Here is a 67,775-nt window from a genome sequence, read left to right on the forward strand (position 1 = left end):
TGAAAAAAATAGTGGAGACTGCTGACTAGGCTCTCTTCTCTACCAAAATTGTAGGAACATTTATGAGATGTTACCTTGTCCACATTCCTTTAAAGGTCCCATATTATGAAAAACTGACTTTTTCTGGTATTTGGGCCTAGAAACTTTGGAAAAAGACTATCCATGCTTTTTTGAGTGAGATACAGATTTCTAAAGGTGTCTTGCCTGCAGTCCTACAGAGAGAGAGTGGCGCCACCTATGTTTACTGCAATGGTTCATTTTTTTCACAGCAATGGCTGAGCATGGAGCCCCTCAAAAGTTCCTGGAAGTTAGCAAAAGCTAACTTCCTCCCAATGTAATTCTTATGGAGCACACGGTCGGAGCAACACTTGATCAAGGTAAAATGTTTAAAGAATAGAGATGGGATTTATGGCTCTTTAAGGGGAGCCGGATCTTGGTGAGCCGTTCCTTTCAAAGAGCCGTTCAAAAAATTGGCTCATTTGACTGATTTTTAAATTTATTAAGTTTTAAGAAGCCAGCCTGGTGGTTACTCAGTTTATCTTGGAAATAATCACTGGGAGGTATGATGGGGTGAGATTTGGAAAAAAACTGTCCTCCTCCTAATTAAGACCGCTGCAGCTGCTCTGCTCTCCGAGGCAGGGCGGTCACCTGTTTCTGAATTTTTGGGGGGGGATGCGCAAAGGCAGCGTGCACAACTCAGGTGTCATGCTACATTTGCATATCTAATAGGCACAGTGCAGCTGGGCTGCGCTCCTCCCCATGTAACTTCTCTGTCCCACTCACGGAGAGGAGCAAAGGAGGAGCACACACTGATATTAAAAAAAAATAATTAATGTTAACGAGCCGTTCAATAGAATCGGTTCGTTTGTGAACGTCACAACACTATTAAAGAATGACATTTTCACATTAGTAGTGCATTGGAATTAAATTGACATGAGTAATTAAGTATGTTGGCGGATTGTCCCCATCCAGATTAGAAGATTTAGAGAATATTAACAGATAAAAGTTTAAGCTAGCATGCTGGATAAAGATAGCAACACATGCAACAGGCTGATACATGTCAATTCTGTTCTCTAAATATAACTTAATCCAACGCTGTCAATTTATACTACTAGCCAGTTTAATGTGCAGGGAGTGTGATTGTAGATAAACATCAATTTAATATCATTGAGGCTGCGGTATGACGGGTGAAGCTTATGATATAAGGACATTAGCTAGGACTGCGAGCTCATAATGTCTCTGACCACTACATTGCACTGACTAAACAGCATTGTCAGTCTATCTATTTATCTATCGTATCTATCTATCTATCTATCTACCTTTATCATTCAGATATAGGTTTGAGTGTGGGGTGAAAAGTTCACATTTGAATATTCAAACTGAGCCGCATCCGCAGATCCTGATCCCGGTGATAAACTTTCTTGCAAACAATAAAATAATAACAGGGTGATTCTGGTAGTTTAATATTATTACTGTGGTGTGTATTGGGCAACTTGATTTTCTTTTCAAAAAGCTGATGTATAGTATATATTATAAAGCTGGGCAGTCGACCAAATCACGTAAATACTAGGTGTGTCTACTGTTGTGATTCTGGACAGTGAGAACACAAACTGGGTTTATACCAGTATGGTTATATTTTTCATGCATTTGTATCATGTAACTAATTCTCCTAGTGAATATTGTGGAGACTCTATGTTGTGAAAGAGACTCCTGACACGATCATTCAATGTGCACGCAGCTTTCCTCCCCCTCTCCACTAAATCCTGTGCCACAATTGGCTGCAGCTGTCCCTAATTGATTCAGAGCAGTCAAGCAGAGGAAAAGGCAACGGAGAAGGGAGGACATATGAAGTGTTTGGAGTTAAAGGTAAGAATAAACCACTGTTTACCACTTTATTCAGTGAGGTTCCGGTTGATTTTGACCTGTGTGTGCACCTTTTGGAAAAGTAACTCCCACTATTTATTTGCCAGGGGTGTGTGGGTGGCCTGCATGCACAGCAATGATCACCATAGCATGCTCTTCTACATATACAGTTGTGGTCAAAAGTTTACATACACTTGTAAAGGACATAATGTCATGGCTGTCTTGAGTTTCCAATAATTTCTACAACTCTTATTTTTTTGTGATAGAGTGATTGGAGCACATACTTGTTTGTCACAAAAAACATTCATGGAGTTTGGTTCTTGTATGAATTTATTATGGGTCTACTGAAAATGTGACCAAATCTGCTGGGTCAAAAGTATACATACAGCAATGTTAATATTTGGTTACATGTCCCTTGGCAAGTTTCACTGCAATAAGGCGCTTTTGGTAGCCATCCACAAGCTTCTGGCAAGCTTCTGGTTGAATTCTTGACCACTCCTCTTGACAAAATTGGTGCAGTTCAGCTAAATTTGTTGGTTTTCTGACATGGACTTGTTTCTTCAGCATTGTCCACATGTTCTCAATGGGGTTTAAGTCAGGACTTTGGGAAGGCCATTCTAAAACCTTAATTCTAGCCTGATTTAGCCATTCCTTTACCACTTTTGACTTGTGTTTGGGGTCATTGTCCTGTTGGAACACCCAACTGCACCCAAGACCCAACCTTCGGGCTGATGATTTTAGGTTGTCCTGAAGAATTTGGAGGTAATCCTCCTTTTTCATTGTCCCATTTACTCTCTGTAAAGCACCAGTTCCATTGGCAGCAAAACAGGCCCAGAGCATAATACTACCACCACCATGCTTGACAGTAGGCATGGTGTTCCTGGGATTAAAGGCCTCACCTTTTCTCCTCCAAACATATTGCTGGGTATTGTGGCCAAACAGCTAAATTTTTGTCTCATCTGACCACAGAACTTTCCTCCAGAAGGTCTTATCTTTGTCCATGTGATCAGCAGCAAACTTTAGACGAGCCTTAAGGTGTCGCTTCTGGAGCAAGGGCTTCCTTCTTGCATGGTAGCCTCTCAGTCCATGGCGATGCAAAACACGCTTGACTGTGGACACTGACACCTGTGTTCCAGCAGCTTCCAATTCATTGCAGACCTGCTTTTTGGTGGTTCTCGGTTGACTCTTGATCATCCTGACCAATTTTCTCTCAGCAGCAGGTGATAGCTTGCGTTTTCTTCCTGATCGTGGCAGTAACATAACTGTGCCATGCACTTTATACTTACGAACAATTGTCTGCACAGTTGCTCTTGGGACCTTAAGCTGCTTTGAAATGGCTCCAAGTGACTTTCCTGACTTGTTCAAGTCAATGATTCGTTTTTTCAGTGCTGAGTTCCTTTGACTTTCCCATTGTCGCGTTTGTAACTGAGCCTAATGACTGCATCACATGAGCCCTATTTAAATGGGCTCAGAGAAGTCAACAGGTGTTGTCAATCATAATCACTCACATGAAGTTAAGAGGCCATGCCATGAAGCTAATTTGATTTGATTGTAACTTTTCTACATCACCAAAATTGATAATGTATGTTGCTGTATGTATACTTTTGACCCAGCAGATTTGGTCACATTTTCAGTAGACCCATAATAAATTCATAAAAGAACCAAACTTCATGAATGTTTTTTGTGACAAACAAGTATGTGCTCCAATCACTCTATCACAAAAAATTATTGGAAACTCAAGACAGCCATGACATTATGTCCTTTACAAATGTATGTAAACTTTTGACCACAACTCTATGTATGTGTATGTCGATATATCTACATATCTATCTCACACACAAAATATCTAATATTTTCAATGTATATCAGTTACCTGCACTTGGTTCTGTGTGGTCAAGAAGCAGTCATGTCTCTTCATAACTTATCTTGCATGCTGCGGGCCAGGAGTGCTGAGCAGACAATGGTGAGACTGAAAAGACATAATGCAATGTTTTTCAAGCAGTCATACGAAACGAATGTCCTAAACAGGTGATATCATCTTGAGTATATTTGGGAACCTACAGTAGGAGCACTTTGTTGTGGCGCGTCAGTGATGCTGCAGGCCAGGAGTACTGACTGGACCACAATGAGACTGAAAACATAATAAGGTGGGTCAGGCATTATAAATCATACTAGACCTTGCAATATTATTTAATGAAAAATACTAAACATAACTATTGCTGTTAGTCCTTTTATTTGATATACCTGTGCAACATCATGCAGTGCCGTACAACAGCTGTGCCATAAATTCTGCTTTTTTAAATCTTATACATGTTCAGTTTTTTTTGACATTATCAGAAAGCTGTTCTAGCTCTTCATTCTACTTCATGTTATTTGTTGAGGTCATAGTGGGTTGTGGTGCTGTGCTGGACTGCATTATCTCAACAATTGTTGCTTATATTTTTCCTTTCTAGTATTTCAGTGGAGAGGGCAAAATATCAGGAACACTGATGAATATAATGCACCCCAGCACAGCAGCATCTACTATGAATCCCGTAATAAACTCAATTGACTCACGTGCCTGAGTTCTAAAATAAATATTGCACAATGTGCTCTTTTAACATTAACATAAAGAAACTGAAGGCCTGTTCTTAGATAAGACCATTTGCAAACAAAAAACACATCTGGACTGGCTCATACCATTTTAATAACGCGATGTGCAACTTGAAATAAAAAAATGATATGCTTTTGAAATATACCGTATATTACCAAACAATAGCCGGGTTTCAATTAACCGCAGGGTCCCCTTTAAACGCTGGGTGCAGGTGTATATTTTGGTAAATAACCGCCGGTTCCGAACCGAAGAAGACATGACCACTGACACTGCACGTTTTTCTTCTTCGCCTTTTTCACATGTTGTGCTTTCTGTCAGTCAGTATCACATTGATGATCCCCACGGCTCCGGTGCAGCAAAAAAAAATAAAAAGTAAGACTTGAAATTCAAACTTTCAGTCGTAAAATATGCAGAGGAAAACTCGGGAGAAGCAGCCGCTAGACGTTTCTCTGTCGACCCCAACAAAGTGAGAGATTGGCAAAAAAATCAAACTGAGCTTCAGTGTCTGTCCGAGGAGCACAGCAACAGGGCTAGGCTACCTGGTGGAGGGAGGAAGAAGGCTAGCGAGGAGCTTGAGATAAACATGAGGGAATGAGTTATCAGCAAACGGGCATGCCACGAGAGAGTGTCCCGCAAAAGGATCAGGGCGATGGCCAAACAAATGTACATCACCGTGAGTGACACTAGAGATGAAGAGTCTGCCGCGAGTGCTGGTTGGCTAAATCGTTTCCTCCGCCGCAATAACTTCACTTGCAGAAGTCAACTATTGCCCAGAAGGAAGCCAGAGAATTCAGAGAAGCTGGAGAAGTTTGTGACATTTTCATCCCGGATTTTTGAGATGAAGGAATTCAACGCCTGGTCCCAAATAAACGCCTGCTCTGTTAAGTGACTGAAACAAATAAACGCCCTGGCTATTATTTGGTATTTTACTGTATCTTAAAAACTCTATATGAACAAAATCCCTTGACATGTTTCAGGCTTTTTTTTTCTTTTTTACTTTTTACGCATTTTCGCTGCAGCGAATAGTGCAGCAACTGAATAAAAAATCAAAAGCGTTGTCTCTCCGCAACTTGCAATGCGCATCAGTCTTGTCACCCATGATTTTCTCCTGTCTCCATCTTTGGGGAAGCCATACATGTGCACACCTTTCTCAGAGCGATTAGAGCATCCCCATGCAGCACAGTACACCATAGTGAAGACTCTCAAGGACTTCATAGTGGAAAGGACACAAACAGCTTGACATGCTGATCTGTTTGACTTCTTTAGATACTGTTTTTAAGGAATTCATTGTGGTATTAAGTGCTTTGGGAAAAACAAGACTGTGATTTATTGTGCATCACTGAGTAGAGCAAGTTTGGGATAAGTAGGGATAGTTAACAAATAGTGATAGAATTCAGTTTATTTGCAGTGAATTCAAATCAAAGTGTAATTTATTTGCCATGGATTTCCTATTAGAACACAGTTATCATAATGTTGTTGCGAGTCCAGACTTAATGTGCAGTCAATGTTAGTCACCTGTCTCCTCACTCAAGTCTGAAAGTAAAAAAAAAGAGAAAATATTACGATTTTCAACAACTGTACAGGTTTAGTAAACTTAACGGAGTTCGAAGCAATACCCCCAAGCATATAAATGTTGCAAAGCATTTATTGACCATTATTTACCGATCGTTGTGATTTTCTTAGTGTTTTCAATTGCCCGCCAAGCACTTCCGGGAACTTTTGGAGGCTATATGTACCACGTGATCGGCCAGCATTTTGAACTTCCGTTTTTGCCATTCTCTGGCTGTGTCCAAATTCAGGGGCAGCATCCTTCAGGGACCCATCCTTCGCAGCCAGCAAAGGCAGGGTCATTCAGAGAGACCTGCAGGCAGCCTCAGCCTGTTGTGAAATGGGACAGTCTACCCTCCGGAGCATTTCCTGGTTGCGTCACCAGATGTTCCCGCCCCTACCCGTACGTCACTATTTCTGCAGCCCAGGGTCCTCATGTATCAATGTTGCGTACGCACAAAAACGTGGCGTACGTCATTTTCCACGGCAAAGTTTAGATGTATCAAAAGTGAAATGATCGTGGAAATGTGTGGTGCGCCACGCCAGCTTCATGGCTGGCGTACGCACGTTTCTACAGCTATTGTTCCTTTGGCGACACTTAGAGGTGATGCTGGGAAACTGTTAATTATGTGAAAACAATTAATCCTCAGTGTAATGTGCACATCAGAGACACATCAGTGGACAATTAACACACACGTGTTTGCAATCATATGGATGGATATAAAAGCATGCGCAAAGTGATGAAAAAATGGCATTAACAATGGCAGCCTTGGCCTTGTTAGAAGACATCGCAAATGGTTATATCAGACGTGAGAGGGTGTTTAGAGAACGGGAAGATCTGTTGGCAAATGACGACAACTGGCTCATCAGTCATTTTAGGTTGCCGAGGCCAGTGTTTGCTGGAGCTGTGCGCAGAGCTGCGGCCGGCCCTAGAACGACACACAGCCAGGAGCCAGGGGTTGTCGGTGCCCACACAGGTGCTGACCACTCTGGGGTTTCTGGCAACAGGAGCCTTCCAGAGGGAACTGGCCGACCAGTCAGGAGTGTGCCAGTCCACTCTGAGCTGAGCCATGCCAGCTGTGTGGGACGGGATCATAAGAATGTCATCCAGGTACATCAAATTCCCATACAATGTGGTTGAACAGGCCAACATTAAAGCGCAATTTGCAGCAAGAGCCGGTTTCCCTAATGTAATCGGAGCTATTGACTGCACACATGTTGCTATAAAAGCGCCATCACAGGATGAATTTGTTTTTGTGAACAGGAAACATTTTCATTCAATAAATGTTCAAATAATATGTGATGCGCAAATGCAGCTCACCAACATCGTGGCAAGGTGGCCAGATTCAACGCATGACTCGTTCGTTCTTACCAATAGCATGGTTGGTAACAGGCTGGAGGCTGGCACGGTGCGCGATGGGTGGCTTCTCGTGAGTAAATAATTTATCCATTTAATTGCGTCCCGAATTTAAACCAGCACAATGCCTGTTTGGGCGCGTGCATTCAAATATGTGTATTTGTTTTTTCCCTGGTGAAAATAGAGCGGCAGAGCTATCTAATAAGCCCTTTTTTGTCTCCTTGTGTTCAGTATTTGTGTCAATAAACGAATGCGTAAAGTTGGAAATGTCACACTGCAGGAGCCACGACGCACTTCTGCAGTCATAAATATAAGTGTGATCAGTCTTGTAATGAAGTTGTTTTGTCCTGTTTGTTTCCCACGAACGGTAGTGTGTGTTTATTTTATATATATATATATATATATATATATATATATATATATATATATATATATATATATATATATATATATATATATATATATATATATATATATATATGTGTAATGTGTAATTGGCCTATTGAAGGGGCGCTGGTGCTGTCTAGACAGGTCGGGGGGGGCACCAGAGCACCAGAGCACATCCCCCCACCAGAGGAACTGGATGCCGGACCTGTCAACCTCGACCCAACCCGGGAAGCGATACGGGCCCGGCAGCATCTGATTTCAACGATGTAAAGAGGCAAGGACACAATTTACTTTTTAACTGCATTTATTGCGTTACAAATATCTCCCAGTACATTGACAATTTGATCTAGACGATCACTGACGCCACGGATTGCTCTCACTATTTCCCTCCTGTGATTCCAGCACAGCTTGTGAGAGGACACGGCCAGTCGGGCGGACGTCAGCAGCTGGTGTGGAGTCGCCGGGCGTGTGGTGCTGGAGGAGCCAGTGGAAACACCGGGTGCGAGGTGCTGGTGGAGGAGCCGGTGGAGACGCCAGGGTGCGAGTTGGAGGTGGAGGTGCTGGTGGAGGAGCCGGTGGAGACGCCAGGGTGCACGGTGCAGAGGGAGGAGCCCTCTCCTGGCTCATTGTCTATTGAGAAATAATGATAATAAAAAATGAAGTAATTAAACATGAGTCAATGTGTTTATATCCTGGCAACTTTACGCACGAGCATGTGTAGTGTGAGCAGCCTATTGTACAACCAGTATAATGACATTTCTGAGTTTGACACATTTACCTTGGGAATGATCTGTGTCGCCTTCATGGGCCCCCACAACTCCGCTTAGAGCTGTGTCCCCCACAATCGCCGCCACTCTCTGATCAAAGGGGGTCAGTTCCTCGCCCAGACAGCAAGCCAACATTGAATAAATATTGATTTTCCATCTGAATCATCATTATGGTTGATATTGAAATTTCAATGCAAAATAAATGTTGAATTACCATATCGATGAAACCTGATGTTATTAATGTTGATGGCAACAACATTGGAACAACATTGATCTATTGTTATCTTTATTATTGAGTAAGCATTGATATTTGGTTTACCGGGCGATATTGCCAATGTGTTGAAAAGTAATTGATTTAGAGTTGACCGGGAAACGACCGTTGTTGAAAAGCCATCGACATGTAGTTGACCGGGAAATATGATTGAAAATCCATCGATTTTTGGTTGACCGGGAGACCATCGGGTGGTAGACGTTGCAACGTACTGCACCGGACATCTCATTTCTGGATCCTTGACCCATACGATCAGGTAAGCTTGCTTATGTTATGTTCGATATGCATAAATTGTACCAAATCAAATACTGTTACTCGTTAACATGATGGCTAGTGTAGTAACCCACGCAGTACTGCAGTCATTCAAATAGATTTTGTTAAATCAATGTCATAATCTGCCAAAGTTAACGTAATTTCGTGCTGAAGGCTATCGTCGTTAGCTTCCAACAGGTTACAATAAGCTAGCAAAACCTCCGTCCAGTCTATTTTTGTGATAGCTGGCTCGAAATACATATCTGTAACGTTACCATTATACAAATTGCTAAGTAGGCAGATACATAAGGGGAGGATGTTTGTAAATCTATTGAAACAGGAAAGGAAAGACCAAGAGAAATCTGGAATTTGAGCTGCTAGGCTATTCTATCAAATGAAGCAATGCTAGCACTTAGCACCTTGTGCTACCCGCAGATGTGACCGCGGCGAGCCAGAATTACACCGTCTGCGGCTTATTGCCCTCCGTAGCGGGGGCCGTCGATATTTGTTGCGAAGCAATAGTTAGCTACTTGCCGGTGCGCTAGCTAATTAGCCTCGTTCGCCAAGTCGCGTTAACAGCTGCGGGCGGCTGTGTACCGTTAGCTTTATACTTGCACCTAAGTTGTGAAGCAGGGATGTGGTATAAAGCGCAGTATTGCTACTATCCGACTGGCGAATTTGTGACATATTTCTATTTTTCTCTTTATTACGGGGATACAGTGATGTTGCTCCGTGTGGTTTGTGTAAACGTTAGCCTTGGGGAGTATCGCTACTCTGTGGGCTAATGCTTAAAAGACTCGGGGCATTGCTACCTAGCCTATCGGGAGTATTGGTGCTCTCCGTAGCTCTTTTGCTAGCGCCGAGTATTTCTACTCGAACAGCTAGCTTGACGCAGTTAACTAGAATTGCTTCTAGTTGGCTGCCAAGTATGAGCTGCCTAGTACAGACAGAGCAGCAACCAAGTGCCAGGCGTTCTGCCACCGAGTTGGTTGCTCGCATCTTTCAACAGTCAAGGATAGGCCACGGTGAAGTTGTTCCGTTGCGGGCTTCGGCTTCTGTAAAGCGAGAACAGGTTTTTGAATGACAGCATGCAGATGACGTCATACGGTCATTTACATACTGACGACGCAATCACGTACAAATTTGCATATACCTTACTGGTTGTGTCTCATGCAGTGAGGGGGAGATTATTTTAAGCCATATATACAAATGGTTGATAGAGAAATCTTTACCAAATAATCACAAACTCACTACAGAGACAAATATATTTGAAGTAAAAACAGTTAGGGGAGGGAGAAGATCAAATGAACTATGTGCATTTTTACAAGATAGAGGAAAATCCTAATCTGGAGAGAAAGAGTGAGAGAGAAGATCTAGACTCAGCAGCTTATGGTGATCGCCGGTGAAGTACCAGTGGAACCGCGAAAGACAAGAAGACAGAAAATTTCGGCCCCTTACATTACGCCAGCCAACAAAAGTTGGTTTGGTTGGGAGGTGGGGAGTGCAGTGTAAGGCCCTCTAGCTCATGGCCTAAAAGACAACACAAAGCACAGATCATAGCCAACTGTATCAGTCAAAACATAGGGAGCTGTTTACTCTCTATGTCACTACTTAATCACATGTGGATCATTTAGATTTGACCATTGGTTTTGTACCACAATCTAAATATAATAACAATAAAGAAAATATATAAATGTGTGTCCAGACTTCTTAACAAAGTAATGATACAAGATACAGCAGATACAAATATTGGGGGAATATTAGGGGAAACCTTTTGGTTACCCGAGTATATATGTATAAAGTACAATCACACTGTCTGTATTTTAATTGCTGTTGTTAACACTGACTTTTCTGTTCTTTGACAGATCACTACTGCACACAAAGTAAGCAGAACAACATTTTTTTATTTCATTTCTACAAACAACTTGCACACACCTTGCACAATGACATCACGCTGGTCAAAGAGGCGGAAAATTAAATCAATGGTTAGGGCCACAGAGTCAGAAATCCTGCAGCAGTTTCAGAAAACCTTTACTGATCCCAACATGCAAGGCCACTCTGTCGCAGAACTGGAACATGTTAAATGCCCAAGTGTAGCATTGGAGTCTGGTGTTTCAGTCTCTAGCCACTCAGTTGTGGACCAACCAGGTATAGGGGAACATGAGCAGAGGTCAGCATTCAGTGAGACCCATGTGTCATTGGACAGTGTTCATGACTGTCCATCAGCTAGGCCTGTTGATTCAGAATCAGATGATGCTGATGCTGAAGCTCCAACATCAGAGTTAGTGACGAGTCTGAGATTTTGGGCCTCTTCCTTTTCTGTCTCACTAGCAGCATTGACTGCACTCTTGAGCATTTTGCGAGTGTTTCACCCAGAATTGCCAAGAGATGCTCGGACAATTCTCAAGACACAAGGTGAAATAAAAACTAAGAAAATGGAGGGTGGGGAATATTACCACTTTGGCCTAGCCACAGGATTGATGTCAAAACTTAATTCTTTGAAGCTGCCTGCTAGTTTGACCACAATTAAGCTGCAGTTTAGTATAGATGGTTTACCACTATTCAGAAGCAGCAGAACTCAGTTTTGGCCCATTCTGGCAACCATTAATGCTGATTACAGCAAATCGCCATTCCTTGTCGGCCTCTTCTGTGGCTTTACCAAACCAAAGAGTGTCTTTGAGTTCTTGGGCCCATTTATTGAGGACCTTAGTTGCATTCTAAAAAATGGCATTTGTTACAATGGGCAGCAGATAATGGCAGAAGTGTGCTCGTTTATATGTGATGCACCAGCACGAGCCTTTATTAAAAATGTAAAAAGCCACAATGGTTATTCGGGCTGCGACAAGTGTTTCCAAGTGGGTGAATGGCACAACAAGATGACATATCCGGAAATCAATGTTAGATTGAGGACAGACACAGACTTCAACTCTATGACTGATGATGAACACCACCTAAAGCAAACACTGTCCCCACTAGCTAGTCTGGTCAAAATGGTGACAATGTTCCCATTAGATTACATGCACTTGTGCTGTCTTGGGGTAACCAGGAAATTGCTATATATTTGGATGAGGGGCAAATCACTGGCAACTAGGTTGTCCAGTAAATCAATCGAAGAGATCTCAGTTAAATTGAAGGGACTAGGACCTTACACTCCTTCTGAGTTCAGCCGGAAACCCAGGCACCTCTCTGAAATAGATCGGTGGAAGGCTACAGAGCTTCGATATTTCATGCTTTATGCTGGCCCAGTAGTCCTGAAAAATACCATTGCCCTTGAAATTTATGAAAACTTTATGTTACTTTCTGTGGCCATGCATCTGCTGTTGTCTTCTGGGACATCAGAGGAATTGATTGATTGCGCTCAGGGATTGTTGACATCATTTGTAACTCACTTTGGGCAGCTATATGGGAAAGGTGAAATTACCTACAATGTCCATCAGCTGACACACTTGGCGTCAGAATACCGTCTGTTTGGTCCCTTGGACAACATATCTGCATTTCCGTATGAGAATTATTTAGCACAACTGAAGCGCCTATTGCGCAAGCCTCACTTGCCTTTACAGCAAGTAGTAAAAAGGCTCTCAGAATCACCTGCACCGACCTCGGACACTGTGAAGAAAGATCAAAAATTCATGCATCCTCATTATGATGGTCCGTTGATTTCTTCATTGAGCTATGGAGATCAGTACCGTAAGCTTGTTACGGAAAAGTACACATTATCATCTAGTTCTGGGGATAACTGCTTTCAAATTGTAAATGACATTACCATTGTTGAAAACATTGTCAGAGTAGTTCAGGAGACTTACATCATTTTTCGAAAGTTTACCAAGAAGGAGTCCTATGGCCAGTATCCCTTTCCATCTGCAAACATTGGGGTATATACAGTTTGGGGGTTGAGCAAGAATGTCAGTGTGACGAGGCTTCAGCACATTGGCAAAAAGTACATACTTTACCCTGACAAAACACAGTTCATCGCCATTCCCATCATTCATACCAATTAAAATGCCAAATCAGTTAATATAATCAGTTCATGCAGTTAGTTCATCTGTTCATGAGTTCATCCATTCACCAGTTTATCAGTTGATCAGTTCATCAGTTTCTAAGTTAATTTTGGTGTGCTTTTTGTTCTATACAGTCTTACAAAAAAATGACCCAGTGGTGCATTATACAGTTCAGCAGTGGTGCAACTGAAATTGTTCCTGACACATGGGTTGAAGGGGATAAAGTTTTCTGGCCCCCATACCCTCCCAAGGACTCTATTAGGCTAAATGCTGCCATCCTGAACCGAGAGCAGCCTGGACATGGATGGCACACATACGAACCAGTCCGTCTCCTCTTAACTCGTGGTGGGTGTTCTCAAATTTGCTTTTGACAATAAGAATCATACCCCTCTCTGACAATATTTCTCTGACTGTACTTGTTATTCTGTGTTTGTAGATAGTCATGATGAGGCAGCGAGGAGCCTGGAGAGATATATTAATGGTTGCGACACCACCGACATCCAGTCTGAGGGGGAGAGCCACCATGGCCTAAAAAGAAAAAGAAGGTAATAATGAATGTCCAATTTCCAGTTCCACACATATGTTTATATTTGGCAGATGCTTTTGTCCAAAGCAAACATATAAGTGGTTTCAACCATTTGCTGTTAACACATGCAATTTAACAATTTGTTGACATGTGTTGACAAGTTGACAATTTCATTGGTCCCTGGTTTACTTTTAGACCCAATCCAATTTATAATTCGGATGAGGATGAGGAGCCTCAGGATGTGCGCAGATTCGCCAAAGCCCCCAAAGTGTTATTTCCAGGTATAGTTAGCCACATTGTGGTTTGTGTGTGTGTGTGTGTGTGTGTGTGTGTGTATGTGTGCATAGCAAAGTAAGCTTTTACAGAGAATAGAGAATCTAATTCTGCATTATGCACATATCTGCCCCTAACCACCTTTCTAACCCCCCCCCCCCACATCTTTTTTTCTTTAAACAAACCAGCAACCCAACAAGCCAGTCAGGATATATCAGACCCTCCAACGCCCCACATCCCCCAAGTTGACTCATCCCAGTGTCCCTTTTCAAGCATCGTTCCCTGGAGATGAATTGGCCTTCTCTCCACTCGGTCCTGTGCATCTACTCCAGAGGCCATCTCCTGAAGGTATGTTTTTAAAAAGAATTCATGTCAATTCAGACACTCAAAATTCAAACCAAATGCAGTATATCCAGTCAAATGGTTTAATTTCTCTCTTCATACTTGTTACAGATTCTACAGGCACTGCCAGAGTGGCATTAAAAGGCAAGTACAGGAATGTTATGTTCTAAGGCTATCATAGGATTTCATCCATATGTGCTAGGGGCCCTGCCTTATCTTTCTTCAATGCTTTAAATCATTGAAGGATTTACCACCTGTCAACTTTTAGCTTAAACCAATGGCATTGCTTAAATATACAAAAATGTTCAAAAGTTTGTAATCACCATTCATTTTACCATTTGGCTTCATTATAACCAGCCTCATGAAATAGTTACCTGGAATACACTTAGACACTGGGAATGGTTTTACAACAGTCGTAAGAGTCGTCCCATACATGCCGAGCACCTGTTATTCAATTTTACACCACTCATAACAATCTTGAAGCCTCCCAGTTTACTATTTCATGAGGCTTACTATAATGAAGCCCAATAGAAAAATTAGTAGTGATCCCAAACCTTTGAACATTAGTGTATGTCAGTGATAAAAGAACATTAAAAACATTAAACATTACACTGACTGCTTTAAGTAGTTTAGATGATACATTTCTTTGTTCAACACCTTCTGAATTTTTTAAGTAAAAGGGTGTCAGCTTTTGCATTCAAATGTTAATATTTTCTTTGTCAATAGATGTGGCAATGCAGAAACTGCTCACTGCGGTGACGGAGTTGTCCAAGGAGGTGAAGGACATGCGGGAGGAGTTCAGGCAATTCCGCCACTCCTGCAGGTGTGGACAGTCTGAGTCTGTGGGACTGGCCTCCTTGGAGCCCTTGGAGCTGCCCCTCCACACCATGGAGGCCCTGGACCGTGCAGAGGAGATGCTGCAAAATGCACCAAAGCGCCAAACAATGGTAGTTGTTTAATAGTTAAATCATTCTTCTGTCAGAAAACTTCATTGATATGCACAATTTCCTTAAACTGCCTGACAAGTATGACAGTTATGACAGTAGACACATGAGGTAATTTGTATTGAACCTTAGTCTCAGTCATTCCACATCCACATAAGGATGCCAAAAGTCTCAGTCAGCATTTCACACTTCAATATCTCCTAAAAACTGTTGTTGTTTCAGTACGACTTTATCAATCCCAGTTATATTCAGACTGAAAAAAATTATAATTCTGCACAGACCAAATTCGCTGAAAATGACGTTTGATCTGGCAGCGCTACGCAGAGAGGTATTTCACAAAAGCAGATTTAAGAAATCCAAGACCCTGAGCTGTTTTTACTATCTTATTATCTTTAGCGCCCCTAGTGGTTTTGACCACTGGTCCCTGCCAGAGACCATGGTCTCGGGACAGACCACAGAATCAGCTACAACCCCCACATTAAGGGACAAAATTTTCTCTCTCTCTCTCTCTCTCTCTCTCAAATAGATTGTTTTCACTGCTAAAATATACGAGATTGGTGAGGAATATGGCGGCGATCTCCTGAAAGTAACGTCGCTGGAATCTATGAATATGTTGGCATGATTAAATGTGCTTTCAGTCTGCATGTGTTAACCTTGCAAATTTGTTATACTTTGACAGACTGCCCGTCTCGCCATTATTGGAGGGACTACCCTAGAGGTGAGGGTCCGCCGGATGATGGCACACATGCTTTCTAACGAACTGGCTTCGGGACTGAACTGGGCCGGAAAGAAGCACAGGGAGCCATCCAAACAAAAACGGCCCTTTAAAGAGTTGGCACTCTGCCGATCTATGTTTGGTAAGTCCTGCTACGTTTTCATGCACCATTATATGATCAATTCTAGGCTGCGAGCTGGAGGCCCTTAAAGGCCGTGTTGCAGGTAACCACCATTGTCGATTAATGGGCACTTAAAGCACTCAAGATATGTATATCTTTTTTAAAAAATGTCTCCAAATGGTGTTAAAGGCCAGTTTTCGTCGTTTTTGGTATTAACTTTTTTTTTAAAATGCAATTCGGTGATGACGTAACTTTGGGGAGATTTGGAGGCTACATAATCTGCGCATATTCATTTCTATGCATTCCTGTGAAAATGTATATAATAATAATTCCCCAAATGGTAGAATATCCCTTTAACACGATAATCCAACAGAAACCTCAACATTCAGTGACTTCTAACAGCGGTCTATTATTGTTAACGTTCACAACATTAGAAGAAAACACGTTTTGACATTGCTACACTAATTGACTCAACATTTTTTTTTAAGAATTTGAATATTGAATTCTCAAAGTTTCAACTAACGTTAGCCTACCTGTGACAGACATCTCTCCTGATCGGCTCACATCACCAGCTGGAATAGATCTAGCTATCTCCACGTGCACATGAAATAGCCTACTTTAGCTTAGCCTACATTCACTTTAGAATGGTGTGTATGGCTGCGATTGTCTCAAAATACACATTAGGGATGCACATTTGAAATTTTTTTTATGACCGATAACTGGCGCTCATTAACCGATTAATAACCGTTGTTACACGGCTCGTCTTGATGCTGCAGAAAGCTCCATTCACTTGAAAGTGGCCTTTTTGCCTCTGATTCATGTATTTCATATCACTCCGCGCTCTAAAAGCTTTGCTCCGCAAGTAGTCCCGGTCACTTATCACCGCAGCATCTTCGGTTGCTAAGCGACGTCAGCTGATCTGTAGGTCTACTTCATATGGGAAAAAACTACTCCTATGCCACTAGTATGGATGAGTTTCACATTAACTTTAATATTTTTGGTAAATACGGTGATTTCGAGTCTTGGCAAAAGGCTGAGTTGTCATCAAAGGTCAAGAAAAGAAGAAGAGGAAAGCAGCGAAGAGGGAGAAGCGAAACGGCATCGGTTTGGCGAACTATTTCTCTGCTGAAAAACACTGTGAATGCCTGAACGGTAACAAATAAATTGTAAAAAGACATACTGTGTGACGTTTTTTTTCGTGTTGGCAAGTAGCTGTGTAATAAGTGGGATAATGTATAGAACGGCAGTCATTATCGGGAAAATAAGTCCCTTCAGGACGGATCAGACCTCCGGTTCGTCCTGTCAGGACTAATTTTCCCGATGGAAAATAAGCAAATAACCTCATCTCCTTTTCGGTCGAAATTGTCCCACACAGAACTCCTTTTTGCTTGCTTCATTTTTGATGTGAAGTGGGCTGTGGCGGAAAGCGCGTAAGGCACGTGTTGCACGCGTCGACATGCTCCCATGAGTTGATTGACAAGTAGCTAAAAAAAAAATTAAACGATAGTATTAATCGGTCAAAGTTCCTGTTATCGGTTAACGGTTAAACGGTTAAAAATGTGCATCCCTAATACACATCTTTACAGCCCAAGTAACGTTAGCAATATTAACAGTAACTTACCCCAGGGTTTTTTGGTTGGTAGCCAGATGTGTGTCAGCCGTGAAGTAATGCTGTTGGCCGGGATCCACTGTCGCGTCAGCTGTCATTCATGGCAACGGCTATCTTGCTAGGCCGTCCGAAACAAGTTTGTAGTTTAGCATACTGACTGGGTGGCAAAGTGACAGCCAGAGGCAGCAGGTAGCCAGCATGTGTGTTGCTGTTAGGGCTCCTGCACACTGCCTACATGGCGTGTCCGTTTTTATTTCGGCTCCCATGTTAAAAGGTTAGAGCTTGGCTTGCACGCTGCCTGTGTGACACGCAGTCTCAGGCGCGGCTAGAGTTTTTTTGAGTCACTTACCTCGAAAATTTTCCTTACGAAAGGTGTCACTACAAGGTGATACTTATTGCCTCCCTTTAATTTAATTTGAATAAACCCATGCACATATTCTTGGCCAATTTTGAAAAGAGGGAAAACATGATGGGCTAGGTTACAACACTGGACAAATTGCCTTATCTGATCATTGAAAAATCCTAGGCCTGGGCTACTGCAGGCTAATTTTTTGCATTGTGCTTGTATTTTCTGTTTTAGATGCTCTTACACAGCAGATGGGGACAGCCGTCACCCAATTCACTTTCGCCCAGGCTGTGCAAAAGTGGCTGCGCTATGCGCCAGACCGGGCAAGAGGGACTGGACGACAAACCAGTCAGACGTCGGACCAGACACTGTAAATAGACTAGGACAAGTATTGAAATAAATAAATAGTCCAATAAAATGAATTTGTTTTTACCTTAAACAGTGTGGTGTGGTCAGTGTTTTAGGCTAGGCTATAGGCATACAAGCTTTCAAATGTTCCATCACTTTTTAACATCCTGGCTGTAGATAAAGCAGGATATTCATTATAGGCTATTTAATTTTGGGCTTTACATTTTCGTATGCCTAGCAATTATTTTCCATGCTTAATAACGATTGAAATTCCATTGAAATTACGTTGATCCTTAGTTCAGTTGAAATTTCAACATTGTTTCAATATACCTGATAATTGATATACCATTGAAATTCCGTTGATCTATGGGCAGAATTCCAACGTTGTTTCAATATTAAAACAGGGTGCAAAATGATGTAGAATCAACATCAGAGTTCGATGTTGATTCAATGACTTAACGTTGACAACGGAATGTTGATTTAACATAGTTTCAATGACTGTTTGCTATCTGGGTCCCCTCCTGTCCCCCCGCCCGTTGCGGTGACGCTTCGGCGGTGGGCCGAAATCCTCCGCTTCATCTCCACCTTCACGTCGGACCATTTTTTTTAAATTTCAGTGGGTGTGCGCTGCTCCGATCCCACAGCGTTCACTGCCTCACACACACGCTCCCACTCAATTTTTTTTTTGTGTGTGTTTATCCCTGAAGAGAGGCTACCAAATAACAGAGCTCTTCGGGTCTCCACTTAATTTAATAAAATTTCGAGCTCAGATTAAAGTTGCGCTTCTTACCTTTACTCATCGTGTAAATCTGATGGTGCAGAGAGGGAATCCCCGGTGCAGGCCCTATTTGAATTGACTTGCATATTTAAATGGGGGCGTGGACAGGGAGGAGTTTAGAACTTCTACATGTGCACTCAATTCCACGTTGATTGGGATGTACAAAGGAAAAGTGCTTGGATCCATGCGTATGCACACTTTGATACATCAGATTTTTTTTGTGCCTTGGACAGTTTCTGGATTCTAGCATACGCCATGTTTCAGTAGGAAATCCACGCAAGTCTTAGTACATGAGGCCCCAGGTCCGCGAAAGTGACAAGAAGAGTGAAGTTTGACTGTCAGATCTGTTTGAGCTTCAGGAATTCATGATTTCCTTTTTAATCCTACTGCTTATTGAGGAAGAGGAGAGGCGGCTCTGGTTTATCTCGGGCTGAGAGGACCGTGGAGAGGTAAACCTGTTACTGAACCCACAGTAATGTTATCACTAGCCCTTTTTAGATAGAAAAGGCAGCACATTTTCTCCAAGGTAAGGACGGCAATGTGCCGGCCTGTCTTTCTAAAACCGAGGCGTAATATTCTTCTTTTTCCAAAAGCCGCCTCTGAGGTAGGCGTAAACATGTGACGTGACATGAAGCTCGAAGTTGGGCTGTGAACAGTGACATAGAATTTGTCTTCAAAATAAGAGCTTTACATTGCACCCCATTGGAGTTTAGAACTGGGTTCTTTATTTGAAAGTAGCGACCGTCCTTAGCCTGCCGACACAACATCAAGCTTACACAACCAAACAGCTACAGAGACCAAGGAGACGCTAGCATCTCCTGGATCTCAGCCTCGTTTTTAGATAGCAAGCAAGGCGGAAATAAGTGTACCCTCCGGGGCGGAAAATGGGTGGACCAAAACAGTTCCCCAATTTGCCGCCCTCTGTCTAAAACCGTGGACCAAGCCGCCAAAAGGACGGGCAAATTGGCGGCTTGGTGCTCTGTCTAAAAACGGCATATATTATCATTATTACCTAGCTAACTGTTTGGGGTAATTAACATTTCAGATACATTACGTTAATGCTGACATGTAAACTGCTGATAGCATATATAGGCTAATCATCATAAGGATAATCATAAACTTAGCTCTTTATTCCAACGTTTAACTAGACTTTACACAGATCACAGCCTGATCTAAATCTGTTCATCTTGGTCCATTTATGTACATGAAGTAAAACGAGTCAATAACATCTTCACAGTCACCATACGAAGATAAAGGTCAACCTCTGACCGTCTAATGGTTGAAAGTAAAAGGCATTAAGCTGACCATTACCAATGTATTTTAACTGACATTTTGAGGTTTAAGGTCCCTTGAAGTTTAAGTGATGTAATTGCAATTCAAATACGCACTCCGAAGGACGCATTCTCTCTGGTGTCAGGTTTGAGGGTTAATATTTAAAAGTGTGAGCTTTTTGCTTTAAAAGACAGACCGAATAACCTGACGGAAATAGAAGGTATTTGTGTTTAAAGATGTTATATCATATCTGGGCATTAAGATATGCAAGAATCAAGAAAAAAAGGTTGACTTGAATTTTAATCCACTGATTGAAAAAATAAAATAAAAGTATGATATGTGGCTATTAAGAGATTTGTCAATCAGTGGATGAATCTTGTTATCTAAAAGTGAAGGGTTATCTCGGCTGGTCTATACAACTACGGTATTGGATGTTCCACCAAAAAAAGTTAAACAGATTGACACGAAAATCTTCAACTTTATATGGAAAAATAAGCCCCACCAATTAAAACGAACAGTGCTGTGCAACTCTTACTGTCAAGGGGGTTTAAATGCATTCGACTTTAATTCATCTAACGCAATTTTTAAAATAAACTGGTTGAAGAGATATTTGCAGGAAAAAGTAAATTATGGTATATTATACCAGAACTTATTTTCAAGAAAATCGGGGGGATTGAATTTCTTTTAAACTGTTATTACAGTTTTGATAAACTTCCTGTCAATCTGGCAAGTTTTCACAAACAAGCCTTACTTTCTTGGATGTTAGTATACAAACACAATTTTTCACCACACAAGTGTTTGATCTGGAATAATCAAAATATTTGATATAAGAACAAATCTTTGTTTGTCAAGAGATGGTTTGACCAAAATATGCACCAATAGACATATAAGGACATTTTGCCAAGAAATTACAACCCCATCAGCTAAACTACTTTGGAACTCAAAATGTATAGGTATAAACTGGAACTCGGTGTGGACTTTAAGTAGCAGATACTGTGTCACAAAAAAGATAAAGGACGTTTCTTTTAAGATCTCAGGAGGATGAGAGCACCTGTTGTCGGCGGGACGGTCGCAGGAGGGCACATAATGCTGGCGACGGAGATGAGAGCATGCGCTGTCAGTGGGATGGGAGGATGCAAGCCGGGGATGGGGAGGGTCGGTTCGGCCCCACTGACCAGCGTCAACGGACTCTTCAGATATCCAGACTTTATCTGGTGACAGTTGCTGTAACTATCGGGGGTAAAGTGGACACTGCAGTAACTCTCAGTAGCTCCTCTTGACAAAATCGATCCACCGTTTCCTTACGTTATTTTCGTTATTTTAATCTCTGTCCCGCCGTCTTCCCGTTTACATATTTTCCCTTAAATCTCCTGTGTTTCCCCTCCAGCCCAGCAGGTGGCAGTACAATAGTTGTAGTGCCCCAAGTTCGCATGAAGATTCGTGAGTTTCAGGATTCAAGCGGGATTTCGAGTCGTTAATTCCTTAACTTTTGTTTCATTAAAACCGAAAGTAAACACGGTCGCGACGTGACTGTGGATCTATATTTAGAATGGCAATTGAATGAATCGGAGCTACGTTAACAATTAGTTTTTGAGTTTAGTCAACATGTGACAACTCGTCTGACATGGAGAGTCTCCTGTTGTGTGCTACATGTGTGAAATAACAACTATAGTCTGGACTTTGTCTGCAGTGTATCTGTGTAAACGGCTTGTCAAGGTTGCCCGAGCGGTCGAGGGGACCAGAAGGAGGAGACTCAGTCAGATGATGTTCAGCCCAAGAAATTTCTTTTATTTTATATTCAACACAACAGGTTTTACGCACATCCTCACTCCCGTCTGATTTATGACCGACGTAACGGCAGTCCGTCGTCACACGGCTTCATTCAGCGTCTCTCCCTCCCCTCTGGCACCATGAGTTACCATGGTTACTGAAACTTTATAATGTTGATCAACAAGACGTTTTTGGTAAGTTTGGCTGTACAAAATCATGAATGTAGCCTGATTGTAGAGCTCAATGCTGAAATCTTGTATTATAACATAGAACATGTAAAGCCTCAGAGCTTCTTTGATTATCAGAATCAGAATCAGAAATACTTTAATAATCCCAGGGGGAAATTATTTAATTATTTATTATATTATTACATTTATTAACAGTATGTTAGTGATGACAGAAAGGTGATAACTCGCCATTAGACTGACAAGAATGCAAAAGTTGCTGTTTGTATGATGTATTTTGCTGTTAAACGTAAAGTGGCTCACTTTAACAATATTATTATTATTAACAATATTATTATTATTATTAATAATAATAATAATAATAATAATAATAATAATAATTAATGATGATAAGTAGAAAAATAGCGTACTGAAAAGTTCTGTAGATGATTGATTATTTGAAAGAGTAAAACTTGAGAGAAACTTGGCAAAAGAAAAGGCACAGTTTAATTTCACTGATTGAAAATTACATTGAAAAGACAAAAAACATTTTAAGTGTGAATAGAACAGCTGTTCAGATCCTCTTCCTGTAAAACACTGTTGGTCAAATATTTAAACTTGATGTCTGCATTAGAGGACAAAGTGTGGGGTGAGGTTGTAAATCTTATCTTTTTTGCATGTGTCAAGTAACGTGCCCTGTAACATGTTTCACAAATAACAAATTGGGAATATGACTTGGCTACAGCTCGAAAAAACTTTTCAGTCAAAAGATTTTTTGCTTTAATCCATGCATTTGTTGTAGCAAGGAAGGCAGAGGATCATCAGGCAAGGAGGAAGAAAGGTGAGATTTGTAATAAGCTAAGAGAATGAGAAAAATAGTGAAATAGCCGACAGATGCAACAGATAACCAATAGAGATGCTAACCTGTAACCTACTGCAAATGTAGCCTAGGCTAAAAAATGAAAGAACATGCAATGAATCAGAATATCTTAAGGCCATGTTCAGTCACAGTATGAATTATCCATCAATAATATTATTTGGATGTTTGGATAGATAAGTAATGATGTGACTAAACATGGCATTAAAATATTAGGTCAAATTATAGTAATCAAGACTCAGTAGTATACTTAGACTTTTCATTTTAAAAATTCAACAGAGGATGAGACAGGAGAGAGAGATGAAGAGGTTGAAGGGACAGAGACAGGAGGAGAGGAGAGAGAAAGAGCAGGAGAAGGAGTCTGTGAGATGCATGTGGAGTCAGGTCCATTATCAGCCCATGACCCAGCTACATACAAAGGCCAGGGTCACTGCTCTGATGAAGAAAAAGGTAATACTCCTTGTAAGCTATGGTATTACTGTACTTATTGTTACCTATCTCTCTCACACACACAGTCAATCACCATAGCCTTCACCAAACACTTATACCATGGTCTGGGGGAATACTCGATTCTGATTGGCTGCAGGGTTTCCATTAACCCCTGATATATGGACACCTACTAAGTAGTTCCAGTCAAATTGACTGTTCACCGCTGTAAATTAATGTGCTAGCTGGCGTATCAAATCTGAATTTATTTCCAGCACTGAGTGCAGTCCGTCAGTCTTTCAGTGTCTTATCCTCTGAACACCACAGGGTGGCGACTGTAACACACAAGCTGCAGAAAGTACACTTCCCCTCTAAACTTACTCTCACATCACGTTCGCTGTTCAGCTCTCTACTTCAGGCTGCGGTCACAGTAACGTTACACACGGCCGATCATTTGTTCGTGACAATCTTGATATTGATTTGGGGACAATGACATGACTGGATAGCTAGCTAGTCTTGTTGTTAAACATACTGTCAGATTATATTTACTGTTTGTCAACCGTGCGCAATGTTATTGACTTTGAATCTTGCTAGCATAACGTTAGCTTTCTGGCTCATCGCTGAGCAGACTAGAATATCTCCCGTTGCCAAGTCGTATCTATGGTCCGTCCTATTTACTGGAGGAGTGGACACTGCTTCCGTTGCATAAGAACCTTACGGGAGGGAAATGATTGTTCCAGGTTTCAGTCAAACCCTCAGGCGTTACCAGGGAAACTTAGTTATGGCTTGTAAAAAACTTATTTTGATTGTAAAACGCATGGAAATATAAATTAATGGTCTTAATTTATTTTCTTTGGCAAGTGACCATGGTATAAGCGGGATAATGCCCTTTGAGGTGTCGACGGTTGCCTCTGCGAAGTCCATTAATTCCTGTTTATGGACACCTCGTCGGGCATTATCCCTTACTTAATGTATACAGTTACAGACATTCTTAGTTGTAGTTTTTTGTTTCATGTGTGTGTATGTGTGCTGGGAGGGGGGGACGCGGGCAGTCCTACCACCCACAGATGTTTCGCAGAGGATTTCCCTTATTTTCCAATCCCAATGTTGACAGGTATGTCCAGGAAAGATGCACGAGCGATGTGGAGGAGACATGACTGTTTAGCTGACTGGTTGACTGGTTAGCTAGCTGCAAACTATTTTAAGAGATGCTATCCAAGACTGGAGATCGAGCGGAAAAACCGCCAAAGCTAATGCTCTGAATGTATTTATACCGCTTCCGCAGCAGGGCCGGGTTTATGCAAATCATGGCCGTGTTACGTAACGCCTGAACACAGAAATCGTGAAACACAGTTTGTGAGCCTAGCTCCAAAATTAAATTCTAAATGGTTGAATGGCTTTTTACATGTGTAGCCAAGTGAACCGGGGTTACTGTGTTTTTTTGTGTTAGCTGTGCCCTAATAAAATGTGTACTGTCACTTTAAGGCCAGCCATGTAGAGAATCTCGCGAGAATCAGGAAATCACATGAGATGTGATTACACCCGCCGTCGTCTTCCTAACGCAAACAATGGCGAAGATGTGTATTTCTTGTCTGTGAGAGAGTGTGAAGAGTTTGGAACCGTGTATCACAGCGGAAGTACGTGACCGAGTAAAAGGGTTAGAGCGGACCGGTAACTGAGCCGTCTGTTGGACATATGTGACTGAAGACTTCATGTTTATTTCTCGTCGGTCGAGGGTTTGTTTGTTGTCTCCAGTGTGTCGGGAGCCACCTAGACGACCACGGGTCAGCGTAAGTGGCATATCAGGGTTCTCCCCAGACGGTGGAACAGCGGCGCTGCGCCGCTATACCGCTAGGTCAGCGCCGCTATACTCCCCCGGTTGACGGCGATGAGCGTCCGCCCGTCCCCCAGGCGACGGAGTTGATGACCGTCTGTCCGTGTCTGACGTTGACGAGCGTTCGCACCCCCCCCCCCCCCGTCGGACAGACGGTGCGCCGCTACACAAAAAATTTCTGGGGAGAACCCTGCATATAGTGTACTGAAATCTTAGTTACAGTAACATTTTCAGTGTTAAGTGAAGTTAAGTTATTTAATCCATAAATAAGTGTTAAAGTGTTATTTACCAAACTGTGTGTTGTTACCTATGTAGAGGGGAGACAGAGAGCCGTGTGTGCTGCATCCAGGTGCGGGGTGAGGCTCTCAAGCTATAAGCTAGAGTAAGTGAGCACATGATTTTGTTTTCTGAATGTACTGTAAGTTGACTAAAGGTCACGGTAAAAACATATTTTGCAATGAGATATATAAATGTGTACATTAATGGTGTTTATTAATTTAATTCATGAAGTTTACAGAGTTAACTGATGTGTACTGTCAAATGTGTTTGATAAAATGAGAGTGGCTTAAAAATGTATTAATGTTAATTAATGTATTTTATTTCCTGTTTAAATAGGAATAGGCCACTGCTGTTGTTTGTTTTGCCTGTGTTTTGGTTTGTTTAGCTGGTTTTGTACTGAGACAGTCAGAAGATATCCAGGAAAGACTGGAAGGAATTTGTTTTATTTTTTTTTATTTGACTGTTATAAGCAAATCTCTCAAAATTAGAGAATTAATGCTTTGCTCATTTGAGGGCAGTCGGGGTATTAAAGATCCTACAAAAAAATATGTATTTTTGTGTCTGGTCCCCTCCTTCGTTGACCTGGCCACACATGTTTTAAGGAAATACATTTATGACCTTTTTAATGTGTTTAGAAGAAAATGGCTGAATTTGCTTTTGCTTGAAAGCTTTTTGTGCTCCTTTACACACTGCCCACTTGTGGCGATGCTATAAAAAAGGCAGCATGCGGAGACTTACAGTGGCCTACAATGACAGTATGAGGCTGCTGCTAAAAGCTCCAAGAAGCTGCAGTGCAAGCCAAATGTTTGTTAATGTTGGTGTACCCACCTGCTCTGCTGTAATAAGAAATCTTATATATAGATATATATGTAGGTTATCTGATTCTGGTAATGGTATAATTTTAGCCTTAACCAACTCTGAACTGAGCTCTGTCAGGTTCTCGTCTAGAATGTGGAACCACTGGCTCTCCAGCCTGTATGTAAATATATGATCTTTGTGGATTGTATTTGTGTGTGTGTGTTTGTGTGTGTGCGTGTATGCGTATATGGATGTACATTTATGTGCATATATGTATTTTATTATATTTTATTTTTTGTATTCATTGTGTTGTGTTTGTTGGTGCTATGGGCTTCTCATGAGAGGTGTCCCTAATAAAGTTTGAATTGAATTGAATTAATGATACAATTCTAAATAAATGGTAAAACGGTATGTCGTGGTTTGTCTTCTCTCAAATAAAGGAATACGCCTGACATTTGTGATTTGTGATTGGTTGGACTCTCCTAAATTGAGTGACAGAACAGCAGACACTATAAGAGCAGGAGCATCATCTACATGCTTAATTTGTATACCAGTAAAAGAAAATTTTACTACACATCAATCGGTAATTGATTTGGAAATGGAAAAGCAGGGAAGAAAACATTGTTTTTAGTTTTGCTGTCCTATAAATTTGATGGCTCATGATTTACTGTGTGATTTTTTTTTTTTATCACAGTTAAGCTTACAAAAGAGGGTTTGCAAATTAAGCATGTAGATGATGCTCCAGTTGACCATTCAATGATGGATTTCATTGAACTGTCACCATGTGAATGAAAGAAATTTTGTTTGGTGGTACCCTGTGTGTTTTCTGAATGGATTTAAGTTTTTCCTACTGCAAAACGGATGCTACAGCAGTAGTAAAAGTGCTACTGGGAGAGATTTTGGCAAGATATGGAATTCCAGAGGAATTTATCTTGTGATAATGAGTGATAACTTAGTAAATAATGCCATAAAACAGATGTCTGACCATTTAGGGATTGGTTGCTCCCCCACTCTGCCTATCACCAACAGAGTGGGGGAGCTGTAGAACAAGAAAATGGCACTTTTAAAACGAAGTTGAATAAAGTGTGTGAAGAAAACCATACCTTCCATACCCTTGATTCTTACCATTGGAGAATCTCTGTCAGGGAAAAATGGGGACTTGGCCTTGGTATGGGGTAACTTTCTTAGCAGATCATATCGATAACATAACCTATACACTGTCTGGATTTGCTAATGAAACATTTAAGGTTTTCTTTCGGTTTTGCTTTCAGATAATGACAGATCACATTGGAGGACTGGTTGATTGTGTGTAACCTTAAACTTTACAGGAGAAGCTTGCATAACATTAATTTCAGTTTCAAGACTATTACAAGTGTATTAACTGCTCTCAATCAGAGATGCATTTGGACCTTCAGAGTCTGCAGGCAATAGTTTTAACAAATGGCTGCATGACAAACTTGGTCCATAGGTATGGTACAAATTCTCATTCCAGTGTTGGTGGTGTTTAGTATACTCTTGCCTATCTGTACTTGTACTTTGATGTATAGATGGATAGGTGGGGTTGTAGGAGGGAAGGTTGAGCAATATGTTCAACTGCATCCTGCATCCTGATCATCCTAAAGGATGTCTTGAGTATGAGAGGGATGGGGACAGGTTCCAAACCACTGAGCAATTGTTACACTTGGCTAAAAGAAACAGGCTCTTGAGAATTATTTTGCTTAATGTTTACTTAAATGTGATTAGCTTTGTGATTTACACATTAATCAAAGCAGGGCTGTCAGAGAAATTCTCAAACGTCCCTTCTTATTTTGATATATTGTGCTTACATATGAAATTTAGTGATAGATAGATAAACATTATTTTTTAAGGTAAAGTCAAATCTTATTGTTGGTTGTGCTTCCAAAATAAGTTCTTGTCTTCTGTCTATGTGGTTGCAGAATGTGTATTGATGTATTGATGTATTGTATGCGTTATAATGTGCCATGAAAATTAACATAAAGGAAGTTTAGGTTTGGGTTTTGAGGGAGATCATATGTTACAAATTGAATGTGTTGTTCCTAGTTATCATAAATGCTGAGACTGCCTCTCCTCAGTCAACACCTGTGCTCCGCTTGTGTGTGACTCTTGCTTGCAAGCAATAAAGAACTTAATATAAATATTGTGTCGGATTTTGTGTTTGACCAGTTCTCATCTGCACTAGACAAGCGACTAATTTTCAGTTGCCACGACACTTGAAAACACTTCTTTATGTGAAATACAGCTCTATTTCAAATTGCTCTCTGAGCGGTTCTTAAAATTCCCATGAGTGAATTTTAACAAAATGAATTAAAGAACCACTGAAACTGAAACTGAAAATACTTATATTTCACAGAAATAAACCTAGTCTACTGTGCTAAGAGTGCTATTTCGTGAAGAATTGGACACAATTGACATGAGTGTCTTTAAACAAAAGTGATAGTGCTAAAAACGAGAGAGAGTACATGAAGAAACGTCAATGTGAGGCTAATGGAGGGAGCAGGGAAGGTGTGAATGAAAGGATTCTATTCCTGGTTGTACTGGAGCTTCATAACTTTATACTACTTTTGGCAGTGACCTGTTTGAAAAAACTTCAATTACTGTCACGCAGCATTATTTATAATAAAGGGCAAAATGCACTTGTTACAGAGAGAGGGGCCATTTTCAAATGTTTTAAGTCAGACATGGGGGGTCCTTTGATCTTTTTGGCATGAAAATTACATAGATGGTACCATACTAAGTTATTTCCAGCAGATTAACACACATGTATACCTCTCCCTCATCAGCCTTTACACACACACACACACTCACACACGCGCTGAGGAAGCTAGGCTAATATGGAATAAGAATTTGGGTAGCATGCCCTGCTAAGACCAGCTACGCCAGGTATAAAAAAATATACACATAGCCTGAAAGAAATCAGGGCCAGCCTGTTAAGCTTGACATGACAGAAGGTCTGTCAAGTGCATGCTGTCAACTGGGTGTGACAACTTCTTTAAGTCCATGCACTTGGCCCAGAGCCGCTGAAGAAAATGCTGACCATGGTTGGAACAGTGAGGAAAAAATAAACCCCCCTGCATTGCTGGTGGGAAGAGACAGGTCTCGATTCCTATCGAAGTTTTCCTTCACTGAAAACAAATGGTCTCGTGTGTTACTGTCCGAAAAAAAAAACTACCTCTTATTAGCACTCATCATAAGGATGCTGCTGTGAGCATAAAAAACCCCAAACCACCATGGAGAACAATCAGAGCAAAGGGTATAGAGCATGGGCGTAGCGAACGCGGTGGACATGTCCCCCGAACTTTCCGTATCAGTGCCCTCTGTCCCCCGCACTTTTTACAGCCATTAAATTCATTTCGAACATGTGGAAACGCGTTTTTCCGAGCCGCCAACAAACGCACCATGAGCAGACAGCCAGGAGGCAAACACCGCTGTCGTGTTGTGATTTGAATCACACAGATATCGATTCAGATCTGTTTTAACCATGTTCAGCAAACCAGCCAAGAGGACTTTACTCAATTTTTTCCCAACAAACGTGTAAGCTGAGTAATGCTGCTGCATGTAGATAATGTTTAGCTTAATGATGACTAATTAATAGATGTCAATATACCAAGTTAAGCTAGTTAACAATTGTTAACTGTTACCTTACCTATGTTATATCGCTTGCTCGAGGCAAAGGTGGTAGTAGGTAGGAGGCATTCACAACATATGTTCTTCGCCTTCACGGAATTCTTTATAATTTTTTATTGTTCTTTTGGAATTTATTAGTGTGAATGCTGACTCAGCATTCACACTATTGTTCTTCTCGTTTATTATTCTTCTTCTGTACGTTTTTTGGCACCTATCTACTCCTACAATCTTGAGCGATTGAAACCATTCAAGTATCAAAATGTTCAGCTTTTTAAGGACATTACTGCTTGTATTTTTCTCTTTTCAATCTTTCATACTTTTGGAAATATTCAGCTTTTTCTGCAAAATTCTGCCCATTCATCCTTCTGGCGATTTTTTCAAATTTCATTCTGCTATAACTTCAGCATACGTTCAGCTATTCAAACCATTCAGATATTCAAATGTTCAGCTTTTTCAGCTCTTTCAACTTTTCACCTTTTCAATAATTCAGCTTTTTCCAAAAAAAATTTAACATTGAATCAAATGGGAAAAGCTTAAAATCCTCTTCAAAACTCACTGACTTTTGCGATGTATTCAGTTTTTGAAAATTTAATACGGTTTTGAAAATATTGCAGTTTTAGTTTTAAGGATTTTTAGCTCTGTGATGGAAATTTTGTACTTCAAAGAGAGATGTAAACTGAAGTCTTACATAGGAATGTTCAATGTAACTGTTTAATATGACCTGTAACCTGTGACCATGTTTTAGGCCATTTTATTACCTATGTCTGGTATTGAGTGACCACTGAAGCTTAACTCTTCCTTATCACTTCCTTCTCTGTGAAGTATTCCTTTAAGTGCAGGTCATAAATTAGTGGAAATACACACCCACAGAGAGGGATAAATACCATGCTTTTCTCTTCAGATATTGAGTCTTCACTGTTTAACAGACCTGCGTGTTGCTCTGTGAATGCTCCTCTTGTACAAGATTAAAACCTTGTTTGAATTTTGAGCTGACTCCGTTCTTCCTTCCTCCAGTTCTAAATTATCGCAGAATTATTTTAACAAAACTCCTGAAAAGACCTCCACCGCGGGGCTCTTAAAGCTTCATTTGGACAGGGAGGCCAGGTCCCCTGGAGAGTGGGACAGTGACAGGGCTAACCAAAGAGGGGAGACGGACCAGCCAGGCAAACATTGAGTCAGGGACTCAGATCATCAAAAGGGTAAGAAATAACCATTTCTAATAAGTAAAGCAAGTCAGGGACTTGGGGGAGCAGGTCTCTCTTAGATTTAGGGCAGGAACCCTAAAATATCTGTCTTTGGAAGGACAAGGCTTAAACTAATCCCTCAGGGCTGAGAAACCAATAGGACGTCAGGGTCAGGGACCCATAGGAAAGACTCAGGGACTCATAAGGAAAAGAAATGGAAAGACCGGTAAAATAAGATAAAATTTAAAAAAAAAAGAAAAAGAAGAGTGCTCAAATAGAAATACGAATTAAACTGAGATAGATAAACAAATTAAAATGGGAAATTGTAGTAGTTGTTATAAATGTTGTTGTGAACCTGACGAGGTTCAATATGAAGGAGATGCAAAACGAATGGGTCAGAAAGCACTAGATAATGTAAAATATATAAAAAGTGGGAAAAGAAGTATGGGTTTAGAGGAAAGTTACAGGTGGAAGAATGCAAAGAATTGGTAAAAAAAATAGAGACAAAGTCAAAGGGAAGTAAGAAGAGGCGGAAGAAGGAAGGTTATACACAGGCAAAGGCATGGTTGGACGAGGCAGAGGCAAGAAAGAGAGGAATGCAGAAGCAGAAAGAAAAGGAAGTGAGACAACGTAAAGAAGAAATTGAGAAAAGAGAGGTTAAAGAAAGGAAAAGACAGGAAGAAAAAGAGAAAAAGGAAAAGGAAAAACATTCAGGAAGTAATAAACTTTATCCTGTTTTATACTCCAACCGAGATAAACAGGAGGATGATGACTATGTGCCTCTGGGTCCCCATCCTGATCCTCCCCCGTACATCAACCCTCAACTACCGGCGCCTCCTGCCCAGGCCTCCACTCCACATCCTCCCCCTCCTTCTCTCTCTGCACCTACTCTCTCCGCTCCTGTACTGACAGAAAGAGCCATAGGAAGTCCAAAAACAAGGTCTGGTAAGTGGTATGACTCTTTTAAACCTTCTGTCATGCCTATAATCTCTCCACCAAAGAAGACAGTGAGTTTAAATATAGAAGAAGAAGAAATGTATCCGATGATAGAAATGCCTAACCCAAGAGCTGGGGATGGACAGGATGCAACAATTAGAGTATATAGAGCTTGGACAGAAGGTGATGTGAAAGACGCAGCATGCGGCGTTCCACATCCTAGGGAAAATATAGGAGAGTTTAGAGAACAATTTCAAAGATTGTGTAACAGTTTCCAGTTGAACACCTTAGAGGCAGAAAGAATACTAAGGTGTATTGTAGAGCAAGATTGGTGTTTGATTAAGGGAACATGGGACCCATTCCGCAACAACGTCACCATACCATATGGGGACACTCAATGGACTGTCCGAGTTGATGCTTTAATTCAAAGAATAATAACTCACTTTCAGGGAAGAGCAGACTATAGTAAAATAGCACGGTGTGTACAAAATGCAGATGAAGGTGTGTTGATTTACCTAGACAGACTGAAAATAGTGTTGCAAACAGCAGTATGCAACAGGATAATGCTGACAATGGTCCCTACAATATGCAGTTAAAAAATGCATTCCTGAATGGAATGAGGCCAGAGATCTCACAGTTTGTAAGAAAACACCTAATTGGTGTTGGAATAGCTGGGATACAAGCTGCGACTGACCATGCAGTGCATGCAGAGAATGTACTGAAAGAAAAGAAGGCCAAGAAAGGCGGAATGGATGATGATGATGATGATGATGATGATGATGATGATGATGATGAAAATTATCCTAATGCATTTACTGATGTGTATTTCCGAGGCAATGTCAACCATGGAGGATGGAGAGGGAGAGGCAGAGGAGGAGGACGAGGAGGACGGAGATTTGGAGAAGATGAGAGCTGCTACAATTGTGGCAAATTTGGACATTGGGCTCGAGAATGTAGAGCTCCAAAGGGCAGAGGTCAAGGAGGCTGGCGGGGAAGAGGAGGAGGAGGGAGACCCAGACGAGTTGATGAGTCATTGGCATGACTAGCCAATAAATCAGGTCATGCACTGATACACACAGACGTCTCAAATGACAGAATGATATTTACTGACTGAAAAAGAAGAGGAGGAACTAAAAGATATTGCTGAAAAACTATGGTCTAGAGGAACAGCAGATGTAGGACTAATACGAGGTATAAAACCAATAGAAATAACCCCCAAGGGTTCATTTAGACCCTACCAAAGACAATATCCATTAAAACCAGAAGCAATAATAGGAATACGGCCAATAATCAAAGATTTATTAGCTGGAGGAATAATTAGAGAGTGTCCAGATTCACCATGTAATACACCATTATTCCCTGTGAAGAAGGCTGCACCATCAGAAGGATGGCGCATGGTTCAAGATCTACAAACAGTAAATCGAGCAATAATACCAAGAGCTCCTTTAGTTCCTGATCCACATACTTTGTTAAATGATCTTGACCCGAAAGTAAAGTACTTTTCAGTAATAGATCTGGCAAATGCATTCTTCTCAGTTCCAGTACATAGAGATTCACAATTCTGGTTTGCGTTCCAGTTTGAAGGTAAAAAATATACTTACACAAGAATACCTCAAGGTTACTGTGAAAGTCCAATGATCTTTTCTATGGCCATGTCCTCAAATTTAGCTAAATTTGACCCTCCATGTAAAAGCCAGCTATTATTGTATGTGGATGACATCTTAATAGCGTCTAAAACTGAAAAAGACTGTAAAACTGACACTTTAGCTCTATTAAAATTCTTAGCTGAGCAAGGACATAAGGTCAGTAAAAATAAACTACAATTATGGAGACCAGTTGTAAAATATTTAGGTTTTTTCATATCTCACAGTCAGGAAAACATCTAGATGAGAAAAGGAAAACAGCTATTTTACAAGCACCGAAACCTACCACCAAAAGACAAATGATCTTTCTTAGGCATGACTAATTTTTGCAGGCAATGGATTGCTAATTATGCTGAAATAGCACAACCGCTTCAAACTGCTATATATGTATCAACCTGTGGCCGCTCAAGATAAAATAACATGGACTCAAGAAGCTGATGATGCTTTTGTTAGACTTAAACAAGTTCTAGTGAGCTCTTCAGTATTAGCTTTCCCTGATTACACAAAGCCGTTTGTTCAGACATGCGATGCAAGAGATGGTTTTATGACTAGCATTCTAACACAACCATTTGGTGGAAAACAGAGACCTATTGCATATTATTCATCTAAACTCGATAAAATCACAAAAGCTATGCCACTTTGTTTGCAGGCAGTACAGGCAGCTGCACTTAGTGTGCAGAGTTCTGCTTCTATAGTGTTATTTCACCCATTGACACTTATGGTGTCACATGCGGTCTCAGCACTTCTAATGCAGAACAAGATAGCTTTTATGTCACCAGCACGACATCTTAGTTGCATGACTATTTTATTGTCACAGCCACATCTCACTATAGAGAGATGCACGACATTAAACCCATCAACTCTGCTGCCAAATAAAACAGATGGAATAGCACATGATTGTGTAGGAGAAACTAGTGCTAGAGTACTACCAAGACCAGATCTCACCGATATACCACTTAATACTGCTGATATTGTGATGTTTGTAGATGGCTCATGTAAGAAGAATCCAGACGGAACAAATATCAGTGGATATGCCGTAGTAACATCTGACAAGGTTTTAAAGTAAAGTTCTCCACCTTCGCATTTCTCTGCACAAGCAGCAGAACTTGTTGTATAGAGGTGTGCAAAATAGGAAAGAATAAAGATATCACTGTGTACACAGATAGCCAGTATGCATTCTCGACACTTCACGTTTTTGCACAACAGTGGAAAAATAGAGTTATGGTAACGTCCACAGGAAAACCTATTACACATAAAGATCTCATTTTGCAGCTATTGGATGCCATTCAACTGCCAGGAAAAGTTGCAATATGCAAGTGTGCTGCACACACTTCAGGGAAAGATTTTATTTCAATAGGGAATCAAAAAGCAGACGAAGAAGCAAAACGAACGGCTGCTTCTCTGAAAATAGTAGATAATATTTATACCACCGAGGTTATGCCTACACATATAGATCATGATATTTTAAGAGACATGCAAAATAGCTCACCTGAGACTGAAAAGAACATGTGGCGAAATAAAGGAGCCACACAGACAGAAGCAGGAATTTGGAAGAGCTTAGAAGATAAACCTATATTACCAAAACATTTATTTAGATTTTCTGCAATATTGAGTCTCAACAGGAGGGATGGTATCCACAATAGAGAGCATATTTACTACATATGGATTTCAAAACTACTCAAAATTTTTTTGTGCTTCATGATTGATATGTTCTAAGCATAATACTCAAGGTAGACTACGTCCAAAACCAGGTAAATTCCCAGAAGCAACTTACCCATTTCAATGTATCTGTATGGATTTTATTGAATTAAATAGAGCTGAAGGAAAGAAACACTGTTTAGTAAAAATAGATATGTTCTCCAAATGGGTAGAAATCACACCAACAGTGAACAATGATGCAATAACCGTGGCCAAAATCTTAGCTACAATAATAGCTCCAAGGTATGGTTTTCCAGAGAAGATCTATTGTGATAATGGTCCTCATTTTAGAAATCAAGTAATACAAAGATTATCTGAAATATTTTCAATCCAACTCAGGTTCCATTGTAGCTATCATCACAGTCAGCAGGAGTGGTGGAAAGAAACAATGGAACTATTAAAGCAAAACTAAGAAAGGCTATGGAGGAGACAGGAAAAGTTGGGTAACATGTCTACCAGCTGTAGCATTAAGCTTACACATTCAACCCAACAGTACAGGATTATCACCATTTGAAATATTATATGGAAGACCATTCAGGGTACCATTAATAGATACAAAGGGAGATGATACAGGACTGACTGAAACAATCGTTGACTATATGTCAAAAATGATGAAGAACAAGAGTGCTATGTCTACAGTATCTCCTCCAATAGGTCCAGCACCAACAGGAGGGCCAATAAACCCAGGAGATTGGGTGTTCATCAAAGTCCTGAGGCGAAAGAATTGGTCAGCTCCAAGTTGGGAAGGGCCCTATCAAGTACTGCTGTCTACACCTACAGCAGTCCGTATAGCTGAAAGACAGACGTGGATCCATCTCACACATTGCAAAAGGGCACAAATAACACAATGGAAGCAATGTAGCTGCATTTTTTGACTCATAAATAAAATTAGTAATAAATCATCCAAATTGCATTTTCATTTTCTTCTTCAAGACTGCTTATTATGTAACTTAATTCAAATGATAAGGAAAAGGACATTTAAGATATAATTTTCAAAAGATGACCCAGCAAATAGGTACCAAAATTCAATTTGAAATGTCAAATTTGAAAATTTAAATGCATTAGCCGAAATGCTTTCTCATTTCAAAGTCAGAGCTGCATTTTTGACTCATAAATAAAATTAGTAATAAATCATCCAGATTGCATTTTCATTTTCTTCTTCAAAACTGCTCATTTTGTTACACAAAGACAAAGAAAACGTAAGTTATGACTATAACTATGGATCTATGAGACCGAACGATGACCGTCACCACGGTCTTCACCTTGAATGATACCATCATCTCCCTATCCTCGAGACCATATAACAACAAAGTCATGTGACTGACCTTAAGGAGGCTTGACTCGCCGCCTACAAAAGCATCCAGGTGAGCACGCCTCTCCCTCTTGCCTGGAACGCCTCAGCCCGTTCTGAGCGACAAGAGATGGTGACGGTCATCGTTCGGTCTCATAGATCCATAGTTATAGTCATAACTTACGATCTATTTCGACCTCACTCAGACCGTCACCACGGTCTTCACCTTGGATGACTAGTACCATCAGCGTCGCAAGGAACCGAGGACTCCACCCCTCCTCGTCCAGCAGCCGAGAGCACAGCGGAGCCCAGTGGAGAGGGCGACGCCACGTTGACCCTATAAAATCTGGCAAAGGTACAGGGAGCACTCCAAGAAGCTGCTGCACAGATGTCAGAAAAGGGGACCCCCCGCAGAGCAGCCCAGGAGGTGGCTACACTCCTGGTGGAGTGGGCCACCACGTTTCCCGGGGCCGGGAGGCCCTGCATAGAGTACGCCTCAGAGATAGTATTGGCAACCCAGCGGGACAGACATTGTTTCGACACGGGGAGGCCCAGCTTGTCAGCACGGAAACACACAAACAACTGCGAATGCGAGCGCCTCAGAGATTGAGTACGTGCAATGTAAGTGCTGAGTGCCCGCACAGGGCACAAATTAGGGTCAGGTCGAAAAGCACTGACCTCAATAACCTGATTCACTGTCTGAGGGTTTACGACTTTAGGCAGAAATGCAGGGTTCGGCCAAAGAGACACGCCAGTGTCATCTGCCTTCCACCTCAAACAATCCCCACTCGCAGACAGAGCGTGTAATTCGCCCACTCGTTTAGCTGAACATATAGCCAAGAGGAAAGCTGTTTTGTGGGACAGGAACTTGAGGGTGGACTGATCAAGGGGCTCATACGGGGGTTGAGTCAGGGACCTCAGCACCAACGGGAGGTCCCACGATGGAGCTCTGGGGGACCTGATTGGACGCAGGCGACAGGCCCCTTTAACGAACTGCGACACCAAAGGGTGCCTGCCTACGGTAACCCCACCCACTGCCTCATGAAAGAAAGAAATAGCAGCAGTGTATACTTTAATGGTGCTAGCGGCCCTCCCTGAGTCCAAGAGAGACTGGAGAAAACGGAGGATCAGTTCAATGGGGCACGTCGATGGGTCAATTTGTGCGCGTGGACACCATGTCAGGAAAACACTCCACTTCTGGCTATAATTGGCACGGGTGGAGGGAGCTCGGGCATGTCCTATAGTCCTCAGAACAGCTTCATCTAATCCCTGAGGCCGGGACTGAGGAGGGGCCATGCCCAGAGCTGCAGAAGAGCAGGTCTGGGATGCCAGATCTGGCCCTCCGCCTGTGAGAGGAGGTCCACCCTGCCCGGTAGGGCCCAGGGTTGACCGTGGACAAGGCGAAGGAGCCTGGGGAACCAGTACTTCCTCGGCCACCGAGGGGCTATCAGCAGCACCTTGTAACGGCCCATAGTGACCCTGTGGAGCACCTGGGAAATCAACGGGAGTGGGGGAAAAGCGTACAACAACCCGTCCGGCCACTCGTGAGACAGAGCATCCAGACCCAGAGGGCCCCCCCTGCCCATTAGGGAGAACCACATCCTGCAGTGTGTTGTCTCCGCAGAGGCGAACAGGTCGGCGCAGGCCATGCCAAACTGAGCCCACAGGAGGGCCACCACCTCTGGGTGAAGCCTCCACTCTCCTGGGAGAGGGCCCGTCCTGGACAGGAGGTCTGCCGCCCGGTTCCCAATGCCGGGAATGTAGACTGCCCTGAGTGAAGCTAGATGTTGAGCCGCCCAAAACAGAAGTGTCTGCGCCACCTGGAGGCAACGCAGTGACCTGGTGCCCCCCTGGTGGTTCACATGGAACACCGTGGAGGAACTTTCCGTGCGTACCAGGACATGCCTGCCCTGGATGGAAGGAAGGAGCGCCTTCAACGCCAGGAAAACTGCCCTCAGTTCCAAGACGTTGATGTGCTCCTCCCCCCAAGGGGGTTCCCAGACACCACGCACCATCCTGTGTTCCCACACTGCTCCCCACCCTGTCAGGGAGGCATCTGTGGTTACCACCGTCCTTCTCGAAGGAATATTCCCAAGGGGGACACCCTGGAGAAGGAGCCTCGTGTCCCTCCATGGGCGCAAAGCCCGGAGAAACGTGTGTGTCACCCGAACCTTTGCACGTCTGTGTAATTTCGGGTGGAGGCCGAGAGCATTGAACCATCTCTGCAAAGGCCGAGCCCTGAGGAGACCAAGAGGAACAACGGCCACTGCAGCCGAGATCATGCCCAACAGCCTCTGGAACTGGACCAACTCCAGTCTCTTGCCGAGGCGAAAATGGGACAGAAGGGCCAGGATGTTCCCCACCCTCTGAGAGGTGAGTGACACGGACATTGCGACAGAGTCCAGGCGCAGCCCGACAAAGACCGTCTGCTGACCTGGCTCCAGGTTGGTTTTCATCCAGTTCACTTTGAGCCCCAGGGACTGGATGTGGGAGAGAACCAAACCCGTATCCCGTAGAACTTGGTCGTGGGATGGGGCACAGATCAGCCAGTCGTCCAAATACGGGAGGATTTTCATACCCGACAGCTGGAGAGGGCGCAGAGCTGCTCCAATCACCCTGGTAAAGACCCTTGGTGAGAGGGAAAGGCCAAATGGGAGGACCTTGAACTGGTAGGCCCGTCCCTGGAAGGCAAAGCGGAGAAAAGGTCTGTGGTCTGGGCAGATGGGCACGTGGAAATAAGCGTCCCTTAGATCAACTGATGTGAACCAATCCCCCTTTTCCACAGCCTCCAAGATCTGACTCGTGGTCAGCATCTTGAAGGGCAAAACCTTTATGAAGGCATTTAAGCGTCTGAGGTCCAAGATGGGGCGTAGGCCTCCATCTTTTTTTGACACGAGGAAGTACAGAGAGTAAAAGCCAGCGAGCTGTTCGCTTGGCTCTACCCTCATAATTGCATCCTTCTGTAGAAGGGTCACAATTTCCCCTGCTAAAATTTTCTCCTGGACTGGGTCCCTGACCGTGGTCATACGGACCCCGGAGAAAGGGGGGGGTCGCCGCCGAAACTGGATCCTGTACCCTGTGGACACTGTAGCCAGCACCCAGGGGTCCAAAACCCTTTCCTCCCAGCTGTCCAGGCAAAGCTGGGAGGAAACTGCGGCGGCCGACCCCCCACCCCTATGGGGCCCCAGCCTGTCGTCCCGTACCCCTGGGGGGGCGTCTCCTGTGGGACCCCTCTTTACTGGGAGGACGGGGCTGAAACCGCTGCTGCCGGCGTGACGGCGGTTGTGTATTACCAGAGGCCGGGAAACCAGCATGCTGCCGCCACGGCTCCTGGCGAGCGCCAGGGGGATGGTTTGAATGCTGGGGACCCCTAGAACCATACCTGGGAGCCGTGGTTCTACTAAAGGTGCGCCGCACACAATCTCTAGTGCGGCGAGACTGTTCAGCTTTGTCCAACACGCCCTGAGCATCAGGATGAAAAACCAGTGCAGGCACAATTGGCATGTTTGTGAGCTCCTTCCTAATGTTCTCTGGAAGGGATGTCTGCGCCAACCAAATCTGCCTCCTGGACATCATGGCAGATGACATCACTACACCAACATCCCTTGTAAGTTGGGAGTGAGTGACAAGAGCGGAGTCTATCAGGCTCATAGTGTCCTGATCCTCTGGGTTAGCCGTCCTCCTGAGGGCTGCCAACAAAATGGCGAGCGCATTACCGGAGCGGGCAGCCCGGGTGGCAGCATTGTAAGAGCGACACACCAGGCGGTCGGTCTTTTCGCATTCCTTTACAGGACAGCGAGGGTTAGCGGTCACCCGTTCTGGGCCTAGAGACGTAAGGGCCGCCATCTCCCTCTCAACCGGGGGCATGTCCCCCATGCCGGTGTCAGGAGCGTACATGACCTTCGTCAGCCTCCGGCATCCAGCGTTGAATTGAGGTGCACCACTCGGGGCATTCCAAGATTTTCTGAGCATGTGCAAATAATCTGCTGCCACAGGAACAGATATGGGGTGCTGAGAGTGGGAAATACCAGCCCACACACCGTCCATCGGAGCAGGTGCCACAACTGGGATGTTGAGTCCCACAATCTTCGCCGCACTCATAATTTTAGAAATTATGTCGATGGCAGGAGACTCGCCCCCGCCAGCTGGGCTGAGGTTAGACATCCCCTCAACCGCAGAGGACCTGAGCTGCTCGTCTGAACCAGCAATGTCAGACTGTTCGCCGCTCCCAAAAGGTGAGTCCCGTGCATACAGGGAGATGACGTCCGGAGTATCACCTCCATCTCCCTGACCAGAGGGCAACTCATCAGGGGAGGGCTCCTTCAAGTGCTCCTCCCCCGGCGTGCCTGTCATGGCGGGCCACTGGGCCTCCACTCTGCCCAATCTCTCTGACAGACCACGTATGGCAGCCAGGATTTGCAATTGGGTGTCTCCATGGGCACCCTGGCCACCCGGAGCATCCACAGGGTCATCAGGGGGCTGGACCGCCTGCTTCTCACCAGAGCCACGCCTTCTCTACGGTTAGGGGTGCGTTCATGTTTGCGCTTCCGAGAGCGTGTCTTAGGAGCATGCACGCCCTCCTCACTGAACTGGGAAGGGTCAGGTTGCGCAGCCCCTGCACGAACAGACAGTTCCAGTCGTTTGGCCCTGCAAGCCCGTTCTTCCCTGGGCAGCTCGACTGCCGCTGCACAGGGGTTGGCAACATCCTCCAACACATGGGCAATGCCCAGACAGGAGGGGCACTCCCGATGGCCATCACAGGGGTCCATAACACCCAGGCAAAAGCGGCAGGCATGAGAGGCCATTCCTCTATGTAGCCAACAGCTACGAATAGCTGGTCAAAGGGAAACAAAAAACCAGGCTGCACCCAACCAGTGAAAGAAAAACAACCCACCTACTGCAAAAAGCAGGGATTTAGGGCGAATGAAAAATTCTGCTACTGCAGCTTTAAGTTTGACAGAAATAGACCCAAAAACGGGAGAAAATTAAACGAGCAGCCTACTGCGCACAGAGGCAAGGGGGCTGCCTATTAACTCAATTACCAATAAGCCGGTTGGGAAGAAAGCAACCCCACGACCAACTTAAGCTCACCAGCCCCACTCATTGTGCGCGAACGCACGAGGGGGGGGGGACACAAGCTCCCACCCACTGCGGACAGCGGGTTAAACAGGGAAATCAACACTAATACAAACAAAGGAGGAAGCGGCTTCTGAGCACGCTTAATTTGCTTGATAATTCACACCTATGAAGGAGAAAACGCTGTGAAAACGAAACCACTTACCACAAGCTGCGGGTCTTTAATGACAATCACCTGAAACAAAGAGAGAGGTTAAACGCTCTGCTTCACGTGGCGTAACCTCCGTCATGTTTACAATTCATCAAATGCGCCAAGGAAACAATCCACCTACAATCCTCAGGGGCGCAAGGCACCTGCACTGCAGTGACGGATTGCTAATTGTGGAGTCCAAAAAAACGCTACTTACCTGCGGTCTCGGATGAGGCGAGTGAGGCAAAGAGGGAGAGGCATGCTCACCTGGATGCTTTTGTAGGCGGCGAGTCAAGCCTCCTTAAGGTCAGTCACATGACTTTGTTGTTATATGGTCTCGAGGATAGGGAGATGATGGTATCATTCAAGGTGAAGACCGTGGTGACGGTCTGAGTGAGGTCGAAATAGATCTGCTTTTTCGTTTTGAAGCCCTCCCCCCGCAAAAAAAGGTCCAAAATTCAATTTGAATTCGCAATCCCAAGCGGCGCAGGAGAGTGACGTCAGCGGCCTCTCTTCTTCTTCAGCCCCCAGTCTCAATAATACCCAACTGCAGCCACTGCGACCCCCGAAGCCACTACAAACCACGCCCCATACAAACCACGCCTCTACAAACTACGCCTACGTGTTGCTACGGTGGCCGGGAAGGACGATTAAACTCACAGCAGCAAATGCAAGCAGTCAAAGAAGAAGAAGAAGAAGGCAAATGCAGCCAATGCCAGTTCAGGTGAGACGCATTTATATTATTTTTAAGTTCCCGGTTAGGAGGTGTAAACATTGAACACTTAATGTCATTTTAACCGTACGTTCGCCAACCGCAGTTGTCAGCAGCGCCTGTAGGCAGACAAGATGGAGATGCCGTTTCAGGTTAGGTCGTTTACATTTTGGGAAGATGTTGACGTTTAATTTAATGTTTGAGACGTCTTTTGCCAGGCAGAAAGAGCATTAATGACTGTCTTTTTCAAAGACACCGGACTTTTTTTAAAAAAAAACCCAACACATTTCGTCAAACCGATACACTGAAAATGTGCGTAAGCAAACCCATTTTGTGTCGTCTTTTACGTTATGAAAATCAGATTAATGACTGAGCAAGGGATGATAACAGAAGTATTGAGGGAACACGGCACGTAGACGCAGAATATTGTCATTTAACTCAACATATCAATGTGTTATTTTGACACACAAAAACATTAAAAAATAGGGTCATGTTTTATATCACTTCAAATAACTGTACTGGCTAGAGATTTATTAACGGTGACGTTTAAGTGCATGTCAGAAAGTGACATACAAATACATTTATTGCAAAAATGACAGATGTATTCTTGAATCCATTTAAATTGTTCATGTTTGATTTGTTTATTGTAAAAAGCAGAAAGTTTGTACATTTTGTCAATAAACCTAATTTGCAATGGGGGTGCGATAATTTTAAGTGCAAATGTCAATCCTCCCTCGATCCCCATAAAACAAACTGACACAGTTATGGTTTGCTTTCTTCAGAGTCCACAGGACACCGACCACATGTACAGTAAGAGGCCTTACAGCTTTCCACCCAGAGAGCATGTTAATGTGAGTGAAGATTAACCCAAGAGAACAACATATCCAGTGTTCACAGCTGTGCACTAAGCCATGACTTTGTGTGTCCTGATTAAGGACTATAATGACAGCATGGACTAACATGATGTGGTCACCACAACCAGAGACGTTGGGATCCTGAGTGAAGACGCATCTTTCCACAGGCTTGTGGTGAGGACATGCAAAGGATCAACAAACAACAAATCTTATTTGATATACTTAACCAGAATAATTACGTTTAACATCTGAATGCTGTTTGATCAAATTTTAGGAAAGGGCTCAGCAAGCTGAACACCATAGAAAAGTCACTAGTGACCTTCATGTAACGTTCATCACTCAGGATAACGGTCTACTGCAACATCTTGAAGTGAGTTTGAAAATGGAATTTAAGTCACATAGTGTAACTAATTTTGGTCAAAATATGTTAAATGAATGATTTAAGTGAAACATTTTCTGTTAGCCTAGTGTTCGTACATTTATTTTGAGCATTCTCCTAAGAAATATATATATTTACAGACGGTCATCACATGAAAAGTTACATCCTCATGGGCAACATCAAAGGGCAGGGTGATCATTTTCTTTGTGGAGGATGTGCAGCTGGACAGAGTGCTGGGCTTCTTGACAAGCCTGGTTGAAGCACAGACAACCAGGTGTCACAATCACGTGGCATTTGTTATGGATGTGCTTCTGCCAGAGGTAAATTATGAAACTTTTGTATTTATTATATTAACATATTTTGTATAATTGTTATTATTGTCAGTCTTTAACTTATGGTTAATACCTTGTTAACTGCAACATGACAGACAACTTAAATGTCTAAATGAAAGATGTCCTTTTGTTCACCTCATGACACAGGCAACAGTCCACGCCCTTTCAGCTGTCCATGCATTTTCCATTGACAGAGCCACAGAAGTGTATAAATGTTGACTGCAGTATGACTTGAGGTATGCTACATACATAAGGAGAGTGCTAATACCTATAAGTATTGTTTTTTACCTTGTTTATGACAGCCTTTCCGTGTTAATTTCCTTTTACTAATCGCTATTTTCTTCCATTTTGTCTCATCAGTGAAAAACGGCTGTTGGCTCATTACATGACAAACAACATGAGCAAGGAGGCTCTACAGCAACTAGAAACATATGCTGAAAAACTCAGAAGAGCTCTGGACTCTGAGGAGTTTTTGAAGACGCTTTAGTATGTATGTAGGATGAATTAAAAAATAGTCTGTGAAATGATAATGTTTTATTTTATTGCCAATAAAAGTTGTTGCTGGCTAATTCATTTGTCTCAACTTTTGTGTTTTGAGGTACATATTTTAAAGACCTGTGTATGGTCATATTTATAAATGCATAAATACATTTTATTTGTGTCCAGCAGTCTTTTCTGTTAACCCATAAGAAATCATCACCTTAGAGTGATAATTATGGCATCTGATGTAGTAGGCCAAGCTCTGTGACAGTGTGGCTCTTAGAAAAACGGCTGGTGGAAACAACCTATTTTAATCGAAATGACTACTACTAATTATTATTATTATTACTGTAAATATTTTATTTTATTGAGTTTAAAATAACCTTGTGCACATACATTAGTCACTTATATAAAAAATGAAAAGATGCATGCACTAGATTTAGCAGGCCTATCTAATCTTTTATCAGATTAATCTTTTATCCCAATCTTTTATTTTTTTTATTACTTAACTTTCTATTTTTGTATATATTTATTGTTTCAAGCACATTGTTTGCATTGAAAAGCATTTAATGTTGTGAATCAACCGTTAAAGTTGTTAAAAATGATCTGGTTATTGCTTTGTTTCCTTTGTGTTTGCTTTCTAAGTGCTCAGGGCCTCCACAGCCACCGTAGTGTTGTATGGGCGTGTTTTGTAGGGGGCGTGTTTTGTAATGGGCGTGGTTTGGAGCGGCTCTGGCTTGGCTGCGGCTGCAGCTAGATCCTTCTCCCCAGTCTGACCGACCGTGCTACGCATCTACGTTAGGGGGCGGCGGTGTGCTTATTCGACACTGGAGCAAGAGAAGGGACAAGAGGAGAGTGTGAAGGCTGTGTTGGTAGCATAGACTGTGGTACATGTTTTCAGAAACAGCGGGAAAATCACCACCATGTCCAGTTCTGTACTGCGGTCAAGCCAACCATGGTTCGCGTTTGCTTGGTTAAATCAGCCGCACATTTTTTTTCCAGTGCGAAATTCTCTAACATTTACGGTGATCGTAATGAAGCCGCTCTGAAGAGCTGCTGGCAGTGACGGTGGGTCAGACTGCAGACTCACAGTCAGACCCATGAAACACACACGGTACTTTACAGTCAGTATTCCCGGTAATAAACTGAAGGTATCAGCGCTGGACCGTACGTCGACGTCGCCCCCATATTGGATGTGGCAGCTCAGCCCCGTGAACTAATACAAGTCAATGGAGTGAACTTTATAAAGCGTCTTCTACAAAGTGCTATAAGCTAATGTCTCTCTCTCTCCCACACCCACGCACCTGCAGCTGGTCACAAAATCACCGGCCGCTTTATAGCCTGGAGCCCCGCCTTTCCGAAACCCCGCTGTTCCGAACATAGACTTCAATTCATCGTAATGGCGGGGTTTCTCTTTTTTTCAAAGACCCCGCTATTCCGAAAAGTCTATTGGGGAAACCCCTCCATTCCGAAACCCCCCACTCCGAACGGACACAATCAGAAAGGAAACGGAGGCTGCACATTTATCCTTTTTTCCTTTGTGGGTTAAAACGGATCATGTGGCTGATTAACCGCAAAACAAGCCTACTTCATGCTCATAAGGCTTCAGCTGGACAAATGGCTATGTTGAATTGAAATTATTTAATCATGCTAAATATCCGAAATTGTATGAAAATTGCTCCAATGCGTTATACCGATCTTCGGACATATTCAGACACAGCCTGTTATGGGTTCTGAGCAAAGGAATGTCTGTTTTCTACCCCGGTCTGTTGTCAGCAGGAGCGGGGGCTGCAGGCTCGCGCCTGGGTGAAGTGGGCTCAAGCCAGAGTTCAGCCGAGAGAGAAAAAATGTGTATTTCTTTTGCTCTGTGGGAGATCTCCCACAACAGAGTGGATGAGAAACCAAGGGAGACAGATCTGCCCAGCAAACATCAGAACGCAGAGTGCAGCCTTTGTCTGTCACCTGGTTCAGCACCCTGGACAGCTGCCTGCGTAACTGGATGTGGGAATTTGATGCATTTGAAACCACGACATTTGGTTTAGAAACGTCATATATAATAACATTGTTTTGAGTCGTAAACAGTTCTGTAAGTGGAAGAAAAAGAATCAATTAGGCTATTAGTGTAAGTCCTTCTTCATATAATGTTGTGTTACAGTCGCACAGCTGGAGACTGCTAACAAAGTTAGAGACAAGAGAGACAATGAATGAAATCCCGCGAAATGATGTGCGGTCAATATGACCGCTTATGGCTGAAATAGGTAAAACAAATCACATTTTCTTTTCCTTTTGTGTAATTTATATAAAAAACTATTCTCAATTAAAATACAGACAATTTTAAAAAATGGTTAGAAGTCTGAAATGTTTGCATTTTGTTTACATCGCAGATTGATAACTTAATTGTGATAATGTTCAAAGTTATTATTATTATTATTAATATTATTATTTCACATAAACACACACACAGCAAGTATAATGGTACTGTGCTAGGTATTCTTTTCGTGGTTCTTGGTGCTTGGAGCAATGTTGTTGTTGTGGCATTCATGCCAATAAAGCGAATTTGAAATAAATTGAATTAATAAACCTTTAGATTCTTGCCTATAGACTGATAAGTGTTGTGTTTACAAATGAGCAATACATCCAGATTTCTTGAGATTTGTATCGTCAATGGGAATTTAAATTTAAATGTCAGGCGATGTTTTCTTTATGGGAATTATTTTTCGGGCAAACAATTATAAGAGAGAGAGGGAGCGCGGACGGGGGATCCGTTGTGTGACAGCGGAGGGTCAGCACCTGGATTTTGCACGCACGGTCAGTATTAGTAGGTGTTTAAGGTTTATTACGTTTGCGGACATTATTACATTCAATGTAATAATGTAACAGCCTTTGCGTGCGCACACTTTGCGTGTGTAGGCCCGTGGTCATGCGTCTATGGCTATAAGAGATGGATACACAATCAATTTCAAGTAGTTTTTGTTGAATCAAAAATACATAGGTAGCCTATTGTCTTCTCCTCTGCTTTTTTTTTTTTTTTTTTCAAAGACAAACTGAGCAGCACTGCTCAATCCACTCAATCCGCTCCAGCTCCACCCGCCCGGCGCTCCTCCGAGTGCCGACAGGACTGCCAGCTCTCCGGCGCTCCGGAGCGTGGCTTCCCCGTGCACACCCCCTCCTACTCTGACTTTGTCCGTGTTACAATAAACACTCCATGCATCCAGCTACAGCCTCCTGTCCGCTTCTGGGTCTCACCTTTGCTAAAGACACCTAACATTAACAGATCAAAACAGAGTAAACGGCAGCTATCCGATATCAGATCCACGCTCCTGCCTGCCCCAGCCAGCCCCCACACACCGGCCTGTCGCCTGCGCAGCCGCGCGGGAGGGGACAGGAGAGACCCCGGTGCTGCTGCAGAGGAGCCGTGGACTGCGATGACTCTAAGCAGCATGTGAATTACAATATAATCTATTTCTCGCCTTTCCCCCGATGATCTGAATAAGTCGCTAAATTTGTCGCTAGTCGCTTTTTCGAAATAATGTCGCTTAGAGGGACTGAGAAGTCGCTAAGTCTAGCGAGACAGTCGTTGGCAAACCTTAAATGTCCTTTTCCTTATCATTTGAATTAAGTTACATAATAAGCAGTCTTGAAGAAGAAAATAGAATGAAATTTGGATGATTTATTACTAATTTTATTTATGAGTCAAAAATGCAGCTCTGACTTTGAAATGAGAAAGCATTTCGGCTAATGCATTTTAATTTTCAAATTTGACATTTCAAATTGAATTTTGGTACCTATTTGCTGGGCCATCTTTTGAATATTAAATCTTAAATGTCCTTTTCTTTATCATTTGAATTAAGTTACAAAATGAGCAGTCTTGAAGAAGAAAATGAAAATGCAATTTGGAGGATTTATTACTAATTTTATTTATGAGTCAAAAAATGCAGCTACATTCTGAAAATGAAAAAGCATTTATGTAAATGCATTTTAATTTGAATTATGGTACAAATTTTCTTCCCTATACCACTGCCAGATAAGTAGAAGCATTCACCATGCCGGAATTAAAACTATGTGTAATAATTGTTTTATGTGTGACCACAATTGCATTCCTTATCTCAAATTTAGAGATACAAGGCCAGGTACATGATAAAATGAGGGAAAGAGCTATAGGAATACAATCCAGATGGGACACTAGGAGAGGTGCAGTGATAATACAATGTACTGAACCACAGTTGCATGCACCGCATATAGAAGTGTGTGGGGTGAAAACTGTTAACAGGTATGGGTGTGGATGTGAGAAGTGGAATTGGGTAATTGCCAATACAGGAACACAGGATTGGGGATACAATCGGAAACCTGAATTAAAAAAACGATTGACAATTATCTAGATGATGCCAGACACTTGTGAAATAAACCACTGCAATCCTGCAATAATAACACTCAAGACTCCCAAGCACACTGATAACGGAACATATGTGTTGGGAGCATGGGTAAGTGGAACAAACCCAATTGGGATATTTCATATAACAGTGTCCCCAAACTTGAGTAATCAGACAATATCTGTAATGGCTACGCCAACCACACTGACTTCGATGAAAAATTATCCTGTAAAATATATAGTCGTAAAAAACATGAAGGAAACGCATGCCCTAGAAACGGGATACACAGATTCAAATGTATGGTTACAATGGATTGTTCACACAGCTTGAAACAGCAAGTTTTCCCCCTCAAGCTGTCTAGCCTGTGCAGCAGCCAGGCCGGGGTTAGGCACAGTGCCTTTTCCCCTTAATCCAGATAATGATCCGAAAGGTTTTCGTTGCATGCTAGATTTATACAACTCAGATAGTGTTACAAACTGCACCACTTTGAACCTTTTGTTCCCACCAGTGTCACCACAGATTAAACCACCTTGGTTTACTCCATACACTGGAAATTATACCTGCTTGACACGAATCAAAGGTACCGTGTCAGTAGAGGTGTTGACAACCTGTAAAACCATCATTGATGTAAGTAAGGGCGAGAACAATGTCACTGATGGTGTAGTGAATGATCAAATCATGGCTAGAGCTGATGTATGGTGGTTCTGTGGAGGTAAGACATAGAGCAAAATTACCAACTGACTGGAAGGGAACTTGTGCCATGGTACAGTTACTAATGTAAACATATATTTTACCATATGACACGATGATATTAGAGAAAGTGAAGACACATAACTCACGTATTACCAAGAGAAAAGCACCAAAAGGATCATTTGATAGTAAGGTTTATGTAGATGCAATTGGTGTTCCTCGAGGTGTTCCAGACGAATTTAAAGCTAGAAATCAGGTTGCTGCAGGGTTTGAATCACTCCTGGCTTGGTGGGTAACTATTAATAATAATGTGGATTGGATAAATTATGTGTATTATAATCAACAACGATTTCTGAATTACACTAAGGGAGCAATTGGGGGCATACATCAACAGTTAGATAAGACTAGTTTAATGGCATGGCAGAATAGGATGGCGTTAGACATGTTGTTGGCTGAAAAGGAGGAGTATGTAGAATGTTTGGAGATATGTGTTGTACATTTATTCCTAATAATACAGCACCGGATGGCAGCATCACTAAGGCCCTGGATGGATTAACCTCCCTATCTGCAGAGTTAGCTGAACATTCTGGTTTCAATGATTCTCTGACAGGTTGGCTTCAGGACATTCTCGGAAAATGGACAGGTTCTATAAAAGCGATGATGTTATCTGTAGCTGTAATGATTGCCATTCTAACCATTTGTGGATGTTATCTTATCCCTTGTTTGAGAGGACTGTTACAGAGACTCATTGACACTGCTGTGACCAAAACAACAATGCTGTATGAAAGGGTCCCCACCACTGATGACCACCGAGAGGACTATGAGAATGCAGCACAAGAAAATGTTACATTTGATATGACAGATGATGATTTATATGGTAACCTGTTTGATGAAGATAAGGATACCACAGTTTAAGGGATAATTGCTGTTTATGTGTTTATTCTACTGATTATGATGATACTACAGAAAAGCTAACTGAAGTTGTAGTTTTCTGAATTGGCTGACTAGAGCCACTTAGAAAAATACTTACAGCCTTTGTACATATTGAAAGTGACCCCTTTTCATTTATTCTTTTTACGTGTAAGGGATAGTTTAGTTAGGTAGGGATAGGTCCGTAGCCAGGCCCGATGGGTTGACTAGCTTGGTGAGGACGTTTATGTTTTGTTTTGGGGTAACAATGTAATCAAGATGCTTTTGAATTGGAGTACCTGCGTGTGGTTGCCGGGGCAGCGGGACCGTGAGAGAGTTTCCCTATCAAGAAAGATAATGGATAATTAGAATGTTTTGAACTGCCTGATAGGGTTTTCGCTCTCACACTCTACAAAATTTGTTATAATTATGCTTGAAATCAGCATAAACAGGAGGGATATGTGATGGAAATTTTGTACTTCAAAGAGAGATGTAAAGTGAAGTCTTACATAGGAATGTTCAATGTAACTGTTTAATATGACCTGTAACCTGTGACCTTGTTTTAGGCCATTTTATTACCTATGTCTGGTATTGAGTGACCACTGAAGCTTAACTCTTCCTTATCACTTCCTTCTCTGTGAAGTATTCCTTTAAGTGCAGGTCATAAATTAGGAACTTTTGTTGTGGAAAAACACACCCACAGAGAGGGATAAATACCATGCTTTTCTCTTCAGATATTGAGTCTTCACTGTGTAACAGACCTGAGTGTTGCTCTGTGAATGCTCCTCTTGTACAAGATTAAAACCTTGTTTATATTTTGAGCTGACTCCGTTCTCCTTCCTCCAGTTCTAAATTATCGCAGAATTATTTTAACAAGCTCCTCTTCTGATTTTATAATGGGTGTGTATTGTGTCAGCTAGAGTGCGTGACATCATCGCTAGAGTGCGTATAGGCAGCTCGAAGAATGGGAGACGAAATTGTCTTCAGCTTGATTTTGATTCCACATCTTTTACTTGACGTAGACAATATATGCATAGAAATGTAGGAAATCTTGTTGGGTGTCAGCTGGTTGTCTCATTTCAGATGTGGGACTTACAGTTTTGGATTTAGAAGCCCGAGAGCGACAAGAAGTTGAAATATATCCCCATAAGCCGCAATGTTAATTTTGAGGCTAAATTTCTGGTCGAGATCAGACGGTACCTGATTTGTCTCTCGCTCCTGTGCCCTCATTTCTCACTTGACCGAAATGAAAAGACATGGAAGCGTTCAGCCTTGTCTTCTCTCACTCAATATACACAAATTTCGGTGATGACCATTACGTTTTTTTTCAGAAATAGCAGGGGTTTGGGAAGGGTTTTCCCATTCATTCTTATGGGGACATATTGATCTCTGTCTGCTATTTCTCCAGCGTGTGTATCTGAAGTATGAGTGTGTATTGCGTGAGCCACAGTGTGTGACATCATTGCTACAGTGCAGAGCAGCTGGAAAATCTGGAAAAGTATTCTCTTCGGCTGGATTTGGATCCCACATCTTTTACTTGACATAGAAAATATGTACATAGAAATGTAGGAAATCTTGTTGGCTTGCTCCATGGTTGCTCCTGCTCCAGCATATGTGCGGCCATTTTTAGCTCTTTCACCCTTTGACTTTTTTACATTTTCATCCTTTTTTCAACTCTTTAACCTCTTCCAGCCCTCTTACTCTACAGCTTTTCACATTTTATCACCATTTTAACCTCTTCCAGCCATCTTACTCTACAGCTTTTCATGTTTTCACCTTTTTAACCTCTTCCAGCCCTCTTACTCTACTGCTTTTCATCCTTTTTTCACCTTTTTAACCTCTTCCAGCCCTCTTACTCTACTGCTTTTCATCCTTTATTCACCTTTTTAACCTTTTCCTGCCCTCTTACTCTACTGCTTTTCATATTTTATCACCATTTTAACCTCTTCCAGCCCTCTTACTCTGCAGCTTTTTTCACCTTTTTAAGCTCTTTGAGCGCTCTTACTGTATAGCTTTGCACCGTTTCAACCTTTTTTCACCTTTTAAAACTCTTTCACCCTGTAACTTGTTTACATTTTACAGTTTTTATTGATTGCTTTGACCTGCTTAAACAAACTGGGATCCACTCGGTTTTCATCATCACTGTCTCAGCAGAGCACAAGACACCTCTTGCAAATGTGTTAACCCTTTCTCATTGGATTGACACATTTTCCCCACCCTTTTGCAGAACAGTTAACACAGATGTCATTCAAGCAGTCCAAACTCCATTGTTTTAGCTATGGTAACCAAACAGAAACCATCTGTTCCTAACTATTATAAACTACCTACATCAGTATGAAATCACCAAAGCACCTGTTTAACACGCCTAAACACAAATCTTCAATGAGCAATCAGTCTGCAGGCCTTAAAAAGTGCAGCGGCTGTGTTGTTCTTTGCCAACATGGATTGAAGGCAGATGAGAGTGAGAAATAGGTGCAGAGGAATGTCAAGGTTGGATGGCATGCAAGAAGATTTTTTCCTTGGTTCATTGCAAGGGAGGATAATGAATGTGATGTGGATGAGGCCGTGTGGCCCCATCTTCAAGACAGAAGAGACTGAGTATCAAGCGGCAATTTCTTTTACTCTACAGTAATAGATTTTGATACTTTACTGTAATAGATTTTATTTTGGTATACACAAATTTTGTGTAATATTTACAGTATTTCAGTTTTCTGCCACAGTTTGAACGAAAGTATCAATGGAATCAATAACATTTGCATCAAAGCATTTCTGAGTCTGGATCCAATTCTTTGCAATAAGGTAAATTTGACAACAAATGGCACTGGCATGAAAGCTACGACAGTAATAGGCTACAATGATGCACCGATAAGCACTGAGTGCTGTATTTTGTATTTTGCTGTCCACTGTGTAGTGGTTGATTGGAAGAGCTCATACACTTGTTTGCAAGTTGTGTTGTTTGAAGGCAAAATTAGCTTTTGTTGCATATTTTAAATGTTTTGGCACGGTTAGAGCCTTTTGCAAACAAAATGAGTCATTTTGACCATGAGTGCCACTGTTTCTGCCTGTGTGTTCACTGTTTTGAAAATGTGGAGTTTGAGTTGACTGCTGCATCAAAGCAATCAATAAAAACTGTAATCCCTTTTTCACCTTTTTAACCTCATCCAGCCCTCTTACTCTACAGCGTTTCATATTTTTTCACCTTTTTAACCTCCTCCAGCCCTCTTACTCTACAGCTTTTCATCCCTTTCACTCCTTTTTCACATATTTAAGCTCTTTCAGCCTATAACTTTTCACCTTTTTAGCCTTCTTTCACCATTTTAACATCTTCCTGCCGTCTTAATCCACAGCTTTTCGCCTTTTATTCAACATTCTCATAGTTCTGTGCATTTTCGGCAGCACGTTCAGCAGATTTCCCAAATCGCTTCAGCCTTCAGCATTCACACTGTATTTTTGCAGGAAATACACATTTTTCTAGTTAGTGTGAATGCTGAGTCAGCATTCACACTATTGTTGTTCTTGTCGTTTATTAGTGTGAATGCTGACTCAGCATTCACACTATTGTTCTTGTGGAATTTATTAGTGGGCTGTGCTCGCCAGTAGGTACAAGTCCAGTAGGTACAAGTCCTGAGTACTTTTGTTGTATTTGAAAATTTTTCCTACGATGTGTAGTTTTTGAACTGTGACCCTTGAATGACGGTGAGTGATTTTGGAAAAATTCACGAACATTCCACCATACACAATCATTGAAAAAATGATTGTGTATGGCGGAATGTTCGTACAGCAGAGTGGAGAGGGCCAACTGACAGAGTGAGAGAGACTCAACAAATCGCTCAGAAATTTCTCTTTCCGTGAAGATCCTGGCCACAAATTAGGCTCAAAAACAGTGATATTTCCCAGAGTTGTAGCCACACTTGTCTTCTTTCTCCCAACATGTCTACTTTATCGGTAGGATTTATGGTTTTGGATTTATCTGCCTCTAACCGACAAGAGTAGCTCTCAACTCGCCCATTCACTCCGATGTAAATTGGGAGGAGGATTTTCAAAACTGCACCCTTTTTTAAGTTAGTTAGTAGTAGTAGTTAGTGGCTCACAACTGTGGGTTGTTGCAGGAAAGTTTCACAATTCTAGGACTAAAACAGGAATTTTAACCGGAGCCTGCAGAAAAGTTACCACTCACTCCGCCATCTTGAAAACCTCCTGTTTTGCAAACGCCTCACTACAGTTGCTCAGTTTCTCTGGCCGCTCTGTCTGTGTTCGCTGCAGCTGCCTCCTCTCCCCCTCCCTCTCCTGTTGCTGCTTCAAACATGACACCGGCTTTGGGACTGACCGGCTGATGATTGGCTGTTCTGCCTTAAGTCCCGCCTCTCTTGCTGTGTTAGATTTATTGTTCAGCTCGTGCTAATGATGCAGGAACACACGTAAAATACCAAATAATAGCCGGGGCATTTATTTGTTTCAAACACTTAACAGACCAGGCGTTTATTTGGGACAGGCGTTTAATTCCCTCATCACAAAAATCCGGGATGAAAATGTCACAAACTTCGCCAGCTTCTCTGACATCCTTCTGGGCACAACACGTGAAAAAGGAGAAGAAGAAAAACGTGCAGTGTCAGCGGTCACGTCTTCTTCCTTGATGTTTTTTCAAAATAAATTAGACTCTGCATTTATTTGGAACCGGCGGTTATTTACCAAAATATACACCTCCGCCCAGCGTTTAAAGGGGACCACATGATGTGTTTTATAATGTTTTTATGTGTTTACAGCTGCTAATGTATGTAACGCTGTTACTGTGATGATACATGACAGCTAAATACTGAATATGTCTATAATAATCACATCCTGACATGTAACTGTGATTTTTGATGGGTACTAATATAACAATCACGGAGACAAAAAATTAACAAAGACTGCAGATCACGATAAGAAGCTGCAACTGGCAGTGAGCTGCGTTCTTTTCTGTTAGCAGTGAATTGATGTACTCCATGACAGAACATTATAGAATATGATAATGTATAAAATATAACATATAACATTTAATGGTGAACAAAAGTACAGTTGCAGTAGGCTTCTATTATAAATATGCAGCATATATATAGTTTATTATTATTATTATTATTATTATTATTATTATTATTATTATTATTATTATTATCATTATTACTATTTTTCTGCATATTCTTGACTTTGAATGGGAGCTGCTGTAAAGCATTTCTGTTTCTGATTCATATATTATGCAGTCAGTTGTCCATATTTTAAGTTAAATTAAATGAATGATGTCACATTTACATGTCAGGGTGTGGTTATTATAGACACAGATTCAATATTTAAGTGTCATTTATCATCACAGTAACAGCGTTACATACGCCGCCGCGATGGTTCAGCCAGGTATACTGATCCCTCCACTTCGGGAGAAATAATGGTACTGTTTGTACAGTGCTTTCAGAACATCAATCACCTGAAAAATGATAACAGAATTATAGGAGTGAGAGAAATGATACATCTCAAAATATTAAATATGTTGTAATTTCAATTTTGAAATTTTAATACTTGTTACTATGCAAACCCCTATTACTTTTTGCCATCATTGCCAGATCATACTGATTTTGCAGGGACAGACTCTGAACAATTAAATGGGAACAATTTCACTAAATACGTTTTTTTTTTTTTTTTTTTTTTTTTTTTTAAAAACAGTTGTTTTCATTTTTTCGTGGCTGGGCCACTAAAATTACACATGGGGCCAGTAAAACTCGAATCTACTGGCCAAGTGGGCCAGTAAGAAAAAAAAATTATGTTGGACACTGCTCTCCCATCTTCGTTTTTGGGAAATGTGTAACTGCTTTTTTATTTAAACTGGTCCTCTGTGAACTAGTCAGAAGAGATGTCCAGTCAGCAGGTCTATTGGTGCAGCCTTTAGTCCTGATGCTGTGTCACTCTTAGAGGGACAGGAGCACCTGATGCTGTGTCACTGGGCTGGTGGTGGTGAAATATGTTATGAGTGCATCTGAAGAGAGAAGAGAAATATATGTGACCACTGCATGTTACATTTTAATAAAAAAAAACAGATGCTTGGTGTGTGCTATACATAAGACTAATATAGAGTAATAATGAAAATGTGATAAGATTCATTCAACTTTGTCATTGAAAAGCAATTCAGTCTAACCGGAGTACAAGTGCAGTGTATATATTTTGCCTATGATGATATGGGAAAGCTAAGGTGCATTAACAGTAATACACTTTAACTGCACTTTAACACTGATGTAAACTTTAACAAACATAAACTGTGACACAATAAACCAAAGGCTTACAACTAACCTGTTACAAAGGGGATGGACAACTAATAGCATATTAACTGACATACAAGCAGTAAAGACACCTGTAATAACACCTGAACAGGTCTAATGTTAACTTACCAAATGTCACTGATGAATTTAAGGTGGAGTAACAGTAACACATGTCGACTCAGCAATGTATTGATTATTAAACAATGCTGCTATCGTCCAAAGTAAGCTAGCAAGCTAACACTCTGCTCCCACAACGGGAACTACGATCATTAAACTATTAATTTCATTCACTTCATCACATTGACGTTACAGTACCTCTATCTTCTTCACGTTTTTCTTCCTCTTCTTTCCTTCTTTTCACTGGGCGCCGGATGGTTTCAGTCTATTGGACCTTGTGGTTCCGCTACAGCATCAGTAAATCTCTCTCTGGGTCTTGGGGTCTCGGTCCGGTCAGATTCAGGCAGCTCACCTCTCGACCCGCCCCCCTCACAGAGGACAGAGCACCGAGCCAGAACCCAGAAAAAAGGCTTCTCCGTTAGTTAATAGAGTGGCGAAGTCCCGCCCCTTCCGGTGGACCCCATGGGACCTCTGGGATCGTAAAATATACATGGGATTGAATGGACAGAAAGTAATTATTTTCTGGTCCCAGTCGTTATATGCCTTGGATTACACACATGTTGTTTGTGGGTTTAAATGATATTTTTTCATGTCAAGAGTTTGACAGTCTATTGTGCAATTGTTCAGTTAAAGGCTGTAGAGAAGAAATGATGAGAAAGACTACATGTCGCGTATGTGACGTCACGTCATCAACTTTTCCCTCCGCTGTCAAGTGGCTAAGCAAGGTTCCTGTATTTCAAGATGCTGGTGTGTTTTGTACCAGTCCTCATTCGAGCAGGCACGGCTGTTGTTTCTTTCGGATCCCTTCAGATGTGAAGAATCGCTGGCTCAAATTGATCCGGTAAGAGATTTGTATATGCGAATTTAGCAAAGATAACTTAGCTGCTACCCAGCTAGCAGCTAACAACTGGCGTAAGCTAACACTAACTTTAACATTAAGTTTAGCCTTGATTTTCATAGTTTCAGTACATCCTTATCCTTATCATTATTTTACACAGTTGGAAGAAAAAGAGTGAACCTTTTGGAATAGTGTGGATTTCTGCATGGTATGATGGTGCAGATGTTTTATGCATGACTGCTCATACAGTGTGACATGTTATTAGCGCAAGAAAAAAATGTCCCGCTTAAATTGTCTTCATTGAAAACCCTCAAGCCAGTGCTCCTGGTGACAATCAGATATCCACATTTTTATAACCAATCAGTGCAGAAAACCACACAATTCCAAAGGGTGCACATACTGTGATAGCCATACGTTTCATCTGACTGTGTAAGAGTACTTTGGCTTCAGAGTTGTGATGAAGGTAGTGAGCAACATGTAATGATAACATTTACTTTTTAATCCACTCTTGTAATCTTGTAAATTTAAATACAAAATCAGACTGATCAGAGAGAGTCGAAACTACGGAGACCAGCAGCCAGCCTTGCATGAAATTCTACTGGATTGTTTGTTGCCTAGAGTTAGACCAATAACACAAATGATTACTGCAACCGTGTCTGAATCAGTCTTTCAAGAATTAATTAATAAAGGGATTTACTCATCCTTCATCAGACTTTAAAAGAAATCATGTTCTGCTTTGTTCACTTTCTCTTTTTGTAGGAACAGCTAAAGCCCCCAACCAGGACTGATGGACACAGGAATTTTCAGGTCAAGTGTTTTATTAATTTTACTGCATCACAGTTAGCAGTGTCAGCATACACAGCAGTATCTACAACTGACCAGTGACCAAATTAAGCACTTAACAACCAAGAACATGTCCACAAGTCTCCCAGTCCCTCAAATTGTGCACAATGCACCACCCCATGTCAATCATATTACACGCAATATGTGGGATAGTGCCTTGTGCATATGTTGTGACTTTTCATCATGGCATTATTAATGCAATTAATTATTTAAGCATCAATCAGACCTCACATGAACGTTTACACACCAAAAATGTAACAGCGTAGCTTTTTAAGTGAGTTTAAGTTAGCATTAATTCCATTTTTATCACAAGTTTGTTTTCTATATTCTCTCCTCAGCACCATCATATCCTGTTCCTGTGTGTCCTGCTTGCAAGTCAGCGCCTTGGATTTGTATACCATTTCAAATAAATTAAGTTGACTGTAGTTATGACCTTGAGCTGTGTTTCTTTGAGTCAAAAACAATGTTTGTGTTTAAAAACAATCAGACAGTCTTTAACAGAATACACGCTTACTTTATTCCCAATGTGAAAGATGACAGTCATTTACCTAGATTAGTGTTTATAACTTAGATTTTATTCAAATCCTCAAGTTCAATATTCATGTCAGATAAATTGTATGGGCTGTGAGTGTGATTTTATATTTTATCACCACACACACTCATTTGTAAAAATCTTACCTGATGTTTCAATGGCTTAACTATGATATTAAGCCTAATTGCAAAGATATAATTACAGTGTAGGACAAAAGACTGGCAGAACAAAGTGTCTTGTACATGTCGCACATGATATGTCCATCTTATGAGATATTTGCTGACGTCTCGAGAAGAGTGAGAAAACAATACTCCTCAGAGCCATCTTCAGGCACACCGCTTGAAGGGACCATGCTGAAGCTCACAGTGAGGGTCATGTCTCCACTGTCCTGGCACGAGTCTGAAGGGAAAAGGAAAACAAAACACACATATAGGCAAGAATATACAATGGGACTAACACCATTCACTACTAGCAATGATAACACACTGAGGGCATTTGATGCATACTCATATCGGGAGCTTCATTTAGCTACTAGAGCTACGGCAGTTAGCTGGCTAGCAAAATATGTGAGATGATTCAGACTGGGTTTGGATATATTAGTATTTGCATGTTCAGCTGGGTATAACAGACGCTAAAGAAATTGGTAACTTTGCTGACTCTCTTATCGAGAGCTTAAGTTAGCCACTAACGTTACACTACAGTACTTGCAATTAGCTAGCTAGTTAGCTAGCGAAGTCGTAACACTCACCGAAACCTTATAACGATGCTCCCTGCGACTCGCGTGGACAAGACCGACCATCTCCCCATCGGCATGGCTGCAGCTCTCTACATGCCCCGACTTATAATGATGTTCGCCTCTTTCTAGGCTGTTTATCCTCCCCTTGGAAAAAAGCGGTGAAGTAGTGCAGAGAGATCGCCAGATAGCGGGTGGTGACGTACATCATTCGCGTCGAGAGCGGCGAAGGACTGTAGTTCACAAAGCGGCCTCACACAAAACCTAACATTATCAAGCGTCTTCGCGCTAAATTGTAGTAATCTTTGCATGGAAAATTATCTTTAAAAACCACAAACAACATATGTGAAATTCATAGCACAATTCAAACGGGACCAGAAAATATTTGTTATCTCTCCATTGACTGCCATTCATAATAATTCGCAACAGAGGTCCCATGTACCGGAAACTGAAGGGCGTGACTACGCCACTCTATTAGTCATACCCCATGTGTTTCCATGGAAACGCGACGCACACTTGCAAAAACCTTTAACATTTGAGAGCAAATTGTCCATCAACATGGACATATTTTGATTATACATTTTATTTGTGTTGGTATTAGTTGTATAATCGCAATATTACCCTCGAGGGTGTGCTTTAACGTAATTTGAGCACTTCAGTGCTGCTTGCGGGTTAGATCGATGGACCAGATATGCTGCAGCAGTGCATAAAATATTTTAATGAGGGACACTCGTACGCTGTAATCATGGACATGATGTCATGTTTACACAGTGTTCACATCAGCTTGAGGTCTCTGAAAAGCAAACTGAATGGAGCTGGGTTATATCGCAGAAAGGATTACTCCTCTACTCCTGATGTGAACACTGTGTAAACATTACATCATGTCCACGATTACAACGTATGAGTGTCCCTCATTAAAATATTTTATGCACTGCTGCAGCATATCTGGTCCGTCGATCTGGTCCATGCCCCTTAAAAACTCTAAAGACCGACCACACGAAGAACAAAACCACGTTAAACGGCTCATATGTTGTCCACAAAACGGGCAAAACCTCACTCGATGGCTGTCCATCTTGAGCTCACCATGAACTCCATCAACAACAACAACAACTCGAATTGGCCGCTGCCGGGTTATCACTTCCGGTTCAACCCCGGAGTTGGTACATTCCCTTTCCGGTTGATGTTATTTGTAAATTTGTTTTGGCGTTTGTAAAAGTGTTTTGTATCATGTTAATTTGTTTTGTGAAATGTTAATTTGTTTTGTGAAATGTAAATTTGTTTTCTGAAATGTAAATTTGTTTCGGTAATGTAATTTTGTTTTATGATATGTAAAAATGTTTTCCAAAATGTAAATTTGTCTCAAGCTTCGTAAAAGTGTTTCACATTTTGTAATTTCGGTTTGCACCTCCCGGCCACCGTACATATGGTGTGCTTCTACTCTTCTTCATAGACATGAATGAGACCAGGTGAAAAGATCGAAAAAAAGATTTCAGAGGTCAACATCTCTGGCATACGTTGACTGAGACACACCATTCAAACTTTAAAATGTAGATACAAGTCCAAGTCCAAGGCCAGCCCACTATGGACACCTCTATAGCAGAGCTATAGGTGTCCACTATTGTTATTGCTCGCGCCTCTTTTTATTAGTGCGATTCACACTATTGTTCTTCTGAAATAGTGTGAATGCTGCAAGCATTATTAGTTGCATTATTAGTTGCACTAGTTTGACGTCCTAGATGTGAGGCAGAAATGACCCTCAAATCAGCTGGCCCAGGCACCGTTGCTACGGGCCCTTGCCAACGGTCACCTAGCAACTAAGATCAGCTGGGCCAGAGAGTGAAGAGGATTTTCGAAACACATACACACACACACACACACACAGACACACAGAACCACAGACACTAGGAACACAAACACACACAGACACATACAAACACACAACCACAGACAGACACACACAGACAGACACACTCACAGACAGAGACACACACACAAACACACACACACAGACACACAATTTGTGTAAAAAAGCACTTTTCTACACAAATGTAAGCTCTCTCTCTCTCTGTCTCACGGTCTGTCTGTGACTCAAGCACTTTCCAACACAAGTTTAAACTCTCTCTCCCTCTCTCTCTCCCTCTCTCTCTCTGTCTCTCTCTCCCACTCTCTCTCTCTCTCTCTCTCTCTCTCTCTCTCTCTCTCTGTCTGTCTGTCTGTGTAGCCTCTCTCTATTTTTCCATAATACAACTTTTGGCACTTATTTTCTACCTCACCTTTGAACGCACCCAGACAAATTATACATTAAAACGTGCGTCTCGGTCACACGTATGATGTGCTTCTACTCTTCTTCATAGACATGAATGAGACCAGGTGAAAAGATCGAAAAAAAGATTTCAAAGGTCGACATCTCTGGCATACGTTGACCGAGACACACCATTCAAACTTTAAAATGTAGATACAAGTCCAAATTCTCAACGTGGGAGTCAAATTTTGCTTTAACTTTCATAGTTTTTTTGTCACGGGGCAAAGCACACAGCCCACTCTCGCAATTTCCCGGCGGGGAATTGTCTAGTTAGTGTGAATGCCTTCAGCATTCACACTATTGTTCTTCTGGAATGTATTAGTGTGAATGCTGCAAGGATTCACACTATTGTTCTTCTGGAGTTTATTATTATTCTTCCGTACGTTGTTTGGCTCGCTTCTTCTCCTACAAATCTTAAGCTATTGAAACCATTCTAATATCAAAATGTTCAGCCTTTTTAGGACATGATGGCGTCTATTTTTCTCGTTTCTACCTTTTATACTTTTGGAAATATTAAGCTTTTCTGCAAAATTTTGCCCATTCATCCTTATGGGGATTTTTTCAAATTTCATTCTGCTATAACTTCAGCATACATTCAGCTACTCAAACCATTCAAATATTCAAATGTTCAACTTTTTCAGCTCTTCCAACCTTCTGCTTTTCCACTTTTCAACTTTTTCAGCTATTCAGCTTTTTCCCCCAAAAAATTAACATTGAATCAAATGGGAAAAGCTTAAAATCCTCTTCAAAACTCATCGACTTTCAACCTCTTCTGGTTCCTCATACGTTGAGCGAGAGACACCATTCAAACTTTAAATGAATCACAACACCTTGAACTATTGACTTTGTATTCAGTTTTTAAAAATGTACATGTGGATACATATGAGTATCTGTACTTGTACTTTGACAAGTATGAAAGCTTTGATGTATAAATGGATAGGTGGTGTTGTAGGAGGGATGGTTGAGCAATATGTTCAATTCTGACAAAGACATCTAGATATCTTGATTATGAGAGGGATCGAGACAGGTTCCCAACTAGTAAGCAGTTATTCCATTTGGCTTAAATGTGATTAGTTTTTTTTGAATACAAATTAATCTCAAATTCTCAAATTTCCCTTACATATAAAATTGAATGATAGATTAGAAATAGAAACTTTTTTTCAGTGATATAAAGCATGATCTATTTCTTAGACAAAAAGCTGCTTGTCTCACTGATAATTAGGTAAAATTCAGCATTGTTGTAGAAACTCACTTTAAAAAGCATTTGTGAGTGAAATATTACTTAATCTATGAAAACAGGCTTATATTGATTTGAAAATTGCAAGAAGACACTTCTGACTGGAACAAATGATGTAACAACTGAAAACCTGTTTGCAATATTGTAATTAGGTGAAGTTCAGACATTTTGAACAGAAACTCACTTGAAAAAGCATTTTTCAGTGAAATATTACTTAATCTATCATAAAGGGCAAAACAGGCTTATACGCCATGAAAGCCTCAAAACTGAGAGGAAAGACTTCTGACTGAAACGAATGATGGAACAACGGAAAACATGTTTGCTATTTTGTAATTAGGTAGAGTTGAGACATTTTGAAAAGGATCTCACTCTCATTTGTGATTAAAATATTACTTAATCTATGAAAACAGGCTTATATGGCCCTGAAAGCATCAAGATTGAGAGGAAAGACTTCTGACTGAAAAGAATGTTGGAACATCTGGAAACATGTTTGCATCACTATAATTAGTCAAAGTCTTTACATCATGCATGGAAATTCCTTTGAAAAATCACTTTTGAATGAAATACCACTAAGTTTAGCCAGAAATATTTTAAGGCCATATTGAGGCTTTTCAGGGCGCTAGAAGCTCTTTTTTTCCAGTTATAGTTGACTAAGCTGTATTTCAGTCAAAAATGCTTTCTCAAGTGAAATTGTACTCAAAGTGTGTGAACTTCGCTTAATTATAGTATTGAAACATGGTTTCAGCTGTTCTGTCATTCATTTTAGTCAGAAGTATTTTCTGGCCTTATTTGTGTTTTTCAGAGCGAAAGAAGCTGTTTTTTGCCCTCATGACAGACTAAGCTGTATTTCAGTCAAAAATGCTTTCACAAGTGAAATTGTACTCAAATTGTGTGAACTTTACCTAATTATAGTGTTGGGCCTTGCCTTACACAAGGCCCGGTTAAGGAGTGTTTAACAACAATAAAAGGGGGATTTAGGTCAAATTTGGCTATCAATAATAATTAATGATTATTTGGGATAATTATTGATTATGATAAATAATATGATCCAATTTTCATTAGATCACCTCGGGGCACCACCCTTGAATAAGGGAAAATTTTAGCAATTTTACTAAATCAGTCTCATAAAAATTTACTGAACTGTTTATAACTCTGGTTAATAATTAACTTAATAACTACAACCACATTTACCATAACAGCTAGTAATGGTTGAAGGATTTTGGAGTTCTTGACAGTGTAGAGGTTGGCAACATTCACTCATGTACAATATTAAATCGACAGCAAGAAGGTTCAAGGTCTTTTATTTAACACAAAATGGAAACACACAATCTAACTAACATGTACTATATACAAGTGTGTGTGTGTGTGTGTGTGTGTGTGTGTATGTGAGTGTGTGTGTGAGTGCCTGGCAGAACAAAGAAACAATGGCGGTCAGTGATATCACATGTGGGTGTAATATGCTCTAGCCTCAAGGAATGTGTGTGTCTGTGAGTATGTGTGTGTGTGTGACGTGGTGCCAGGTTATAGAAGATGGTTAGTTGCATGCAGAGACCCTGAGTCTGTGTGAAGCATAACTCGACTATTGTCGAATTAGCTGTCTAGGAAAGCGAACCACCAATAACTTGACTTGAGGTCACAATAGCACCAAAACATTGAACAAACACATACATTGAACACATTACATCAACCAGAGTTTAGTCCTGTGCTTAGCCATGCTATGGTTTGCTATCTAAGCCCAGTTCAACGTTACCAGTCTTTGAAGAGAAGGTGCTGGTGGTTGCAGGAGAAAGTTGGGGCTCCAATGTTGAACAAGCTGTTCTTGCTATGCAAAGTTTGATGAAAGTCAGCAGAGGAGGAAACTGGTCGCTCCTTTCCTTTGTAAGGATAGCAGCTCGGTGCTAACCTTCTAGGTGTTCCTCAGCTCCTCAGATTGGCAGGACCTCGTGTTGCTGCAATGAGGAGAAGTTCTTTGGGCCTGCTGCCAATGCAGCTTGCAGCTCTCCACAGCTTGTTGGGCCCAGAAGAAGGGATCCTGAAGGCAGGCATCCCCATGGGGGGAGGTGGAGAGGAGCCCTTGAAGATCCAAAGTTGAAGGAGTAGAGCGCGTTGAGTGAGAGAGAGAGAACATTGATTGCTCTGGGGTTTTGACTACCTGATCAGCAGGGGGTCTGTCACCCTGACCAATAGTAGCTCAAACCTGAATTCTGCACCTAGGTGTGAAGAATGGGGAATTCTGGGACATTGAGTTCAGTTCAGAGTCCATTTTGGAATCCACAATGAATGACTTCATCTGTGGATCTCAACAATAGTATTGAAACATGGTTTCAGCTGTTCTATCATTAGTTTTAGTTAGAAGTATTTTCTGGTCAAATTTGTGCTTTTCAGAGCGAAAGACGCTGTTTTTTGGACTCATGACAGACAAAGCTGTATTTCATTCAAAAATGGTTTCTCAAGTGAAATTCTACTCAAATTATGTGGATTCTACATAATTATAGTATTGAAACATGGTTTCAGCTGTTATATCATTAGTTTTAGTTAGAAGTATTTTCTGGTCAAATTTGTGCTTTTCAGAGCGAAAGACGCTGTTTTTTTGCACTGCTGACAGACAAAGCTGTATTCTATTCAAAAATGGTTTCTCCAGTGAAATTGTACTCAAATTGTGTGAATTCTACCTCATCATAGTATTGAAACATGGTTTCAGCTGTTATATCATCAGTTTTAGTTAGAAGTATTTTCTGGCCAAATATGTGCTTTTCAGAGCGCTAGAAGCACTATTTTGCCAGTTAAGGTCTACTAAGCTGTATTTCAGTCAAAAATGGTTTCTCAAGTGAAATTTTACTCAAATTGTGTGAATTCTACCTAATTATATCATTGAAACATGGTTTCAGCTGTTATATCACTCGTTTTAGTTAGAAGTATTTTCTGGTCAAATTTGTGCTTTTCAGAGCGCTAGAAACACTATTTTGCCAGTTAAGGTCTACTAAGCTGTATTTCAGTCAAAAATGGTTTCTGAAGTGAAATTGTACTCAAAGTGTGTGAATTCTACCTAATTATAGTATTGTAACATGGTTTCAGCTGTTATGACATTAGTTTTAGTTAGAAGCATTTTCTGGTCAAATTTGTGCTTTTGAGAGCGAAAGGGACGCACTATTTTTGCACTTGAGTACAGGTACTAAGCTGTATTTCATTCAAATATGGTTTCTCAAGTGAAATTGTACTCAAATTGTGTGAATTCTTCTACCCTAATTATAGTATTGAAAAACCATGGTTTCAGCTGTTATATCATTAGTTTTAGTTAGAAGTATTTTCGTGGCAATATTGTGCTTTTCAGAGCGCTAGAAGCAACTATTTTGCCAGTAGGTCTACTAAGCTTTATTTCAGTCAAAATGGTTCTTCAAGTGAAATTGTACTCAAATTGTGTGAATTCTATCTAGTTTAGTATGAAACCCATGGTTTCAGCGTTAATCAACAGTTTTAGTTAGAAGTATTTCTGGTCAATTTGTGCTTTTCAGAGAGCGAAAGACGATGTTTTTTGCTTGATGAGAGAAAAAGGCACTATTTTGCCAGTTAAGGTCTACTAAGCTGTATTTCAGTCAAAAATGGTTTCTCAAGTGAAATTGTACTCAAATTGTGTGAATTCTACCTAATTATAGTATTGAAACATGGTTTCAGCTGTTATATCATTAGTTTTAGTTAGAAGTATTTTCTGGTCAAATTTGTGCTTTTCAGAGCGAAAGACGCTGTTTTTTGCACTGATGAGAGACAAAGCTGCATTTCATTCAAAAATGGTTTCTCAAGTGAAATTGTACTCAAATTGTGTGAATTCTACCTAATTATAGTATTGAAACATGGTTTCAGCTGTTATATCATTAGTTTTAGTTAGAAGTATTTTCTGGTCAAATTTGTGCTTTTCAGAGCGCTAGAAGCACTATTTTGCCAGTTAAGGTCTACTAAGCTGTATTTCAGTCAAAAATGGTTTCTCAAGTGAAATTGTACTCAAATTGTGTGAATTCTACCTAATTATAGTATTGAAACATGGTTTCAG

The 67,775-nt window shown here is 41.5% G+C and overlaps 2 protein-coding genes and 3 long non-coding RNA genes across 8 annotated transcripts; 3 read left to right on the forward strand and 2 right to left on the reverse strand.

Moving 5' to 3' along the window:
- Nucleotides 1–8,943: 8,943 nt before the first annotated feature.
- On the forward strand, nucleotides 8,944–18,351 carry LOC115570045 (uncharacterized). Of its 3 annotated transcripts, XM_030398296.1 has the most exons (10): nucleotides 8,986–9,042; nucleotides 10,904–10,921; nucleotides 13,171–13,381; nucleotides 13,473–13,581; nucleotides 13,758–13,843; nucleotides 14,024–14,183; nucleotides 14,289–14,321; nucleotides 14,904–15,124; nucleotides 15,801–15,978; nucleotides 18,147–18,351. In XM_030398296.1, exons 5-10 carry the CDS (start codon nucleotides 13,781–13,783, stop codon nucleotides 18,284–18,286), a joined length of 795 nt encoding a protein of 264 aa, XP_030254156.1. In that variant the 5' UTR covers nucleotides 8,986–9,042; nucleotides 10,904–10,921; nucleotides 13,171–13,381; nucleotides 13,473–13,581; nucleotides 13,758–13,780; the 3' UTR covers nucleotides 18,287–18,351. The 3 variants fall into 3 exon arrangements, 2 of the variants coding, with proteins under 2 accessions (XP_030254156.1, XP_030254155.1); XM_030398295.1 differs by lacking the exon at nucleotides 8,986–9,042 and having other exon boundaries at nucleotides 10,309–10,921; XR_003981683.1 differs by lacking the exons at nucleotides 14,024–14,183; nucleotides 14,289–14,321; nucleotides 14,904–15,124; nucleotides 15,801–15,978; nucleotides 18,147–18,351 and having other exon boundaries at nucleotides 8,944–9,042; nucleotides 10,904–13,381; nucleotides 13,758–13,786.
- Nucleotides 18,352–38,041: 19,690 nt separating this feature from the next.
- On the reverse strand, nucleotides 38,042–41,208 carry LOC115570446 (uncharacterized). Its single transcript, XM_030399053.1, has 2 exons — nucleotides 40,409–41,208; nucleotides 38,042–40,317 (listed from the first exon to the last, which is right to left on the reverse strand). Exons 1-2 carry the CDS (start codon nucleotides 41,206–41,208, stop codon nucleotides 38,118–38,120), a joined length of 3,000 nt encoding a protein of 999 aa, XP_030254913.1. The 3' UTR covers nucleotides 38,042–38,117.
- Nucleotides 41,209–43,610: 2,402 nt separating this feature from the next.
- Nucleotides 43,611–44,971, forward strand: LOC115570052 (uncharacterized). Of its 2 annotated transcripts, none has more exons than XR_003981685.1 (4): nucleotides 43,611–43,684; nucleotides 43,769–43,861; nucleotides 43,962–44,386; nucleotides 44,546–44,971. It is a non-coding gene; the product is annotated as an uncharacterized LOC115570052 (long non-coding RNA). The 2 variants fall into 2 exon arrangements; XR_003981686.1 differs by having other exon boundaries at nucleotides 44,593–44,971.
- A 12,958-nt stretch (nucleotides 44,972–57,929) lies between these two features.
- LOC115570056 (uncharacterized) lies at nucleotides 57,930–59,351 on the forward strand. Its single transcript, XR_003981692.1, has 2 exons — nucleotides 57,930–58,086; nucleotides 58,843–59,351. It is a non-coding gene; the product is annotated as an uncharacterized LOC115570056 (long non-coding RNA).
- Nucleotides 59,352–59,419: 68 nt separating this feature from the next.
- LOC115570055 (uncharacterized) lies at nucleotides 59,420–60,616 on the reverse strand. Its single transcript, XR_003981691.1, has 2 exons — nucleotides 60,207–60,616; nucleotides 59,420–59,857 (listed from the first exon to the last, which is right to left on the reverse strand). It is a non-coding gene; the product is annotated as an uncharacterized LOC115570055 (long non-coding RNA).
- Nucleotides 60,617–67,775: the final 7,159 nt, after the last annotated feature.

The sequence above is a fragment of the Sparus aurata genome, chromosome 19 (genome assembly GCF_900880675.1).
Source record: "Sparus aurata chromosome 19, fSpaAur1.1, whole genome shotgun sequence".
Lineage (NCBI taxonomy): Eukaryota > Metazoa > Chordata > Actinopteri > Spariformes > Sparidae > Sparus > Sparus aurata.

Excerpts from the sequence above, each read along its gene's own strand:
- LOC115570045 (XM_030398296.1), top strand. The coding sequence starts at position 13,781 with ATGAGGATGAGGAGCCTCAGGATGTGCGCAGATTCGCCAAAGCCCCCA. Across the intron at positions 13,844-14,023 it reads CCCCAAAGTGTTATTTCCAG|CAACCCAACAAGCCAGTCAG; the intron begins GTATAGTTAGCC and ends TAAACAAACCAG. Across the intron at positions 14,184-14,288 it reads CCAGAGGCCATCTCCTGAAG|ATTCTACAGGCACTGCCAGA; the intron begins GTATGTTTTTAA and ends TACTTGTTACAG.
- LOC115570446 (XM_030399053.1), bottom strand. The coding sequence starts at position 41,208 with ATGACAGGCACGCCGGGGGAGGAGCACTTGAAGGAGCCCTCCCCTGAT. Across the intron at positions 40,318-40,408 it reads ATGTCCAGGAGGCAGATTTG|GGCGTGTTGGACAAAGCTGA; the intron begins GTTGGCGCAGAC and ends CCTGATGCTCAG.